The sequence below is a fragment of the Toxorhynchites rutilus genome, chromosome 3 (genome assembly GCF_029784135.1).
Source record: "Toxorhynchites rutilus septentrionalis strain SRP chromosome 3, ASM2978413v1, whole genome shotgun sequence".
NCBI classification, from domain to species: Eukaryota; Metazoa; Arthropoda; class Insecta; order Diptera; family Culicidae; genus Toxorhynchites; species Toxorhynchites rutilus.
In genome coordinates, this window is record NC_073746.1 from 11,729,781 (window position 1) to 11,801,869 (window position 72,089).

The 72,089-nt window shown below is 39.2% G+C and overlaps 2 protein-coding genes across 3 annotated transcripts in view; both read left to right on the top strand.

Annotated features, from left to right (window-relative positions):
* The first annotated feature begins 11,762 nt into the window (after positions 1–11,762).
* LOC129778006 (HEAT repeat-containing protein 1 homolog) lies at positions 11,763–32,213 on the top strand. The gene is made up of 4 exons (XM_055784632.1): positions 11,763–11,872; positions 11,932–13,099; positions 26,894–31,834; positions 31,906–32,213. Exons 2-4 carry the CDS (start codon positions 11,934–11,936, stop codon positions 32,096–32,098), a joined length of 6,300 nt encoding a protein of 2,099 aa, XP_055640607.1. The 5' UTR covers positions 11,763–11,872; positions 11,932–11,933; the 3' UTR covers positions 32,099–32,213.
* Positions 32,214–43,441: 11,228 nt separating this feature from the next.
* LOC129775304 (proton-coupled zinc antiporter SLC30A2-like) overlaps positions 43,442–72,089 on the top strand; it is a 132,050-nt gene continuing 103,402 nt past the window's right edge. Inside the window, exons 1-2 of one of the 2 annotated variants that reach the window (XM_055779883.1) lie at positions 43,442–44,044; positions 44,131–44,476. In XM_055779883.1, the coding sequence (XP_055635858.1) occupies positions 44,433–44,476 (44 nt within the window). In that variant the 5' untranslated portion in view covers positions 43,442–44,044; positions 44,131–44,432. Of the gene's footprint in view, positions 44,477–72,089 lie in introns of both variants that reach the window. The other variant, XM_055779882.1, reaches the window with a different exon arrangement.

The window sequence follows — 72,089 nt, forward strand, 5'->3', positions numbered from 1 at the left end:
CCTCAAAGCAGCATTCGACAAGGTTGACCATAGTATACTTCTGGCCAAATTAGCAAAACTTGGTTTCTCTGTAAGGCTCGTTAAATGGCTTCGCTCATATTTCCTCGCTAGAAAACTAGCAGTCAAAATTGGCTCTTGCACCTCAACCTGGTTTGAAAGCAGCTCCGGAGTTCCTCAAGGTAGCAATTTGGGACCGCTACTATTCTCACTGTTCATCAACGATGCCATCGTGTATCTTGGAGCCGACTGTTGCCTGGTATATGCTGATGATCTAAAGCTGTACATCGACGTCAACAGCATTGAAGATTGTCGTAAACTCCAAAAACTTCTTGATAAATTCGCTGCATGGTGTCGCGTAAACAGGATGCAACTAAGCATACCAAAATGCTCTGTCATAAGCTTCCACCGCAAGATGAACCTCTTGTCGTTCGAATACACTGTCGGGGACGAAGTGTTAAGTCGAGTTCAAACGATTCGAGATCTCGGTGTCTTCCTTGATCCAGCTCTGTCATTTCGGAACCACTACGAAGACATCATAGACAAGGCTCGTCGTCAATTGGGATTTGTGAGCAAATTCCGAGATCCTTACACGCTGAGATCCTTGTATTCATGCTTGGTTCGGCCGTTTCTAGAAACCGCTTCATTAATATGGGACCCTTATCGTAGCACTATGGCTGCTCGCATCGAATCAATTCAGGGAAGGTTCGTCAGATTCGCCCTACGTCTCCTGCCATGGAATGATCCGCTGAATTTGCCACCGTACGAACATCGATGTCAGTTGATAGGGTTGGAAACGCTGAAGCAAAGGCGGAAACGGGCTAAGGCAATATTCATCGCTCGACTTCTTGTCGCCGAAATTGATGCTCCAAACGTACTTGCGCAAATCGCCATCAATGTTCCTGGTTATACTCTCCGTCGCTCTGACTTCCTTCGCCTGCCGTTCAGACGTCGAGACTACTCCCTCCACGAACCAATACGTTCAATGATGGAATGCTTCAACGATGTTGCCCATTTGTTTGATTTTAATATCACGATTAACGAATTTAAGAGTAGAATTAAGCGTTTCGTGTTCAGCTAGTTTCACTACACATTTGTTCATTGAGACATACTTGTCGGATGAAATATAATATTAATAAATAAATAAATAAATAAATAAATAATATGATTCGTAGTATATAATAAGTTCGAATTTTCGTGTACTTAGAAACCGTAGAGAACAACAACCAAATGAAAGAAGGTCTAAATTTGAACTAGCAGTCGCTTCTTCTGGAACAATATCTCAAAAATATATGAATTGGATTCGCCAGATGCTCGTTCGCCTTAAACTGACATCTTGATTCACACAGGACGACCAAATGTCGTACCAAACCTTCCTTGGGATTCATCTGCTAAACACATTTCATACTTTATAAATATGATATTTTTATTGCTCATTCAATATTTGACAAGATACAAATTCGACTTGATGCGACACCTTCCCCAATGGCTGCTGTGGTAAACATCACGTCCGTCCGGTGAACCCGTATTACTTTCCCTCGACCGGAGAACGAGACTGCTGCGGTGAATTCCACGCCCCCCGAGCGGATAAAGAAATCCCCCCGGGGACGTTTCCGTATATCGGAAATGCGCGTCATCCCCCCGGCTGTCGGTTATTGGATTGGAGCGAAAGTGTACTTTAAAGTGGCCACGTATCATCACGGTCCTTTCGTCGCATCGACAGTATGTTAGCCAAATTGAATATTTGTCGAATGGAGATGGAATATAAATAATCATAAAACGTGCCGTGCGAAATATATGTGCCGAAGCCCGGGGAAAGTGGCTGCCGGTAGGCATCGGACCGATCCGGATGAGAAGCAATATTTTGTCCTGCGCGACTCAGCATTGACGGCGATGGCGGTGATGGTGAGAAGTGTTTTTCGAAATGAATTTTCACTGCATGGATGGTACGAAAAAAGCGTGTGTGCGTGTGAAAACGCCTCGGTTCAAATCCACGTGAAATGGATTTTTTCAAGCTGGCCCCGCTCCAGCGGGAATATTGCTATCGGTCGGTGGTTGTGAATGATGATAACAGAGCAATGACGTTGGGAAAATTGAAAATGATATACTTTCGATTGATGCGGTTTTGTGAGAGCGAATGTTTCAGAAATAATTCCATTTAGGTGATCCCTGTATTGGAGAATATTTTTTCAGCAAAAACATACTACAACTGATACCGCGTGCGAAGGCACCGTTTCTATTGTAATCGAAAATCTCCCGTATAGATTTGAATATGGTTTTTCACACAACCCCTCGCGTGGTTCTATCACTCTCTTCTGTGAAAGTATATTTTCAAATATTACAGTTTTTGCCAAATTGGAAAATCGTACCAGTGGGACCATCCAAATCGAACACGGATGCTTTTGTTGGCGTGGAACGAAGCGCGAAACCGTGCGTGTGGGAGGGTGAAAAACAAATCGTTTAGCGAGAAATAAATTTTTATGGAGTGGACTTTTTCAATCGTCCACGAGAACCAACTGATTTGCATTTCACAGCTTGGAAATTCACTACCGCCATTGTAGCGTCGTGTGAGAGGATGAATGTCCCAGACAATATTTTACCAGACATGCTACTTCGGAGTTAATGAACAATATATCAATTCATCGGTGGTGATGGCTTTAATTTGGTTCTTCTATACTCGAATCTTATCAAGGATTATTCTCAAAGAATCTATCTAGCTATCTTAGTATATTATCTGTGTTAGTTGATTGTTTCCATCCACATTCACGACCGGCGTTGGTTTATCGTTTCGATTGGTATCCCTTTATATCCGATATGGGAAAATGACACAAATTGGTTTATAGATATTTTTCAGCTGCTCCATAACCACGCGCGGCAGTGGATTCTACACGAGGACCGCATTGTTTTCTGCAGCACAGAAAATCGTCGAACAACCGATACGGTGTATCAATGAAAACTGAAATGGTTGCCTCTTGAGAGGAACAGATCGAGAAGAAATGTTTCCATTTTATTTACCCACAGAAAAGCGGTTATCATGACCAAACGATAATGGACGCAATTATTTTAGATCAATGCCATATACGTCCTTCTGGATGGAAAAAGTAAAAGGTACCTATTAGATGTGCGCTTCCGTACCATATTGTGAACCAAAATGGTCACGCAATAAAAAATCTCCTCAACTTGAAAAGTTTTGGAGAAAGCCCATAAGTATTCGAACCTGTTATTTTGTGGCCGTGACCATGTCACAGGTCACAGAAAACGATAAAACGAACGCTCAACTAACCTCAACACTATTTAAGAGTGCTTGAAACAGAAACAGCCCGCCATAAAATCCTATTAGAGTTAATATCTCGTGATGAATCTTCTGAGATTTTCAGAGCATTTCAGCAATCAAACCTTATTTCTTATTACTTAAATGAGCCGTTTTGTTATGATTTATCTTGTGTTAATGAGAAATCATTGATTTTTTGACGTAGGATTACGTCTTTCATTTCTATACCGGGGTGTAAAATCAAAGTTTCGAAAACGAAAGCGTTACGCCGGAGACCGAGATTTTGAGCGTTAATAGCTCTTAAACGCCTGAACGAAATGGTATGATAAACACTTCATTCGAAAGATAAAATGTCTACGCGTTATATACTTGTTACTTTTTCATCCAAAAACTTGTTTCAATAGCCTTAAAATAGCTTTCAAAACAGGTTATTGAAATCACCAATCGGTATATAAGCGAGCGCCGCTCGTAAACCCACTCAGTTATAAATGAACAGCGATTGGATCATGTTGTCGCTGATGTGGTGAAGCTAACTTCGTTTATCATGAAAGCGCTGATGAACGGTGTACCAAGAGCCTGTTTGTGCACCTTAGGCCAGAAGGGAACCCATCAGGAGCAGAGCTGCGATTTGTCGTGAGAATCAAGTGATGGTACTCACACAAAGATAATCAACAAATGTTGTACTACGATTATCTTTGGTGACCATCCCAAAGCCAGTTCAATAGTGTGAGAAGAGTATTATCACAACACTAACACATGGTGAGCTTCTACTTGACAGTAGAAATCCGAGCTCTTTGGTGAGTGTCCTGCTGCTGAAATGTCAGAATAGTGCGACACTCAAAAGTCTAGCTGATGGTTGGCGATATTCACAACATTCGCCTCTTTGTGTTCGTTCTTTACGACCAGGTATGCCAGATGTGAATATACAGTTTCATTTTAAATATAATTTGAAGAATTTTGTATTTTCAGGCATGTATTTTCTTTTCATCTTTTCAGATGGCCTTAATGTTTTTAGTGGCACTTCGCCAACTCTACGTAGTATTACACGTGTCATTTGTATTAGTACTTAGTTTGTGGAATGACACGCCTTGATTATCCCCTCTATTGCGGATCCCGATCTGGTTTGAAATTAGCAAAATAATGCATTTTGAAACCCGTTCGACTTCGATTTTTTTTACCAAATTTGTTTCTCATCATTGCAACGGTGCTAAATTTGTAGACATATTCGCAATTTTACTGATGTTTGATGTTCTGCCTATCCTGTTGCAGACTTATATTTTCAGTTACTGGTTGCAGGGATATGGTATTTCTACTCTTTATGACTTGATTCCCGCGCTAACAACCCCTTTTTTTTTTTTTTTTTTTTTTTATCTTCGCTTATTTTTCGTCGGCCTATTTCCGCCACTTTAGTGCCAATCACCGACATCAGGGAGGCGACTCCACCTGTTCCTACCTATCAGACTCAACAACTCATGAGCCGGGCCAACTTCTTTTACTTCCGCTCCGAAGGAAGACGTAACCAGAGATTTTTCGCCTCAGAAAATCCCAACGACGCCAGCTGGAACAACCCCTTTTTTCATACATTACTTTGCTATTCTCGCGGTTACAAAAATATCTGCCATTTATACACATCAACATTTCAATTTTTTGTCGAAGACTTTAAAAAAAAACATCTCTGGAGGTGATGACATTTAGAGCCTCCGCTCACTACAGACTTTTTTTTCATCCGACAGTTTGGTCGGATCGGCGTACTGGTGCAAAAACCGACCCAATTGAATCGGTGTAATGTGCGCACATGCATACCTCTATCGGTCTCTATCGGAACCATCGGTCGACAAGTCAGTGTGCAGCATGCGGGGGCTCTTACTTTGACAAAGGCCAACACGAAAACAACAAGTCACCAAGTATTTTTGTATACATTATACATCAAATATTTTTGTTCGCAATGGCTCTCTGGGTTAACCGCTACCGACCGCGCCAGCTGTCCGAACTGGACTACCACAAAGCTTTGCTCCCAGAGAGACTTCCTGCATGTTCTACGGTCCTTCCAGGCCAGTAAGAAAACTCGCATCATGTGTCTGCTGCGGAAACTTTACCAACCGGGTGCGGAACGGCTACGCAATGAAATAATCAATTTCACAATGCCCTCGAACCGGAAGGTGGAAATCGGGACCATCAGTAATAATTACCACATCGAGTTGAATTCATCGGTTGCCGTGATATATAACAGGGTGGTCGTCTCGAATTTGATCAGGCAAATTGATACCAGTGGGTAGAGGGAATATGAGACTCTTCTTGTCCGAAGTAGATTAGCTGACCAAAGATACCCAGGATGCGCTGAGAAGAACCATTGAAAAGTATTTGTCTACGTGCAGATTGATTTTGTGCGCCAATTCTACTTCGCGGGTTATTCCCGCGGTTAGGAGTCGTTGCTTGGGAATAAGAGTGCCGGCTCTATCTTAGGAGGATATTCTTAAAATTTTGAATGTATTGTAAGATTGCTGGAAGTGGTGAGGAAACAGCTATACGAACTGCTATCCCAAGGCGTTCTATCGAATGTTATAATCTGTGGATTGGTACCGAATCTGGTTAAAAATTGCGATATGAGTCTGAAGACGCAAACGTTGAATTTTGCCGGGTACTATGAACACCGGATGCAGCAAGGAAGCAAACATATATTACATCTGGAATTGTTCGTGGCGCAGTTAATGGCACGGTATAAGAAGTTTCTCAATAAAGCCTCAATGCAAGTGGATGATTTTTGAGCGATTCTTTGAGATCGCAATTTTCTTTCGTTTTATGAAAAAAAATAATTTTGTGTTCATCTCACGTTTATTAACTATACTTCAATAGTTCTGGTAATGATGAACTCAAAATAAAAAAAAACACGCCTTGTCGGTTTTCAATCGGATCGTTTTCATGATCCGCAAATAATTATGAAATGGTAAATTTATCATAATATTTAAATACCATTTCATTCAAAAACCATTATGCTGCACCATGTTCATTTGAAAATTATATTTAATGTAACTTTTAAAATCATGACACCATAATATTTTTTATTATATATGTCTGTTCATTTTAACTACAAGAAATAAATATTCGCTCGATTAATCGAACACTGAAAGACAATTGTTCGAATGAATCGAATATTGGCCCCACGATTAATCGATAATCGAATAAACGAAAAATTTAGACATCTCTAACAACAACAACAACTTCTACTTCAACAAACGAATCTAAACAACCGTCGCGATTGTCAAAAATGATTGGAACTGTCTGATCACTCACATTTCTACTACCATCATACGCCACAACCACCGCTCTGGTAACGTAAAGTTGTAAACAGAGCGATCGGCAGTGAGAGGCATTGGAACCAACCGTCATTTGGTTAGGTGTCAGAAACAAAAGAGTGAGTATCACTACTGAATATTTGGATCTCACGTGCCGTGAGAGGAATTGAGTGACTACGGTCAGCTTTTATGTGACATTGACGGTGATGGATTGCAGCTCATCGCAGCTTGAAACATCGGAGCAGCCGCCACACACACACATACACGCGCGAAACTCTCGTTTCTATCAGCGTTGCTGAAAAATAATCTACCAGTCCCCCTGGGAATTGAGAAATACATTCATGCGAAAGAGTTTATTTTGTTGTTTTCTATCCATACAACACTGCAACCAAATACATTTGGTTTTGTGATTTTTCCATCAATCGCAATTAACAGGAAAGATTCTGAATATTATTTTTCCCCATCAGTGGAAATTTTCGTATCCAATATTGGATGCATAACATGAAAAACGGAAAATGTTTCACATCGCGAAAATCAAGTCATTTTCGAGCGATTATTTGCTTTCTACTCATATAATGCTGCGACCAAATACATTTCGTTTTGGATTTTTTTAATCAAGTGCGATCAACGTAAGACCACGTCTTTCGGCAATTTATTAGAGGTGCAATGAATCTTTAGGAATTCCCGCTCTACGCGCACTGGCAAACAATGTTTACTCAACAATTTCTCAAACGAGAAATGGGTGTTGTGAGAAAGGATTAGCGAACGCGAAAACGACAAACGGGAGAAAGAGATGTTTGGAGGTTCAAGGAAGTTGGCAGAAAACTTCTTCATTTTATCTTTCGAATAATATGATTCGTACCACTTCGTTTTGCCAGAAAGAGATTATTAATGCTCAAAGTCCTCCGAGGAAATTACCCAGCGCAAATTGGAGTCGACTATCGATTGCGGCATTCGTACACAAATAATTTTATAATGCAGTTTCATCAAAGTGATTTCTTCGATATGGGGAAATATTCACTACATCATGTCATGTATTTCATATTCTTCACTATCAAATCCATATCCATGGCACTTATCGGTATCGAATTATCATTGACACCACGATTTTCGCTAAATGCTCCTTTCAGTTCGGCCTGTAAAAAACTTTTCTGAACTCTAATCCATCAAATTTGGAGCCCTGAAAAGGGCCGTTGATTATATGCTAAGCAAATATAGCACGCTCTCCTTGGATTCGACGGGCCAGCTGAATGTCCTTGGGCATGATGTGACACATTTTGCATGGATAGCACATAAATTGGTATCTTCGAATAGGCCTCGTGCAGCGTCATAACCGCGGAACTTTGGAAGCGCAAGTCGGTTTTGACGTCCTGAGCAATTCCACGAACCAAATGCTGCAAAGGTAGCTTGCGGATCAGCAATTCGGTCGACTTCTGATAGCGACGAATTTCACGCAAAGAGGGATTCATTACCTGGCCTGACCTGACCTGAAACGCAATCAATTTGTTTTAACTGTGAGGGAGCGCAGAAAAGCCGATCGATCAGAAGGAGAAGAGGACACCAGAGTATCAGCATCGAAAAACGGTTCCCCGGGAAGACATCGAAGCAGCCACCACATACACACGCGCAACTCTTTTCGTTTGCTGGTTATCGAGAAGAAACCTGGAAAGAAGTGATCGTTGCTGAAAAATAATCTGCCAGTTCCCGTCGTACATTCAAGCGAGTTTATTTTAATGTTTTCTATCCATATAATACTGCGACCACATACATTTGGTTTTGTGATTTGTCAATCAAGTGCAGTTAGCAGGAAAGCTTCTGAAGATTATTCTTCAGAACAAGGTTTTTTGTATCCAATATCGGATGCATAAAACCTTGAGCCTCCAACGTAACGCTCACGTTTTCGAAGTCCCCCAAATATTCATTTATTCATTCATTCAGAATGGATTTACTTTCAACTTCAAACAAATGATCTCTAAATCAACGATAGTCCTACGTCACCCTTGCGGTTAGATATAACCCACTTCCTGTTTTTTTTGTCTACGATGGTACAGATTTTTTGAAAAAAAAAGTACAGATTACAAAGATTTTTAACCCCTCTGGTACAGATTACAATGTGGCAACAGAGCGATGTAGAGCGATGAAAATTGTGTGACAATAAACATTAAAAATACCACGTGTCATATAACACCTAAACACGGACGAATGTAACAAAGTTTGTAAAAAAAATAATACTTAAATATTTTCCACAATATGACCAAAAAAGTCACTGGGGTATTCACTTGAAGTCAGGCCCGGACTGCATGAGCAGCTCCCAACAAAGCTTCCGCATCTTTGTACATTTTTTTTATTTTTATTAAATCGATGATTAATAGAATCGTAAATTTTAATTCATAACAATAAAGATAACAACATCTGTTCTATTTATAGAATTATCGAACTTCCTATAAAAAAATTTCGAAATACCAAAAAATTATAATTTTATCATAGTAAGATACTATGATACACTATGAGTATTTCTTCTATATTGCTTTTCCAAGCTATTGAGAGTGTCGTAAAAAAAACTACGTTTTTAGCCATAGCTCTTATAGTGAACTATATAGGGATTCAGAAAAATTATGTAATTTTCTAATTTGCAACAATACTAGCGCTGGTGATAAGATTTGGTGCTCCTTTTTGCGAATACACGAATAAAATACAATAGTAGATTTTAAGGAAAATTTGAAAAATGATAGAAAATCACAAAAAATGGAAATAAAAAATATTAAAAATTTATTAGATATTTCCATACGACGCAGTTCTCGAAATATTCCGAAAAAAGATCATCAATATCAACACATAAAATAAATACACAAACAAAGAAATATACATATTTAAATATAAACTAAACCTTTAATAGTTCTAAAAATTCTAAAAAAAAAAATTATAAATATATATTTTGTATACCGCTTAACACTGTTAATGTTCTCAAAAAAATCACACATATCTAAAAAAAGGCACATAATCGAATTTAAATACGAATTAGAGTAGTGGTGAATCTCTAAATTCAAAAAAAGGGGGTCTTCGTAGCCACTTGGTTACGCGTTCGCTTACCAAGCGATCGATCGTGAGTTCAAACTCAGGGCCCTCAATTGACCATCTTTGTGTTGTTATAGAATAACTACGTCCACGCAACCATCATCAGCGATGGAAATCGATCCACGGTGGAACAAAGATCGATTCATCCATACAACTGCTCTGCAAGAAACATCGGGCTGCTGTTCTGTAAATAACCCAACAATGATCAATATCAACTGTCTCCGCTGTCCGGTCTGCTGAACAATGGAAGAACAGAAAGAATACCCTTACGCCGAAATGGCTACTACTGTGTAATTTACCATAATGTAGTGGAACAGAAAACTTAACGCCTAAATGGCTACTACTAACTACTGTGTAATTCACAATTTATAGAAACATAAACATATGTACATGTACACGATTAAACCCGGCTCTGTTACAGCTTAATGCTAATGAGCCTAATAAATAAATGAGATAAAAAAAAATCCATGTTTCAAGAATTTTTTTAGTACTTAAATTTTTGATGAAATTTTTTCTTGATAATATTTCTCGATACAACATTATAAGATGCACGTTTAGTATTTTTTTCAAATTTTTACCTCGAGGATGGCGTGCAAAATTTGAAAAGTACTTTTTTTATCACAGATCCTTTGTTGAATCTCATAGGGGTTCAGAAAAAAAAGAATGGGTTATATCTATGATATAACCGCAATGTTGACGTGTCCTAGCATAGCAATTTTTTGTTAGTATGAATTAAATTCTTCATTTCAACAATGCAACAATTTCCGAATTCAACTGAATTCAATATATTTGCTTTGTGAGTAAAAAGATTGAACAAATGTCATGTGCATTGTGATAGATTATGCTCTTCGTTACAAGTAAATTTAATGACAGTCCTTTTACGTTCGGTATGATGTCTAGGACAAAATATGCGAACGGCAGAATTATCAAACGATTATTTTATTTTACATTTCCCTTTGAAGTTTGCATCTCTCAAGTGTACGTACTTCTCGAAACGCGAATTTGCTTGAAACTTGAAAGTTCATTCGCCTCTAGGGTATGCCCGATTTGCTCAGGTTCCTATGTTTAGTCAGTTCTAGTTTAGTGTTCTAGTCAGCACAAAGGCAAGCGAGTACAAAAGTATTCGCAGTTTGCATTTATTTGCAAAGCCGTTTTCCCTAGACACCTTGGTTTTGAAGTCTGTGTTAGGCAAACACATTTCAGTCGGAACAAAAATGCCCCCGATTTACATGATTTTGCAATGCCAACTTCTCCACGCTCCATGGATTTGAAGTTTGTGTCAGGGAAACAAACTTCAGTCGGAACAAAAATACCCCCGATTTGCAATGCCGATTTCCTCCAGGTACCATGGTTTTGAAACCACTGTTGGGGAACACATATCGGTGGGAGAAAAAGCTTCCCCTACTTTCACGTGTTTGCAATGCCGATTTCTCCAACGCTGCTTGGTTTTGAAGTCTGTGTTAGGGAACACATTTTGGTGAGAACAAAAGTCCCCATACTTTCATGTATTTGCAATGCTGATTTGCCCAATACAGCTTGTTTTTGATGGCTGTGTTGGGGAAGTTGTAAATCGGGCCAATCGAAACGAGGCAGTTAGGGCGTTTAGATAAGGCTTAACATTTTACAGTAATTTAATTATTTATCTAATGAAGAAAAACATTTTATTAATTGAGATAGATGCGTAGAAATATTCGCTATCAATTTATGCAAACATCTTTCCGATTCAGTAAGAAATGTTCGAGTTATAAGCATTCGAATTTCTTTGTTCTGTGTTTAGGTTTTCATTTTACCCCCATATATTCCGGTTAGACGTAGTCCCACGTCAACAAAATTTCTTATTTTGTACCGTATCCAATATTTTCCATAAAACAGGGGGCACTTTTACTTCCGTACCCGGTTAGGCCCGGTTGCAATAGAAATTACCTCATGGCGAGTGGACTAATCATCAAAAAGGGACAAAATTGACCCAGCTAGCATCCCACAGAGGACGCGTATATCGCATTCCAGACACAAACCATATTCTATTCCGTGCTTATGCATCCCTGAGTATCATATGCACTCTCGCGAATGGTTCTCTTCTCTCTGTGTTTTCGAGGGAAGAAAAAAAACATAATTGAAGAAATGTCAAAACTTGCCCGGGTATAAACAGTAACACACGTGTTTCGCAGTTGTTCTTCGGTTTTATTTAAATTAATCTAAATTTGCTTGTTTTTTTTATATATAATTATCTTTCCAAGTAAGTAGAATCTTCTATCAAGATTTAGAAGTGGTTGTTTAGCTTTTTTTCTCGCTCAGGAATGACGACAAGCCTAGCAGCGCAGCTGCAGCGTTTGGCGGCCCCGCAAACATCGCTGCTCTACGACAGCCGCAAAAAGCCGTCCATCCTATTCGAGGCCGGGAAAGCTGCCTCGAAGGATCGGGAAGTAATCTACGACATCGGCGTCAGCGGGCTCGAAGAGCTGATCCAGCTGAATCCCAGCTTCGCCCAGTTCGAAGACACGCTGTTCGACAAAACCTCGATCGATTTGCAGCGCTCGGTGGAGAATCAGGAAATCAATCGCAAGTTGGATGCGAACATACGGAAGTTCTTTTTTCATTTGTCCCCGTACTTTATGCTGCAACCGGCGCACAAGTGCTTGGAGTGGTTGATTCGGCGCTTTCATATTCATGAGTTTAACCGGGAGGATTTCGTTAATCTTATTTTGCCCTATCACGAGACGCTGATTTTTGTGCGCTGCGTTCAAACACTGCATATTTCCGGCAGCAATGATCCGTTCTATTGGCTGCAGGGTGTCAAGAAGAGTGGCGTGCCGATCTCGAAGAAAGCTATCGTCAATCACGCTAAGGGATCGTTTGGATTTTTGAGGAACTTCGGTCAGTTTCTGGAGGGTGCCATTAAAGAGCTGGATTTTAAGGCGAATATTCTGCAGTCTATGATTGCGTTTTATTGCACCACAACCATTGGTGTGTTGGAAGCGCTAGACTCTGTTGGAGAGCAATTCGTAACGGCGGTCATTAAAACACTGGTGAAGGGACTCAGCTCGAAATCGATCGATTTCACCGCCGCCAGTTACATGGTTATTGGATATATGATTACGAAGACCAGTTTGAGAGGTAAATCGTTGGAGATTATTTTGAACAGGGTGTGCGGTTTGATGCATCCAGCGCTGGCGGTGAATGCCGCCATGCTGATTGTGCTGATTTTCCAAACACAACACGAGCAAATCGGGGAACTTTCTGAGCAGTTGATTGGGGTGATAATGGGTTCGAGGTGGCTACCGGCTGCGTTGTCTGTGACGCAGAAAAACGGAGTGGATATAGTGGTGCTGATGAAGGCCGTTTTGGGGAAATGCTTGAAGAAAATCTGCCGGCAGGATGCGGAGCTGGAGGCTTGCAAGAAGTTTTGTGAGGGATTGCTGCTCGAGATAACGCTCACCCAGGAGGAGTCGGAAGTTATCATTCAGTAAGTTTCTAAATGTCTTCATTTATTTATTTGTATAAAACCAAAGTATAGTACAGTAATCATTCAATAATTGAACCTGGTTTGACAGGATTCCTCTTTAAATGGGCTTTGGCTCAGTCAAAAAGCAGAATTTCGTGAACAATTGAGGCCATATTTAGTTTGAAGATTTGCTGTGAGGGACATTCGAATGTAATGTGAGATAAAAATTACCATTATTCTCGCATGACAAAAAAGATGTTTAAATTACAGGAAAATAATTTCTCCAAATTATATATATTTGATACCTGTTGTCGCACTCAATGCAATACTTCTAGTGGGAACCTATTGTTTATCCAATTTTACGATCAAAGTAAATCAAACAATTAATAGAAGTTCCCCCCGATTTTTTTTACGTTTTACATGTCGTAAATCATGAGGATCTCAAATGCACGAAAAAGTTTTTTTAAATATAATGGAGATCCAGTTCAGATCCTGTATGTTTGAAAACACATTCATAATTTTAGGTGATTTTCGAAATTAATTCCCAAAATTCTGGTGTGATATTCACTTATGTGTTCTGAACGACAGACGTCAAATACGTATATCGTGAAAATGTTAAATGTCATTATTTAATTTAATAACATTCCAACTAAAGACTGAAGAATATAAAACATCTGCGTAGTTGAAAATAATGATTTGGCTAATTGAGGTGCTCCCGTGGCCGAGTGGTTAGCGTCTCACATTATCATGCCGGGGGTTCGAGTTCGGTTCCCGTTCTGGCCGGGGGATTTTTTGTTAAAGAAATTTCTTCCGACTTGCACTGTGATCACGCGTATTCTAGAGCTTGCCACTCCAGAATACATTCAAGGTGTTATCCGGCATACAAATCTCAACTAGGTACTACAGTAAAACCAGTTTTTGTACGGTTTTTTTGTGCGAATTTCTGTTCTTGTGTTTTTTTTTGTACGGAAATATGCGGTATGAAAAGAAGCATATTTGATGAAGTTATCGTCCATTTTTTTTTTCGATGGTTTATATGCATTTCAGTGCGAGAAAAGCATATTTGCGTTTCAATTATCCACTTCTGAAATCATTCCCCTCCTCTCATCAAATGCTCTAAGTTTTTGCATGACATGATTTCTAGCAGCAACACGTTTCGACATGCAACTAAAAGCACAAAACAGCCACGCGCAACCGAAAAGTCAAAGTGTCCCATCGCAAAGCAGGGAAACAAAAGGAAATTGAACGGTGAATGGCGTGGATTTGAGTTATTTTTTTGGGGGAAACTTTTTTTGTGCGGTCCCTATCTACCGCACAAAAAAAGTTTTTTTTTTCAAAATGTGTACCGAACACCATTTTTTAAAGCTACTGGTGAAGTTTTGCACGATTTAATTTTGACGTAGGAGTACGTCTTACATTAAGGGTGCCAAATCAGAAAACAGGTCACGTTTTTATGAAATAAAGTTAACGTTAATAACTATTATTGCTGCGTACGGATTTTAACGATTTGCATACCAATCGAATCGGAAATTTTCTAAGATTTGTTTGATATGCTATACATTACAATGCCATAGTCTGTATATGTTCTAAATTGATGATAATTGGAGGCACATACCCATACATTTGTTCTGTCCATTTGTGTGCTTTCCCGAACAGAGCTATCAATAACGGGCAACTTATGCAGTCGCTTGGATAGAAACAATGAAGGGGGATAGCGAAAAGAGAATATTTGGAAAGTAAACTCCACCCTTGCATAGTGAGTAAACTGTCGCTGGTGTATAAGTATTGCATCTCCTCTGAGGAAAATTCTCAGAATCTTTCTGCTCCCCAAACAACAAAGGTCGCTCATTCTGCTCGTTTTGTGTTTTATGTTTTCCCTCGAGCTTTGAACGCTAGCGAATATTTCACATGAAGTGTGTTTCGATGTTTCTTTTGACGTAGGACTACGTCTAACCGGAAGATATAGGGGGTGAAATGGAAATCTAGGCACTGAACAAGTAGGAAAAAATGCAAGATTTGGAACGCTTATAACTCGAGCATTTCTCAATAGATCGCAAAGGTTTTTGCATCAATTGATAGGAAATATATCTACGCATCTATCATAACGAATAACATTTCATTTTTCATGAGATAAATAATTGAATAATTGTGAAATATAAGCATTGTCAAAATGCCCTATGTGCCCATTTTTGATTGGTCCATTTTGTGCTCCTCAAATCGTACCGACCAAAACGGGCGGTACCAGAGCAGCAGCGAAATAGAATGAAGCATGATTGGAAAGGAAAAAGAAAAACAGGAAGTGGGTTATATCTATGGTATAACCGCAAGGGTGACGTAGGACTATCGTTGATTTAGAGATCATTTGTTTAAAGTTGAATCTAAATCCATTCTGAATGAATGAATAAATGAATATTTGGGGGACTTCGAAAACGAGAGCGTTACGTTGGAGGCACAAGGTTTTATGTATCCAATATAGGATACGAAAAACCTTGTTCTGAAGAATAATCTTCAGAAGCTTTCCTGCTAACTGTACTTGATTGACAAATCACAAACCCAAATGTATTATATGGATATTTTATGGATAGAAAACATTAAAATAAACTCTTTCGCTTGAATGTAATTTTCAATTCCAAGGGGAACTGGCAGATTATTTTCCAGCAACGATTAGATATTTCCACATTTTCCTTGATTGAAACATATTTGGTCACAGTGTTACATGGATAGAAAACATTCAAATAAACTCTTTCACATGAATGTATTTTAAAATTCCCAGAGGAACTGGCAGATTATTTTTAAGTAACGATTAGATATTTCCATATTTTCCTCGATACTGGAAGCCCACCAGTGGTTAATGCTAATTCGATAACCACCTATTAATAGCACTTGATTGAAAAATATTTGGTCACAGTGTTACATGGATAGAAAACACTCAAATAAACTCTTTCACATGAATGTATTTTTAAATTCCCAGAGGAACTGGCAGATTATTTTCCGGATCTTTCTCGATGCTGAATGGTATCCAAACGGAAAAAAATTCCGCGCGTGTATGTGTGTGTGTAGCGGCTGCTTCGATGGTCACCTTCTCTTCTCCTGAAGGATCGGCTTCTCTGTGCTCCCCCACAGTTTCAAACAAACTGCTTGCGTTTGTTTGCGGGCAGATCTCGATCTTTCGCCGTCCAGCACCATCAGCATCGATGTTGTCTTGTCGATGTCCTCACGAAAAATGAATGCGTCTTACCACCAGAATATCGCTTAAGTATGCTTTTTGTGTGTGATTGAATCGAGAGAAGGTGTGGTTTACGATGGCAATTTGGAAGGCAAACTAGAGGGGAATGAACTCTCTGAGCTCGAAACTTTCGGCGACTGAGCAATAATCGATTGCGTACGCATACAATATTGGATACGGAAATATCCTACTGATGGGGAAGAATAATCTTCAGAAGCTTTCCTGCTAATTACACTTGATTGAAAAATTACAAAATCAAATGTATTTGATCGCTGTGTTATATGGTTAGAAAACATTAAAATAAACTCTTTCACATGAATGTATTTTTAAATTCCCAGAGGAACTGGCAGATTATTTTCCAGAAATGATTAGATCTTTCCGGAACTTTCTCGATGCTGAATGGCATCCAAACGGAAAGAATTCCGCGCGTGTATGTGTGTGTAGCGATGTCTTCCCGGGGAACCGTTTGTGGCATCACTCTCCTCCTGATGGATTCCCTTCTGGCCTAGGGTGCACAAACAGGCTCTTGGTGACACCGTTCATCCGCGCTTTCATGATAAACGAAGAGCTTCACCACAACAGCGACAACATGCTCCAATCGCTGTTCAATTAGAACTGAGTGGATTTCCGAGCGGCGCTCGCTCATATACCGATTGGTGATTTCAATAGCCTGTTTTGAAAGCAATTTTAAGACTATTGAAACAAGTTTTTGGATCAAAAAGTAACAAGTATAGAACGCGTAGACATTTTATCTTTCGAATGAAGTGTTTATCATACCCTTTCGTTCAGTTGTTTAGGAGCTATTAACACTCAAAATCTCGGTCTCCCGCGTAACGCTTTCGTTTTCGAAACTTTGATTTTACACCCCGGTATAGAAATGAAAGACGTAGTCCTACGTCAAAAATATCAACGAAACATTGGTCGCAGTCTCACACATGTGTAATTCTCGAGCCAGCCAGTCAGCTTAAAAATCCCCGCTCCGCTGCCGTAACGATCATTCTCATTCAAACCGTACACCACATCGGTTCGCATCACAACACATCAACAAACCACCCAAGCAGCCATGTCTGGACATGGTAAAGGGGGAAAAGTGAAAGGAAAGGCAAAATCCCGCTCGAAACGTGTTGATCTGGAGTTCCCCGCGTTAGTACTAGTGCACCAGTCCACCTAGCCGGCGTTATATAGTTTCGGCCGCCGAAGTGATCGAGTTGGCTGGTAAAGCTGCTCGCGACGATAAGAAAAACCGCATCAAGAACAGAGCAGCTTCGGTTCGGCGCTCATCAAGGCAACAATTAGTTTCAGTGAGTGGCAAAGTGTTTCTCCGGCACGTCGCATTAAATGTAATTTACTGAACAACATGTCACAAGCTGGATGGGAAGAAATTTTCCAACTGTGAAAGCTGTGGCGAGTGGCAAATGCAATCGCTAAACAGAAAGGTTTAGCCGAACAAGATGGGGATATCGAGTGATAACAAAACAATAAACTCTTTAGATTGAAGATAATTTTGTGATCCTGAAAATGTGTTGGCTTGCAAAGCTGTTCACGACAATCAGAAAACCCGCATCAAGAACAGAGCAGCTTCGGTTCGGCGCTCATCAAGGCAACAATTAGTTTCAGTGAGTGGCAAAGTGTTTCTCCGGCACGTCGCATTAAATGTAATTTACTGAACAACATGTCACAAGCTGGATGGGAAGAAATTTTCCAACTGTGAAAGCTGTGGCGAGTGGCAAACGCAATAGCTAAACAGGAGGGTTTAACCGAACAAGATGGGAATATCGAGTGATAACAAAAACACAACACCAAAGGTTCTTTTCAGAACCATCAACATATTCATAAAGAGTAAACAGTAAACTAATCCATTTTTCAGGTAGATAGGTAGGTATTCACGTAGGAGAAGAAAATAAAACAATATATTTAAAACATATATTTAACAAAAGCTGTCCCCTTTGTATAGTCCTACGTCACTCCGGTTATGTCCCCGACATTACCCACCCGTCTTTTTTATCGCTGCAACTGTGTGCATCTGTTAGACGCGTGTTTGATGCTTGTTGAATGGCGATGCACGGAAAATGCCTCTCATGAAATACTCAGTGCAATGCGTGCATTGATATAAAGAAACAGTTTGCGACATATGACCAATTAGTGTATTGTTCTCGCAATGGCAAGAAAGAATTGATAACAAAACAATAAACTCTTTAGATTGAAGATAATTTTGTGATCCTGAAAATGTGAATCCAACGAGCGAACAAATCGTAATGAATGTATTTTTTTCCCTTTTAACGCTCATTCGTTCGTCTCGTTGGACTCACCCCTCTGGCTGAGTCTGCTGATTTGTCTCTATCCTGTGAGTGTGTACCGTTAGAGTATAGAACACGCGGACCCCAAAAAAATATCTTATTTTCTTTCAAACCGTAAACCCGTGTGATTGTACGGTATCGGCATCGTGGACGTATGATTGTACAAAACCACGTAAGCCATTAAAACTTTTAAGGGTCACCGGAACTTTTTACTAAAGAGTTATTTATGGCATTTCGACGTATTCGCAAATAATATCCGAAATGATAAACCAACAAATAAAAAAAAACGATTGCGTAGTCCTATGTCCTAAGCGGTCGTGTCTCGGATACAACCCCTCGAAGTTTTGACGTAGAACGTCTTTCATTAAGGGTGCCAAATCAGAAAACAGGTCACGTTTTTAAGAAATAAAGTTAACGTTAATAACTATTTTTGCCGCGAACGGAGTTTGGCGATTTACATACTAAACGAATCGGAAATTCCGTAAGATTTATTTAATATGCTATACATTAGAATCCCCTGGTTTGTAAATGGTTAAAATTCATGAAAACTTTAAGTGTTTCCATTTTCCCATACATTAGTTTTGTCCATTTGTGTGCTAACTGCGTGGCATAATTCAGTCTTTTGACGTAGGATTACGTCTTTCGGGAACATATTGGGGTACAAATTGAAAATCGAAAATCGAGCACATCGTGAAAATTGTCTAATTTCAAACGCTTATTGCTCAATCATTCCATGATGGATTGATGAACTTTTTGCGTCAATCGATTCTGGCACTCCATAACAATTTTTCATATTGAAGAAAATAATATATGTCATGAAACTAACTATCGAACTATTGAAAAATCTTAACTCCTATCCTAACGGAAATACTCTCTTTTGGTTGGTTGAAATTGACGATACATGTGGCGGTTCCCTAACAGAGACATCAAAACCAAGCAACCTGGGGGTAATCGGCATTGCAAATACATGAAAGAAGGGGGAGCTTTTGCTCCCACCGAAATGTGTTCCCTAACAGAGACATCAAAACCAAACTGCCTGGAGGAAATCGACATTGCAAATATATGAAAGTAGGGGAAACTTTTCTTCCCACCGAGAAGTGTTCCCTAACAGAGACATCAAAACCAAGGTGCCTGGGTGAACTCGGCATTGCCAATATATACAAGTCGGGGGCATTTTTATATTCCAAGTTGGGTGAGGGATACGATTAATTCTAGCAAATAAAATCTAAATCTGGAACTTTAGTGTTGGTTGCTTCGTGAAATTTCATATCAATGACCGATCGTGTATTGTGAAAAATTTAGCACAAGTGTAAGTGTAAAATTGTTGTGTTAAAAATCACTTGATATATGAAACGATTTATTTCAATTTTCATATATAAAAACCAAGGTGTGTTCCCGCTCGAGAACGGGTCGTTCGGTTTAAGCTGTCTGTTTTGTTATGTTCATTTTCACTCAAGAAAAGTTTATACGGCGAGAAAAATTGGAAAAGTGAAGAAATATTAGAAAATGTGATTTCCCACATGCTCTATATATAGTATAGGTATTGGTGTTGTTAGTCCAATTAAAATTCGCATTGGGTTGAATAAACATTCAGAAACTAAAAATTATAAAAGAAAATTACCTTTTCCATTTCAAATATTTTTCTCTACATTAAAGTAACATGTTTTTACTGATGTGAAAAATTGATGATTGTGTACGGTATTGGTAATTAATTATTATAAATTAGTGAGTCTTTTTTTTCATCCATACATAACACAGGCAGCATCTAATCTAGGATCACAGAGGGCGGTTTTCATTATATCTCGTTCCACTTCAGCATCTTTTATGTGATACGTACTATCCAACGACTGTTTGCCATCCTTCTGTCATCATCACTCGGTAAACACTGGTGGAGTGAACAAACAATACCGAACAACCAAACAAAACGGCTCTTTTCAGGGTCACCAAATCATTATCAAAGAGTTTGCCGATGTTAATTTTCCAACATATCAAAAATTGACAGATAGACTAACGGAATCCTACGTCAATTATGCGGTCGTGTCTCGGACACAACCCTCCTGTGACTTTTTTCCAAGCAGTTAACATTGTTTGTTTTACGTCATCATAAGGGCTTCGTTGGTGCCTTTGAGGATGCATCAATGCATTAAACTGACGTTATGGCGAAGCAGGCGTTAATGGTGTGCGCCAAAAATTTATTTGGGGAATACAAAGCATCTTGGATGTCTTACTGGAATGTTATAAGTTATTTGGGTTCTCGTGCCAGTCGTAAAACTGCCTTCAACTAGGATTGCATTTGCGCTAATATTGATCATAATGAAACATTGTTACTGTTTCCGAGGTTGTTATTAACAAAAAGAGTTAAATTTCGCTTGTTTAGTCATCAAGAATGTAAATGTCGGAATTTTGGAATTTTGTATCTGATTGGGTTTCGCTTGCCAGTAGCACTCCACTAAGGGTGGCAGTTGCGCTTCTCTCGAGCAAAAGAAAGTAATGCAACTTTTTTCGAGGCCAGTAATATTAACAGAAGCGTTTCTTTTGAGAATAGCGCAAAATGATGAGAAGTGTTAATATTCCTAATAGTTTCAAGCCACCAATGTATGGCTCTGTATGCATGCTATGGCGAACGCTTGTTTGGCGCTTGGTTTACGCTGTACGAGCGATGCCTAGAGGTGCGATTCCACTGCGGCAATACTAAATAACAGGTAGCATGATATTTGATACTTGCCATTGTTCTTGTTTCCATGCGGTGCCAAAGATATATTGATGTAGTTATGAGATGTGCAATAATGGTGCTGGTGCAACATGTATATAATCGACTGTAGCCGAGTCTATGAGTTGAGTTTCTGGGTCAACTCATAGACTCGGCTACAGTCGATTATATCTGGTTTGTGGTAAGGGTATCCTACCATTACCAGACCGCGTAAAAGCGGTGACCGATTTTCCGCTTCCGGCTACCGTAAAAGATTTGCGACGATTTTTAGCTCTTATCAATGGCTACAAACGATTCATTCCTCACGCATCCGCCATCCAAGTGGATCTTCAAGAACTAATACCAGGGAATAAAAAGAATGATACGAGGAAAATATGTTGGACAGATGCTGCACGAGTTGCTTTTATGAAATGTAAACAATCTCTTTCTGACGCAACTTTATTACGATACCCTGACACTAAAAATACACTCACACTTATGGTTGACGCTTCTAACACAGCTATTGAAGAGCGCTGCAGCAATTCGACGGGGGTTTCATCGAAAAAAACATACTTATGTTTATGTAAAGTATTTTGGGATAATGTTACAATCAGTAACAGTGATTTGGGATCAATACCTGTCTTGGCCAGATTCCAGACCAGAAAAATTGGATTGACACCATTTCGAATTCTGCATAAATCTTTTCACTGTTGTTCGAGCATTTTCAAACACTTTCGATGTTGGTCATAGAAAATCCGTTCTTGATAGCCTGGGTTGCTTTTTCAAGCTCCTCCTTCTTCCAACGCTGTCTGCCCATCCTCTTTTTGTAATTCCGTGACATCTGGAATCAATTAGACCAAAAAAATTATAGGAGGTTGTGTCCAAGATACGACCGCATTGTTGACGTAGAACTACGCTGTTATTTTATATAAGTCGCTTGTTCATACCTTAGGATATTATTCTATAATGCTGTGAAATTTTAGAAACACTGCTTAGTAGAATAATCTCTGAAATGATTTTGACGTAGGACTACGTCTTTCATTTCTATACCGGGGTGTAAAATCAAAGTTTCGAAAACGAAAGCGTTACGCCGTAGACCGAGATTTTGAGTGTTAATAGCTCCTAAACAACTGAACGAAATGGTATGATAAACACTTCATTCGAAAGATAAAATGTCTACGCATTCTATACTTGTTACTTTCTGATCCAAAAACTTGTTTCAATAGTCTTAAATTTGCTTTCAAAATAGTCTATTGAAATCACCAATCGGTATATAAGCGAGCGCCGCTCGGAAATCCACTCAGTTCTAATTGAACAGCGATTGGAGCATGTTGTCGCTGTTGTGGTGAAGCTCTTCATTTATCATGAAAGCGCGGATGAACGGTGTCACCAAGAGCCTGTTTGTGCACCTTGAGCCAGAAGGGAATCCATCAGGAGGAGAGTGATGCTACAAACGGTTCCCCGGGAAGATCTCGAAGCAGCCGCTACACACACACACACACATACACGCACGGAATTCTTTCCGTTTGGATCGAGAAAGATCCGGAAAATAATCTGCCATTTCCTCTAGGAATTTAAAAATACATTGTGGTAAAGAGTTTATTTGAATGTTTTCTATCCATGTAACACTGTGACCAAATATGTTTCAATCAAGTGCTATTAACAGATGGTTATCGAGTTAGCATTAACCACTGGTGGGCTTCCAGTATCGAGGAAAATGTGGAAATATCTAATCGTTACTGAAAATAATCTGCCAGTTCCTCTGGGAATTTAAAATTACATTCATATGAAAGAGTTTATTTTAATGTTTTCTATCCATGTAACACTGTGACCAAATACATTAGGTTTTGTGATTTTTCAATCAATCACAATCAACAGGATAGCTTCTGAAGATTATTCTTCCCCATCAGTAGGATATTTCCGTATCCAATATTGGATGCATAAAACCTTGTGCCTCCAACGTAACGCTCTCGTTTTCGAAGTTCTCCAAATATTCATTCATTCAGAATGAATTCAGATTCAACTTCATACAAATGATCTCTAAATCAACGATAGTCCTACGTCACCCCTGCGGTTATACCATAGATATAACCCACTTCCTGTTTTTTCATTGTAGAATCAGTTGACGATAATTGAAAATTTACCTCGAAGGCTATTCCGGTGGCCTTTTTCGAAAATGACATAGACTCGGCTACAGTCGATTATATACATGTTGCACCAACACCATTATTTCATATCTCATAACTACATCAATATATCTTTGGCACCGCATGTAAACAACAACAATGACAACACTTGCAAGTATCAGATATCATGCTACATGTTATTTAGTATTGCCTCAAAGGAATCGCACCTCTAGATATCGTTCGTACAAACTGAGCGTAAACCAAGCGCCAAACAAGTGTTCACCATAGCATGCATACAGAGCCATACATTGGCATGAAACTACTAGCAATATAAACATTTCTCATCATTTTGCGCTATTCTCAAAAGAAACGCTTCTGTTAATATTACTGGCCTCGAAAAGAGTTGCATTACTTTCTCATGCTCGAGATAAGCGCAGCTGTCTCCCTTAGTGGAGGAAGTTTTGCTACTGGCAAGCAAAATCTAATCACATACAAAATTCCAGAACATTTACTTTCTTGATGACTAAACAAGAGAAATAAACTCTTTTTGTTAATAACAACCTCGAAAACAGTAGCAGTGCTTCATTATGATCAATATTAGCGCAAATGCAATCTTAGTTGAATGCAGTTTTGCGACTGGCACGCGAACCCAAATAACTTATAACATTCCAGTAAGATATTCAAGATGCTTAGTATTCCCAAATAATTTTTTGGTGCACAACCTTAAAGTCTGCTTCGCTATAACGTCAGTTTAATGCATTGATGCATTCTCAAAGGCACAAACGAAGCCCTTATGAAGACGGAAAATAAACAATGTTAACTGCTTGGAAAAAGACCGAATTATGCCACACAGCTTGTACTCTGCTGTAACACCCATCGATGCGAATTCGCTGATGAGTTTGTCAAGAGCGACCGCCTTTACCACCAGCGGGGGGAGCTTGATTTTGGTTGCTGCCTGGGCGTTTACATTTTCGACCGACGCGCCAAAATCGCCTACATTCGCGAAGGCTCGGTTCAGTGCGAGCGCTTTTCACTGCACCAACACCGCGTGCATCATTAGATGACGCTTACCTCGAAATGTTATTGCCCCTGGCAATGCGTTCGTTTTTTGCAGGGCTCGAGCCTGCCTTCCTCTTCTTCTTGCTCATTGCACACTACGCGAAGCGTCCAATTTATGACGCGGAAAGAAGAACACACGGTACGAATAACGCGAAAAACGAACAGAAAAATCAAACGACGATTTCCAAGTTGGATTACCACTGGTGGGGTCCAATCTTAGATCGAAGCGCAGCGAAAGCAAAGTGAACTGGATTACTCAACAGTTCGATGCCGAATGAAAGTTTGCCTCAGCGAGATCCACTGTTTATACTGAAGGCAAATATTCCCCTTCATTCTTCTTCTTTTCCTTTGTTCACGGAGACTTTAAATCCTACGATTTCCCCTCCGTTGGTCGTCGATAAGTTGCTCGTTATTGACAGCTCTGTTCGGGAAAGCACACAAATGGACAAAACAAATGTATGGGAAAATGGAAACACCTAAAGTTTTCATGAATTTTAACCATTTACAAACCAGGGGATTCTAATGTATAGCATATTAAACAAATCTTACAGAATTTCCGATTCGTTTAGTATGTAAATCGCCAAAATCCGTTCGCGGCAAAAATAGTTATTAACGTTAACTTTATTTCATAAAAACGTGACCTGTTTTCTGATTTGACACCCCTAATGAAAGACGTAGTTCTACGTCAAAAAGCCTCAAACCTGTAGGACCAATTCACCCCACAGAAACATGTCCATGTCACCCCACACAACATGCAAAAAACAAAATGCAATTAATTTCATTTATTGTTATCAAACTTACAGTTCCGCTGCATCAAATTGTTCTTGTTCTGTAGACGAACAGAACTTTTCTGCACAATACACGAAAAGTTTGTTTAATCAGCGGGAAAAACCTTAAAACCACGATCGGAAAACTCATATTTTTTGACAATCAAAGTGCTTGTTGTGTTCATGCTACCGTTTCCTTCAACCTGTCGAATTGTTCCATCTGCTGGGAACTGTGGGTGGACTGTATAGGGTGAGTTGATCCACTCATGGAGACAACCGGGTGCGTGGAAGGAACCCTTGTGTTCCTCACGCTTTATTCTTCTGGATGGGAGCCCCTTGTGGCTCCGCTCCATGCTCTGGAAAGAGCATGTAAACTCTTTTGGATTGGCTTTAGGAAAACCTTTCATGGGATGCGGGTTAGAGTAGCGCAGAGTGAAAACATGGTGGATTTGCAATGTATACTAGATTCATTCTCTCTTTATTCACTAACACTTATATACATTGTATGCTGATGCGCCACCTTTTGCTGGTAGAATTTTCTTACGATGCCGCTGCCGCTGCTGGTGCAACCTTGAAATGCTATTACTTTGCTGGTGTTCTTGTTGATATTGCTGCTACTGCTCTTGGCGCACTTTTGCGACGAAGTGTTGGCTGTGTACACTTTTGCACTGCATTCGCTGCTTGTAGTTGTTGCTTGCGACACGGTTGATAATAGAGTGTCCTCCGCGCGGTCGGGTGGCTGCTTTTATGCTCGTCTGTTGCGTCACGAAAAGAAAAGGTGGGTGGGACTTATGATCTGATATGTTTTCTTCTTCAGTGTGCTTCTCGGACTGAACACGAATTTTACCAAAGTTTTTTTTTTTTACGTTAGTTACATACGGTTCAATAATAAAAGAAAATGACATTATAAAAATCCAAGTTGAGCCGTAGTTTTTGAGATAAAGTGGTGGCCCAAATCACTCCGTATGTCCAACTCACTCCGTGATACCCTACTACTTTAATTTATATTGAAATGTGTTTCTAGGGCTTTTCTAGATTTGTGTGAATTTTTTCAGATTTTTTTCAGTGTTGCGCGGTACAAAAAATATTTTTTTTATATTTTCAACGGGTCTGGCTGGGTAAAGGAGTAAAAAGTGCCCCCAAACCAAATCAACAGCTGTATGGAAAATATCGTATAAGGTACTAAATAAAACATTTTTGCAGAATAAATTGCTCGTTATTGACAGCTCTGTTCGGGAAAGCACACAAATAAACAGAACAAATGTATGGGAAAATGGAAACGCTTATAGTTTTCATGAATTTTAGCCATTTACACACCAGGGGATTCAGATGTATGAATATCAAACAAATCTTAGGGAATTTTCGATTCAATTGGTATGCAAATCTTTAAAATCCGTTCGCAGCAAAAATAGTTATTAACGTTAACTTTATTTCATAAAAACGTGACCTGTTTTCTGATTTTGCACCCTTAATGAAAGACGTAGTTCTATGTCAAAAACCGGAGTCAGTAGTTTTTAACCTGTTACACAGATCGATCGCAATTATTATCGTCTCGATTGTCTTTACGACTTATCCGAATATAAAACCTCCAAAATCCGACACCAGCACCTTATCGAGTTTGGCACATTTTCAATTCTTTTTTATATTTCAGATGTGTTTTGGATACATATTTTCACAAGAATCCGGCGGCGGCTGTTGCTAAGACAAAGTCCACCGATGGGAACACCTCTGAGGTGATCAGTTTGGATTCGGACGAGGAGGACTTCGAGCGGAAGGATGACGTCGTCACGCTTTGGTATTCGGATTTTCTGAAGCGGTTGGAGAACCAGTACCCGAACGGGTTCGACGGCGTGGTCAAGCGGATTATGAAGGGTCAGGATAGTTTCTCACAGAACAAGCGGAATGCGCTGCGGAACGTTCTCAGCTTTCTGATGCAGGCCTCGTACAGCGAGAACGATACGAGTGTTTTTGAGAATCTGTTCCATTACGATACGGACCGGAGGGCGAATGCGGTGCATTATTTGGTGGAGAATTTTGCGAGTATCAGCTTGAAGGGGGATGGCAGCTGCGAGCTGCTCAGGGATAGCATCAAGGAACGTTTGGAGGACAATCATCCGGAGGTTTTCGCAGAGGTTCTCAAGTTGGGGACGGCTGAATTGGTGAAGTTGATCGGGAAGGACGAGTTGATAGCGAAGCTGGCGAAAGTCAGCTTGAAATGTTTGCGCTATCCAAAAAAGTGGGAGTCGGTCACCCTGAAACTGATTGATCTGTTGACAGATAAAGAAGTCTACGGGGGAACAAATTTGAACAAAATTATTATTATTCTGTATCCGTTCCTGTTCCCAACGAAAGAAGACGACAAGCAGGGTGAGATCGTCGCACAACACGTTCTGGGGACGGAATTTGCCCGGAAGCACAACATCACGATGCTGGCGATGCAAAAAATGGATAGCTTTGATTGTGAATCGATTTTAAACACGCTGGAAGAGATGTTCGGTGATGGGGAAAATCTTCACGCCATTCAGGTGTGTTTCAATGTGCTTCTCGTGGCTTCATCGTTGCCGCAGACAGCCCCGCTTGAGCTCGCTTTGCGTGTTTTCGATTTTGTAATACGCTTGTTGGGGAGAACATTCAAATATGCGCCTTCCTCGAGTCTGAGCAACTTGAGATTCAATCGGTTGCCGATGGATATTCACGTTATTGTGACCGGTTATTTGATTGAAAGGGTCGAATTCGATTCGCAATACGTTGCTCCGGATTTGTCTAACCAGTCCAAATCGTTGAGCTTACAGTTGAAGATGTTTACTTTGTTGGTGGAAAAGTACTTCGCTATCGGACAGAAGAATGAAGCCATCAAGCAGGTGTATGGAAGCGAGTTGAGTAAGTTTCTCAAGCAAGTTTATCCACAGCCCGAGCAGAGGGTTGAATTTTTGGCCCGTATTTATACGGCTCATTTGGTGGTGAGCACCGATGGCGGTGCGGCAGACATCCAACCGGAGGTTCAGGTGATGTCTTTCAAGCTACTGAATGCGATGCTGAAGCAGGTGGCCTTCCAATTGACGCCGAGTATTTTACTCAGCATTTTATTGGGTCTCACATCGGATTCGGCAGTGATCCGGGAGTGTGCACTCATCACGCTGGATCTAATCGCGACAAACGAGAGCTGCACTCAGCATCCTGACCACAGGTCGTTCCTTAGAAAGCTTCTGAAACGCCGCGATGAGCTTGCCATGGATGGGGAGCAGCTGGCCCTCGTGATGTTCACAGTATTCTCGCACGACAAAAGCAACTCTTTCGCAGGGATTCTCAACGAGCTGCTGAGCGGAGCGGTTGACGCGGAGACTCCTGAATACATCGCCGGAGGAATATTGGAAATTTTGAAGCTGCTAGATGATGAGACCATCTTTGCTAGAACGGTTCCCCGTGGGGTTCGTATTCTGCAGCAGGTAGATAGAAGCCGAAGTTATATTTTCAGTGCGTACGAAACGAAGCTGCTGAAGCTGCTGATTGCCAGGATCAATCCAAACACTGCGGCTAATTTGAGACGGTCCGAACAGTGCCGAGAGTTTGTCCGCATGGTGCTTCAGAGCCATCAGCCGCTGAGAAGTGCCGATCGTAAGCACATTACCACATCGATTCTGATGATCGAAACCATTTCCGATGAGCTGTTTGAGACGTTTTCCTCGCCCTATGCCGGAGCGGTGCTGCGATTGGTGGTTCAGGCCGCTACGGTCGCGCAGAATGCCGAAACCAATGCCGCCGCCGGGAAGCTTTTCAAGGGCCTGAAACTGGATGCCGCGTTGTTCCTGCATTTGCTGGACGATATGATGGTTCCACAGGGAAAGAAAAAGGATAAATCGAAAGCCGAAAGTGAGAACACATTCTCCTTAGCGGAATGGAAGCACGGGGTCACGCTCCTGGAACTTCTTCAGAACAAAAAGTCGCTCACCAATCATGCGTTGCTGGTCCCTAAGCTATTCGATGTGCTTCGGTTCTGTCTGGACTTCGAAGAGCAATCGGGGCTGGAATACGTCAAGCAGATGATCCTCTCGCTGCTGCTGCATTGCTGCGCGAAATGTGAAGAAGCTGGCGAGACGCGAACGCCGCTTCCGGCGAACGCCTTGAAGGTGGAACTGATTGTGCAGTGCATCCGGGGGACCCAAAACCCTCAAACGCATCACCATGCGCTGCTGCTGCTGGCCCATGTGTCCTATCTGGTACCCGAGCAGGTGCTGCACAATATGATGGAGATTTTCACCTTCATGGGATCTTCGATCGTGAGACATGATGATGTCTACAGCATTCAGATCATTTCCAAGATCATAGAGACGATCGTACCAACGCTGGCGTTGGATCGGAAATCTTCCGGGGAGAAATCCCAGGACAAGGTGATTGCCATACTGAAAATTTTTTCCGACGTAATTTTGGACGTTCCGGAGCACCGTCGGGTTCCGCTGTACACAAAGCTGATCCAAACGCTGGGCGCCTCCGACTATCTGTGGATGTTCTTGGGAGTTCTGTTGGAGTCGGACGTCATGAAAGGGGGTCGAAAGTCTGAGCTTGAATCCGAGGAAAAGACGAGAAGGAAGAAGCATCGTATCGAATCGGAGCACTCCCCGAACTTCAGCAAACGTCTGGAAATCGCCATGAACATTGTGCGCGATTTTCCACCGAAAGTGATTATCGAAACCTGCACACGGTTGATTCAATACATCCAGGAGCTTCCGGTGCAGATCAGTTCGAAGAGAGATCGAATGGAAATCGATTTGACTCAAGGCGGGGATTGCGAAATCTTCGGGATCGAGAATCACTCAAATAAGCAGCTGCGACATTACAGATATTCCACGAGTTTGTTCGTCAGCACCCTCATCCGATCGACCCAGGTCATCAACGCCATAGCGTTGCTCGATGACAAGCAAACCGAGGGTATGAAGGTTTGCTACCGGGATTTGATCGTCAGTAGTCTGGCGTATGTGAACGTAGTTTCGAAAGTGGTCGACAAATCTCGCAGTGATCGGGATGAACGGGAGAACTCCTATTGGGAGATATGCCTGACTAAGTGCTACGAAATTTTGGAAGGCACCATCTCACTGCTGGCCCCCGATATGATGATAACCGTGTTCGTAGGGCTGCTGAAACACAAAACACTGATGATTCGGTTGAAGGTGATCGACATTTTCAACAAAAAACTCCAATACCATCAGGATTATTTCGATGAATCGCACCATCCGCGACTGTTGGAACTGCTGACCCCTCTGATGCACATCATCAAAGGTATTTTCAAAGAGGAAAATGTGGTGGGAAGCAATACCGGGCGATTCAAGATCGCCCAGGAAGCGTATCTCACTTTCAAACATCTCTCGAAGATTTTGGCGCATCAAAACCCCGTCCAATTCAAAGAAGTTCTCAGCGGAATGATGCAAGAACTGCACGATTATAAGAAAAATCCCAACTCGCAACTGTTGGCATCGCTGATCCTTTGCATCGGAGAGGTGAGCGTAAATATCGGCGCCCATTCGATCCCATTCCTACCGAAATACATCCCAATGCTAACCAGGTTTATCACACATCAACTGCAATCGGAAGAAGTGTTTGACATTCTTACCAGCAGTATCGTAACATCCATCCTCAAACTCATTGACGCGCTATCGCGCTTCCTCAGCCCCTATCTGACATCGATCATTGTGGGAACATCCAAACTGCAGGCGAAACTTGGCACCACCGAAGATCCCCGCCTGTCGAACATTTCCAACAGACTCACCCAAATATGGGAGAAACTTGCGTCACTCATTCCGCTCCGTCTGCTGGTGCCAGCTATCGAAGATAGCTACAACGAGCTGATCAAAGCCGGTTCGCTGGACGCAATCGGACCTCTGATGCGACTACTCTCCAATTCGTTTAACCACATTCAAACCAACGAATTTTCCTCCCTTCAATCGGAGCTCTCGGATTTCTTCCTCTCCGCGCTTCAATTCCGTTGCGATCATGCCTCCGGCGGCGCGAAGCCGACTCCCCCCGGGTCGATCGACCTCACCGAGGAGCACGTGATCAAGGCCTTCGTTGTGCTGATACTCAAACTCTCCGAAAGCACCTTCCGTCCACTGTACTACAAAGTGTTCGAGTGGGCCACCCGCGATAACTCCAGCAACGATCGCGCCATCACCTTCTTCAATCTGTCAAGTCACGCGGCGGACGCCCTGAAACATCTGTTCGTCCTATTTGCCAGCGAGTTGATCACGAATGCGGCGAAGCTGCTCGAAGCCACGAACGCCGGCAAAATAGCCGCCGAAGACGAACTGTTTTTCTCCCAGCCGAAGAAGAACGTCACCCTCATCCGGTACATCCTGCGAACGTTGCTGAGTGTGCTCGTGCACGATAATCAGAACTTCATCAACGCGATCCGTTTCGACACGCTGATGCAACCGATCGTGGATCAACTGGAAAATAGTCTCGTCCTAGCGGAGGACGACGTTCGCCGATTGGTGGTTGACTGTCTGTCCCAGTTGGTCGTTGCCGTGGCGGATGACACGCTTTGGAGGCAACTCAACCACCAGGTGCTGCTGAAAACCAGAAACAACGATCCGGAAATAAGGTACCCCCCAAAACATGGTTTCTTCCGGTCAAAATCATTCTAATCCCTATAATCATCCTCCCCGCAAACAGACTATTCGCGCTGGAAGCCTGCACGGACATCGTGCGCAGGATCGGGGAGAATTTTGCGCCGCTGTTGCCCGAATCGATACCATTTTTGGCCGAACTGATGGAGGACGAGAACCAAGCGGTGGAGCGGGCGGTCAAGAGGACGATTCGGGAGGTGGAAAAGGTTACCGGCGAGCCGTTGCACAAGTATCTGTGAGCGGTGGTGATGCGCAGGGGGAACACAGTAGGCGTTGGGGTCATGAGAGAAGACCGAGATTGTTTGCAAATAGTTATTAGTTATGTTTACTAATGGCCTGAAATACAAATTATTTGACTCTCAGTTTTCTTTTTGTGTAGTGATATGGCGAAAGAAAAGCGTGATGGAGTGAAAGTTACCAAAATGTAAGTAACCCTAGAAGCTTTTTTAAACTTTGGTTAAAGGAAAAATTGTGTTTGGCAGTCTCCTGAATGCTGTGTAACCCATGCGCTGTTCCCAGAAGAAGCTTTTCCGTAGCAATATCGTGTACAAGTTTTCGTGCAATTCTCCTTAGCATGCGTACATGTTGCATGCAAATGATACATCGAAATCATGGATAACTTTAGCGATGTCTGGTAATCGGTCGATTAATCCAGTGGTTTTAAACCTTTCTTGCTCAATTCCCCCCTTTACGAATATTAATCCCAGTGCTTCGCTGCCCATGTTTGTATAGGAGACGTAAACGACAAAATGAACGAAATCGACTTTTTCGCTGTTCAGCATTCTACACAATGTAACACGTTTGCTCAACATGCAAACACACATTTTTCGTTCGAAAACATTTGAGTAATTTTGAAAAAACGTTTCTGAAAAATAACTGTTTGTCCGCATAACAGACGTAGTTCCATACAGCTCTCATACATCGTTCGAAAATCAACAATTGTCAGTATTATGTGCTATAAACTAAATCTACATTTGAATCACATTCTTTGTAGAGTCCAAACATGTCTGTCACGATAGTGTCTTGTTACTAAGTGTTTCTTAATAGATGAATATAAGAAACCATTGAAACGCTGCTCATATAATTACTATTTTCTGTACAATGCACTGCGGTGAGCACAGAGAAGCAATTGTGTTTTGACGTAGGACTACGTCTTTCATTTCTATACCGGGGTGTAAAACCAAAGTTTCGAGAACGAAAGCGTTACGCTGGAGACCGAGATTTTGAGCGTTAATAGCTCTTAAACAACTGAACGAAATGGTATGATAAACACTTCATTTGAAAGATAAAATGTCTACGCGTCATATACTTGTTACTTTTTGATCCAAAAACTTGTTTCAATAGTCTTAAAATTGCTTTCAAAACAGGCTATTGAAATCACCAATCGGTATATAAGCGAGCGCCGCTCGTAAACCCACTCAGTTATGATTGAACAGCGATTGGAGCATGTTGTCACTGTTGTTGTGAAGCTAATTTCGTTTATCATGAAAACGCTGATGAACGGTTTCACCAAGAGCCTGTTCGTACACCTAAGGCCAAAAGGGAATCCATCAGGAGGAGAGTGATGCCACGGTTCCGCTTGAAACATCGGAGCAGCCGCCACACACACACGCGCGGAATTCTCGTTGCTATCATCGTTGCTGAAAAATAATCTGCCAGTTTCCCTGGGAATTGAAAAATACATTCATGCGAAAGAGTTTATTTTAATGTTTTCTATCCATATAACACTGCAACTAAATACATTTGGTTTTGTTATTTTTCAATCAATCGCAATTAACAGGAAAGCTTCTGAATATTTTTTTCCCCATCAGTGGAAATTTTCGTATCCAATATTGGATGCATAACATGAAAAACGGAAAATGTTTCACATCGCGAAAATCAAGTCATTTTCGAGCGATTATTTGCTTTCTACTCATATAACGCTGCGACCAAATACATTTTGTTTTGGATTTTTTCAATCAAGTGCGATCAATGTAAGACCACGTCTTTCGGCAATTTATTAGAGGTGCAATTAATCTTTAGGAATTCCCGCTCTACGCGCACTGGCAAACAATGTTTACTCAACAATTTCTCAAACGAGAAATGGGTGTTGTGAGAAAGGATTAGCGAACGCGAAAACGACAAACGGGAGAAAGATACGTTTGGAGGTTGAAGGAAATTGGCAGAAAACTTCTTCATTCTATCATTCAAATAATGTGATTCATACCACATCGTTTTGCCAGAAAGAGATTATTAATGTTCAAAGGAGGAATCGAGTCCTCCGAGGAAATTACCCAGCGCAAATTAGAGTCGACTATCGATTGCGGCATTCGTACACAAATAATTTTATAATGCAGTTTCACCAAAGTGATTTCTTCGGATATATTCACTACATCATGTCATGTATTTCATATTCTTCATTAAGAAATCCATATCCATGGCACCTATCGGTAACGAATTATTATCGAAACCACGATTTTCGCTAAATGCTCCTTTCAGTTCGGCCTGTAAAAAACTTTTCTGTACTCTAATCCATCAAATTTGGAGCCCTGAAAAGGGCTGTTGATTATATGCTAAGCTAATATAGTACGCTCTCCTTGGATTCGACGGGCCAGCTGAATGTCCTTGAGCATGATGTGACGCGTTTTACGTGGATAGCACACAAATTGGTATCTTCGAATAAGCCTCCTGCAGCGTCATAACCGCGGAACTTTAGAAGCGTAAGTCGGATTTGAAGTCCTGAGCAATTCCACGATCCAAAAGCTGCAAAGGTAGCTTGCGGATCAGCAATTCGGTCGACTTCCGATAGCGATGAATTTCACGCAAAGTTCCCGGTCGATAGCGATGTGGCTTCTTCACCTATCCTGCGGCTGGTGCGCTTATCCGAGCTGCTTTCATGTGCCTTACCACTGAAAGACTAACCTGCTATCTGCTTGGTCCCAAACAAACGAGTCGTCACGGTGCGAGAGTAGAGTAAGAAATGAACGAAAGCAAAGGAAGCGTCATTTTATAACCTGTTTTCGAAGCTATCATTAAGCTATTGAAACAATTTTCCGACTCAATAAATAGCAATCATATAACTCTTGGACATTTTATCTTTTGTATGAAATGATAATCACTGTTCCGTTGATCCGAAGCAGAATGAATCACGCTTAAAGAAGGAATGGATTTTTTCTTGGAATTTACTCAGCAAAAATAATGCCCTTTCCCAACACTTAAAAACGACAAACGGTAAACAGTTTCATCAAAGTGATTTCTTCGATATGGGGATATATTCACTACATCATGTCATGTATTTCATATTCTTCATTATGAAATCCATATCCATGGCACCTATCGGTATCGAATTATCATCGACACCGCGATTTTCGCTAAATGCTCCTTTCAGTTCGGCCTGTAAAAAACTTTTCTGAACTCTGATCCATCAAATTTGGAGCCCTGAAAAGGGCTGTTGATTATATGCTAAGCTAATATAGCACGCTCTCCTCGGATACGATGGGCCAGCTGGATGTCCTTGGGCATGATGTGACGCGTTTTGCATGGATAACACACAAATTGGTATCTTCGAATAAGCCTCCTGCAGCGTCATAACCGCGGAACTTTGGAAGCGCAAGTCGGTTTTGAAGACCTGAGCAATTCCACGATCCAAATGCTGCAAAGGTAGCTGCGGATCAGCAATTCGGTCGACTTCTGATAGCGATGAATTTCACGCAAAGTTCCCGGTCGATAGCGATGTGGCTTCTCCACCTATCCTGCTACTGGTGCGCTTGTAAGGCACCACGAAAGCAGCTCGGATAAGCGCACCAGTAGCAGGATAGGTGGAGAAGCCACATCGCTATCGACCGGGAATTTCGCATGAAATTCGTCGCTATCAGAAGTCGACCGAATTGCTGATCCGCAAGCTACCTTTGCAGCTTTTGGATCGTGGAATTGCTCAGGACTTCAAATCCGACTTACGCTTCTAAAGTTCCGCGGTTATGACGCTGCAGGAGGCTTATTCGAAGATACCAATTTGTGTGCTATCCACGTAAAACGCGTCACATCATGCTCAAGGACATTCAGCTGGCCCGTCGAATCCAAGGAGAGGGTGCTATATTAGCTTAGCATATAATCAACGGCCCTTTTCAGGGCTCCAAATTTGATGGATTAGAGTTCAGAAAAGTTTTTTACAGGCCAAACTGAAATGAGAATTTTCGTTTGGATGCCATACAGCATCGAGAAAATTCCGGAAAGATCTAATCGTTGCTGAAAAATAATCTGCCAGTTCCCTGGGAATTGAAGAATACATCCATGCGAAAGAGTTTATTTTAATGTTTTCTAATTATATGGCGAACACAGCGACCAAATACATTTGATTTCGTAATTTTTCAATCAAGTGTAATTAGCTGGAAAGCTTCTGAAGATTATTCTTTCCCATCAGTAGGATATTTTCGTATCCAATAATGGATGCATAACATGAAAAACGGAAAATGTTTCGTATCGCAAAAATTATATAATTTTCAATCGATTATTGCTCAGTCGCCGAAATTTTCATACTCAGAGAGTTCATTCTCCTCTAGTTTGCCTTCCAAATTGCCATCGTAAACCACACCTTCTCTCGATTCAATCACGCACGAAAAGCATACTGAAATGATATTCTGGTGGTGAAACCCATTCATTTTTCGTGAGGCGTCGTGCACAAATTACGTAACGCGATAAGGGGGGAGGGGTTAGATGTTGCGTTACTTTCTGTTTATTAGAGATAGGAAATTGCGTTACGAAAGGGGGGGGAGGTTCAAAATTCGGATTTTTGCGTTACGTAATTTGTGCACGACGCCTGAGGACATCGACAAGACAACATCGTTACTGAACGAGCTGAACTGCGAGGCATCGAGGTATTCATTACCTGGCTTGACCTGACCTGAAATGCAATCAGTTTGTTTTAACTGTGAGGGAGCGCAGAAAAGCCGATCGATCAGAAGGAGAAGAGAAGGTGATCAAGAGAGTATCAGCATCGAAATACGGTTCCTCGGGAAGACATAGAAGCAGCCGCCACACACACACACATACACGCGCGCAACTCTTTTCGTTTGCTGGTTATCGAGAGGAAACCTGGAAATAAATGATCGTTGCTGAAAAATAATCTGCCAGTTCCCCTTGGAATTGAAAATTACATTCAAGCGAGTTTATTTTAATGTTTTCTATCCATATAATACTGCGACCACATACATTTGGTTTTGTGATTTGTCAATCAAGTGCAGTTAACAGGAAAGCTTCTGAAGATTATTCTTCAGAACATGGTTTTTTGTATCCAATATTGGATGCATAAAACCTTGAGTCTTCAAAGTAACACTCTCGTTTTTGAAGTCACCCAAATATTTATTTATTCATTCATTCAGGATGGATTTAGATTCAACTTCAAACAAATGATCTCTAAATCAACGATAGTCCTACGTCACCCTTGCGGTTATACCATAGATATAACCCACTTCCTGTTTTTTAATGTTAAAATTACCTAAATTTCTGCATTTGAATCATCAAGTAGATAATGAAACAATCAGATCAGTAGTAAAATTAAAATAATATTGGTTATTAGTATTATAACTCTTCGGATTCGACATCGAATTATTTCACATACTCAGCATTTACTTATACCGTTGGTTTAAGTCACTCCACCATCTTTATTCGATTCATCGTGATATCGGTAAACCATGTAGCTTAAATGACCAACATTGCAGATTGCCTTTACAAATTCAATTAATTGAAAAAGCACGAACCTGATGTTCTTATCATATCCCAGAGTATTCAGGAAAAAAGTACTATCATAGACTCGCAGCAAATCCAGAGCACTTTCTCCAGACATTTCATTAAATTTCTTCCAAACCTTTTTGATTTTATCCGATAACAACTGAAACTACCGACGGAGACGTTTTAACGATTATTGGAATTGTAAATACTATACGGTTATACGGTAGGTTCGCTGTCGTTGATGGAGCGAACCAATACACCAACAATAGAGCAACAATTGGATCACTGAAAACGAAATCATTTTTCGGATATCATAAATGAAAATCGGCATTGCGTTTCTCGCGAGAATCGAAGGGAGCGTATAACATTCTTTCGCCTCCTATACTCTTCAGAGTTACCATATCTACAGAATAATCCGTATTTATACAGTGTTCGCGCCACGCGCAGCGAGCGCAAAACGTGTTCTGACATGTCAGGACGATATAAATTGAAACCTCCATTTGTCTACAATACACATTTTCCGATCATCACCCGAAGCAATTATTGTCTATTCCATTCCATCGCATCACCTAGTCACGTGCGAGAGCGAGATGAATGTAGCAGCAACATAACAACGAACAGCACCCGATCGAGCCGAGCGAAGCCGACAGGACAAAAACCCCACCAACTTTCTGACAAATGCAAAGGGAACGCAGAACAGATCATCCATCTTTGCTTGTTTTTTCCTTACCATCAACGTGGAAGTGACTTACCAAGTGATGCGTAATTAGTGAAATAAAGAGAAAAATTGGACTATAACCTCTTGTGTTTTTAACTTCCACAGTGTGCTTAGCCAGAACCATTCCAACCGCAGTTAGCCCGGTTTATGCGCTAACATACAGATTATTCAAACTTTCTGAAACCATGAATCTACAGATCTACAGATACAGATTACAGATTTCTTGGTTTTCATACAGATTTTTCAAAATAACGATCCAACTGTTATGCCTTAATCTCAATAATATCTTTTTCTCAATTCACCAATTTTATTCAAATAGCCTTCGAATCAGTCTGAATGAGAGTCATTTTGGCATTCATATGTAGCGTGTAGTACTGCTTTCTCATGTTCAATCTAAGGCGGAAAGATGCAAAAGTGTGCGTCAGCGGCTTATTTTACTATAAATAAATAACACTGCTTATCTTTTTCCTACTGAAGTAAAGTGAATGCGAATTTTTACGTGGATACCATCAACATCGTCAAATTCATAATAACTATGCCAATCAATGACACTAAATCTAAGATTATGCTCCAAAATTTAACAATATTAAATTTCGACATGTTTGTCGTACTGCTCGTAATTATTTTTACTTGAAAAAGCAGTGATATATAACTTTGTGAGATTATGAAAGATGAACAAAATTCCTTTATTTTTTGTAAAATTCTGATAAGTATTTACAAAACTATGTTTTTATGTTTATTTAAAAAAAAAATATTTGCTATAATGCTTTTTCGTGTGATATCTCTTGCATGTATCACAAAAATAATTAGTTTGGCGTCTTTCGCGTTTTATCTTTCTGTTTGAACATACACAACAATGCTCTTTACATCTACACAGATTTCGATACAGATTTTCTGAGGAAAAACTCAGATAAAAAGATTTTTTAAGACCAAAAATACAGATTTTATTATGGCAGCCCTGATACTCTTACCTTTTTTTCTCTGTGGGCGAAAACGGATGTTTTTTCACTCAAATCGGCGAGCATTTCGATCTCTGATTTCTTCACTGCCTATATTTTTATATTTTTTATTTTAATTTTTTTATATTTTTTATGGAAAGCTGAGGATTTTTCACATAACATATCTCGAAACCAGGGAGGCGTTTTTTCGTTTTTGAGAAATGATTTTTCAAAGTTACCCGATGGTCCAAAAAATCATTTTTCCCTTTTTTCACAAAAATAACTTTTTTCAAAAATTTATTACTTTTGAACTACTAGACCGATTCACAAAACAAAAAATAACACCTCTCTGGCATTCGGATATATTATGTGAAAATACCTCAGCTTTCAGAAAAAAATATAAAAAATGTGGCGCCTTTGATCCCGAAACGATGTAAGCTATAAAAAACAGATATAATCAATAATTACGAAAACGAAATCCATTTTCATTCACAGTGTAATATTTTTTCAAACAAAACTAGCTCATTGGCTTTAATTTGATATGTCGATCATCTGAATCGGTCCAGTAGATCAAAAGTTATGATTTTTTGTAGTGGAAAAAATGGGAAAAAACATTTTTCGGACCATCGGTTAACTTTAAAAAATCATGACTCAAAACGAAAAAAAATGCCTCCCTGGTTTCGAGATACGTTATGTAAAAAATTCTGAGCTTTCCAGAAAAATATAAAAGAATATAGCGCCTTTGGTCCCGACCATGAAAACTATAAAAAAGCAATCAATAATAACGAAAACACAATTCAAATTTTCTGCAACTGTGGTATTTTTCCCCAAAAAAGATCAGCTTATGGGATTTAACTCAATATGTCGAACATCTGAATTGGTCCAGTGGTTCGAAAGTTATGATTTTTTGAAAAATGTAATTTTTGGCAAAAATGCGAAAAAATGGATTTTTAGGACCACCCTTAAATGGAAATGGTCACCCTAACAAAAAAAATTAAAAAATGCGGGTCTAACAATTTGCGATAAAGAACAAAACAACCACTTTTGACGAAAATCTGAGAACCATTACATCGGTTTGGCATGGAATGGCTGTACAGTAAAACCTGTTTTTGTGCGTTTTTTTTGTGCGATTTTTTTTGTGCAATTTTCTGTTCTTGTGCGGTTTTTTTTGTGCGGTGTATGAAAAGAAGTATATTTGATGAAGTTATCGTGCATTTAGTTTTTTTTCCATGGTTTATATGCATTTCAGTGCGAAGAAAGCATATTTGCGTCTCAATTGTCCACTTCTGAAATCATTCCCCTTCTCTCATTAAATGCTCTAAGTTTTTCTGAGTTTTTGCATGACATGATTTCTAACAGCAACACGTTTCGACATGCAACTAAAAGCACAAAACGCGCAACCGAAAAGTCAAAGTGTCCCATCGCAAAGCAGGGAAACAAAAGGATAGTGAACGGTGAATGGCGTGGATTTGAGTTATTTTTTCCGAAAAACCTACAGCATCACTCTAGTCAACTGCAGAGAAATCACTATATTTAAATTTTCACTGAATTCATCATCCATGCTTTGGAAGGAATCTGCATTCAACAAATGAGGAAAGCATATCAGCAGTGGAAGACTTGTTGATTTTTTCCTAATTTTTATGATATTTAGTACGGTTACAGATAGTTACCATAGTCCCATCATTAAAGTTGATTCTACTTTGAATCAGACGAACAAATAACATATAAAATCTTTTTATATTGACTGTGGATTTAAAAATTTCCTGTTGAGTAATTTTAGACTCTGAAATGTATTCCTTTCATTAAATTTTCTACCACTGTTTTGGAAAGCCACGAAACAATTGCGATAAAAAAGTTAAGTACAGCTTTGCGTCTAGAGAATTTAACTTAATGTTAGATATATACAAGTGCGAACCGGAGAACTATCATGACAGAAAACTTTGACTTGGAAACCAGTATATTTGTTACAAATAATGTAAAGAGTATAAAAATCAGGAAAAAATTAGGATCATTTCAGAAAAATCAGGATAAATTGAGTGTTCGTCAGGATATCAGGGAGCTAAAAAGTCTGGGAAATCCTGAAAAATCAGGAAGGTTGGCATATCTGGCGGTTCCTATCTACCGCACAAAAAAAAGTTTTTTTTTCAAAATGTGTACCGAACACGATTTTTTAAAGCTGCTGGTGAAGTTTTTCACGATTTTTTTTATGCGGTCCCTATTCCTCGCACAAAAAAAAAGTTTCCTGTACTTACAATTTGTCAATAGCACTGTGAAAATTGAAGATAAATTGATTTTATTGATACATACAATACCATTACTATCGATTGTTTAAGACCAAAACGACGCTTAGTATTTCTCTTCCATTTTTCATTTGTTTTTATGCGCTGTCGACACCTCAAGACATATCGACGATTGTCACCTAGAAATCGCAGCTCATGTGACAATCGTCACGTAGATTTGAGAGCGGGAATACGGTGAGAGTTCATTCAAGTGAGAATTCTCACGGCATACGCCTGGTGGAATCGCGTGATATGCGTGACAATTGTCATCTCACCTCACACGCCGAATCAGGCCGAATGTATTGTGCTTTGGACTAGAGGGCGCTGTATTCTTTTTTTAATTTTTTCTTGGAAGCTGATTTTTTTTTACAAAACATCCAAAAATCAGATTTTGAAATTCACGTTTTGTGACGTTCTGAAACGGTTCGGAAAAACTCTTACCTTCGCAAGGAAGTGGCAGACCGGCAAAGCCAGCGGATCCTAAAACACATGTGAAAGCAGCGGGCCTTTTCAAGCGAAATCTGAAACTCTCAACAGAGGAAGAGGTGAAAAAGGCAAATGTTTCGCAATCCTACAAAACAATACTGCGTGGTTTTCGATCAAATTTCTGGGCAGAATACAGCTTAAGGTGAATTACCTATTCTGGCCGCACTACAGAGACGGCTTTGGCTATAGCTTGAAGATGAAGTGAAAATATATCAAAAATTACGTAAATTAGTAGAAAAATTATGGGTTACGATGAAAATTTTGTCCTATACTTTTTCTGGAAAACATACGATATAATCTATGGATTGATAAAATGCTTTGGTACTTTCGTATTAGCGTCACCGGAGCCGAAATACAATAGATAGCATTTTTATTGTTCGCACTGGCATTCAAATATTATTTGTATTGTTGTTGCGACGAACTTTCGCAAACAAACCTGTGTTCCATCGATTGCTCGGTTAGTTTGAAACATAGGAGACGATCGTTTAGTTAGGTTTGCCCGGTTAAGTTTTGCTTTGAAATATATCATTTATATTTCAGTGCAAAAATTAACCGGGCAATGTGGCGTTCATACTTAAATACCGCAAATCATAAAATCGCATTTTCGTAACAATAAAAAATGACAAAACACTACAAACAACAAGGCAGCAACAATACAAAAGATATCTGAGTGCCAGTGTGTACAATAAAATTGCTATCTATTGTATTTCGGCTCCGGTGACGCTAATACGAAAGTACCAATCACGAACGAAATGAATAATTACAATCTGTCCCATTCTTAATTGGTTTAAGCTTTATTGATTTTAAAAACGCGACGAAACGACGCGTTGTATTGAAAAATGATCTGATCTCAATTTAATTATAACAATATCCTCATTCCGTTGATTAGCGTTGTTGACATCCAACCTTAAAACGTGCACTGCAGCCGCTACCACTTCCAAGCTGCACGCGATACCAACAAATGTTCCCATTCAGTCTGTTGTTAGCAAATAGTGCTCGATATGATCTCGGGATGATACCAACGTGATAAGAGCTTTATCATTTTCTCGTAGCCGTACCTTCTGTAAACGAACAACAGTGACCGTACTCTACAACCGAGAGAAGATAAATTTGTGGCTTGTAAAATTTCCGGATCTCTTGTTTCGAGATAAGATAAAATCTTTTACGAAGGACAATGGGATGACAACACTGGGTTGAAAACATTTTCTTACGCTGCTGCTGGGAACGCTAGGGAGAAAAATACGGATTGGTTGAATATCCGAGGGGACACTTTTCCAAGTTGACTTGTCAAACCTAGATCGTTTTATGAAAAACATGGGTAATAACAGGCACGATATTCCGCTGATCGCTTGATCGCTTGGGCTCCCTCGAAGCTTGAGATAAGTTTTGTTTGTTGAACAATCTGTGCTAACGGATGGGCAGTGTCGACATCTGGAGGTGACATTCGTTTTTACGTGGTCCAGACCCTAGCTTAACATATTCTCTATAAGTTTTCATAGATTTTCATTTACATAGAATACTAATTTTAAGCAAAACATAAGATTTTCATTCGTAATTTGTGTTTTACAAAGTGTGTTCATGCCCCATGGCAATCCATTATTGTCATTGTCACTTCCCAAACATGGGTCACGAATCTCAATGCGTTAACGTTAACGCGAATGGATGGCTACTCTCCAGAACCTCACTGTGTACGTGAATCTACGATGATCTTCCCAGTTGCGGTGTTTGTGTTTCTGTGTCCGGTCGAAACCGTAAGTGAGATCACACTTGTGTTTTGTTTGCTTGCATAGAACAGCCTCTTATCGGCGGGAACGACGCACAGAATCTCGTCTAATCCTCATGCCGTCGGAAATATGATGCACCGCGAGTGAGACCATCATCTCCGGAGGTTCATTCGCTATTCAGTGGACGACGATCAGTATTACTTTCGTAGTCACCAGGTACAGAGTGCCGGTAAACGTCTAATCGTGTGTTTAGTTAGGAGTGTTTTTTTTAACTCGGTCGAGTCGGTGAACACTTTTTATCCGCACCAACGTCGGAATCGCTCTACTTGTGCTGGTTCGTATTTAAATATTTATTGCTGCTTTGTAATTTATGGTTTGTAAATAACCGTTCTTTCGGCTGTGGTCGTCCCGGCCTGATAGTGGCTCCAAGGAAGCAGAAAAAGAAGGTCGTACCAGGTGGGGGAGAAAGAATAAGGATATCCTTTTGTCCGTGTGAGTTGTTACGGTGACTCTTTACTACGGTGTAGATGTGAAAAAACTAAGAAAGTGATAGTTTAGTTTACATTTTGTGTGGACGAAGATAAATCGTGGCAAAACGACGCGTGTTTGTGTGACCTTGGCCGTGGAAAACAATAGGAAAAAGGAAAGTTGACACGGAAGGAATCGTGTGACAGCAGTTCTTGCAGACTGAGGGTAAAATCTTGCGAAGCGATAGCAAAACCATGGGTGGCATGGATGGTGACAAGGAAAGTAAACCGTTAATTATGTAAGTTTTCATACCTCATGCACATTTATGTCCCTTTATTTGTTGAACTTTATCCTTCAATATAGGTCTAATTCTAGGGTATTCGAAATTGCACGAATTTTAATTAAGTATGGGATATAGTGTTGAACGACAATATTCATTATCGTGTAATGTAGGAGTCAAAAATCTAAGAACAAAATTTTTTATCGGTATTGGCAGGTCTTTTTTGCATGGTAATGGTTTCTGTTTTGAACTCTTAACCCTTTCGTTACGAGCGTCATCTATAGACGACATCCGCGCGACGACCTATGTGTACGAGCGTGGTCTTTAGACGACATGAAATTCATACGGCTCTTCGATCACACCAGCTCGATGTGCATACTTTTCGGCGCAGTGTTCCGTACAGGGGTAGCACTTTGGTGGAGCACACTACCGTAATGAAAGTGTTAAGTGTGAGAGAGGAACTTTTTCTATACGAAATCATTTCATAACTAAACCTCTAATGAGATCTAGAACAAATTCCTGCTGGTTTCTCATGAAAATTTTTTTCTTATCTTCGGATGAATAGACATTGTGCCTTTGTATAACTAATTTTCACGACAATACGTGGTCGATAGCGAATAAAACAGGACTTACCATTCAGCGTAAGTTTTTGACGTAGGATTACGTCTTTCGGGAACATATTGGGGTACAAATTGAAAATCGAAAATCGAGCACATCGTGAAAATTGTCCAATTTCAAACGCTTATTGCTTAGTCGTTTCATGATGGATTGATGAGATTTTTGCGTCAATCGATTTCGGCACTCCATAACAATTTTTAACATTGAATAAAATGATATATGTCGTGAAACAAATATGGAACAATTGAAAAAACTAAAACCCCTATTCTAACGGAAATACCCACATCTGATTGGTCGAAATTAACGACACATATGGCGGTTCCCTAACAGAGACATCAAAAACAAGCTGCCCGGCGGAAATCGGCTTTGCAAATACATGAAAGTAGGGGAAACTTTTGTTCCTACCGAAATGTGTTCACTAACAGAGACATCAAAATCAAGGTGCCCGGGAAAATCGGCACTGCAAATATATGCAAGTAGTGATGTCCAAATTTTACATTCATTCGATTAACGATTAATCGTTGGGGCATTTTTCAACATTCGATTCACTCGAATAATTGTCTTTCAATATTCGATTAATCGAACGAATATTCATTTCTTGTAATAATCACGTATCACGTTGTCATTCTGGTCGCGTGGTCTATCGGATTGTCGATGTTAGAAGGTTAGATCAAAAATAATACAGCCTAACTCCTAAACTAAAAATGTTGTTAAAAATTATTCGATACAAAATTACTCGATTATAATTTCAGATATTCGATTATATAAATTAACCGAACGATTAATCAACGTCTCTATATGCAAGTCGAGGACATTTTTATATTGCAAGTAAGGTGAGTGACATGATTATTTCTAGCAAATAAAATTTAAATTTGGAACTTTAATATTGGTTGCTTCGTGAAATTTCATATCAATGACCGATAGTCTATTGTGAAAATTTAGCCCAAGTGTAATTGTAAAATTGTATATGGTAGCAGTTGTGTCAAAAATGACTTGAAATTAGATACGATTCATTTCAAATTTCATAAACAAAATCATGGATGGGTTATACCTATGATATAATCGCAAGGTTGACGTAGGACTGCCGTTGGCTTAGTAATCATTTGTGTGTTAACAAAATGAATTCCGGAGTGTAAAAACGCATGGGGGTATAAAAGTACTGCCAACTTGCATGTATCTGCAATGCCGATTTTCCCAACTTCTTGGTTTCGGAATCAGTATTGGGAAAACACATTCCAGTTTACAAAAATGCAAGCGAATGCAAAAGTACCCGCAGCTTGCTTCTATTTTGCAATTCTGATTTCCCCTGGCTCCATGGTTTAGAAAGTCTGTGTTAGGGAAACATCCATCCATTCCAGCGATCGTACCTCAATCGTTGCGCATTCATAACTGAGTGGATTTCCAAGCGGCACTCGCTTATATACCGATTGGTGTGATTTCAATAGCCTGTTTAGAAGGCTATTGAAACAAGTTTTTGGATCAAAAGTAACAAGCATATAACGCGTAGACATTTTATCTTTCGAATGAAGTGTTTATCATACCACTTCGTTCAGTTGTTTAGGAGGTATTATCGCTCAAAATCTCGCTGCTCCGGCGTAACGCTCTCAGTTTCGAAACTTTGAACTTACACCCCAGTACGTCAAAAACCAGTCCTACGTCAAAAACCAAGGTGTGTTACCACTCGAGAACGGGTCGTTCGGTTTAAGCTGTCTGTTTTGTTGTGTTCATTTTCACCCAAGGAATGTTCTTATGGCGGGAAAACATCGAAAAAGTGATTTCCCATATGCTCTACATATAGTATTAGGTGTTGATAGTCCAATTAAAATTCGCATTGGGTTGAATAAAATATAGAATAAACACTCAGATAGTAAACATTATGAAAGAAAATTACCTCTTCCATTTCAAATATGTTTTCTCTATACAGTAGAACCCCGATTATCCGCGAAATAGTCGGGCTAGCTCACCGCGGATTACGAAAATCGCGGATAAAAATTAGGTGCAGACACAAAAAAAAGATATCTAAGCGTGAAAACTATGTTTCATCAATACAAAAATCATTAAACTATCCATCTGTAAGGTCGTTTACACCAGTGATAAGATAATGTGAAAGACATGACCAAAACAAAAGAACAAAACCCTGCCGCTCACTGGCAAATTCCGGGAAGTTCTATAGAATTACAAGTGAACTCGCTTTCGCGGATAATCGAGGTTCTACTGTATTAAAGTAACATGTTCTTACTGATGACAAAAATTAATAATTGTGTTCTGTATTGATAATTATCTTATACAGGTCGGACTCGATTATCCGGAGTATTGATATTTTTTTCACTCCGGATAATCGAGTCAAAAAAAAAATTTGTTTATTGGTTTTTTTTGCATGTATTTTTTGTTTTTTGAATATAAAAGAGGAATTTGATTTTTGATTCATCCCCTTAAAGTCAGAAAACACCTTTCTCGCATGAAAAAAAAATAATTTATCCAGATTCTCTCAGGAGGTGATAGGCGATCATATTTGATGAAAAAAATCCTTCTACGCATATGTTCGAATTTCAACAATGACAGAGTTATAGAACTTTTTTCTGTTTCTGACTCTGTGAGTTTTTCTTTATTTCATCCATACGTAACACAGGAGGCATCTCGTCTAGGGTTACAGAGGGTGGTTTCCATCATATCTTATTCGGCATCGTTTTCAGGGTCACCAAATCATTATCAAAGAGTTTAACGATGTAATTCTTCAAGCATTTCCAAAATCAACAGATAGCCTAACGGAATCCTACGTCAAATATGCGGTCGTGTCTCGGACACAACCCTCCTGTGACTTTTTTTCATGCATTATAATAATGCTGATCCCCATTAATTGATTAGATCTTCACAATATTATTTCACCAATACGTCCACTCTAATGCTGCGGTTGTCTAACCTCTTGCTTCACCATTTATTGACAAGTAACACTACCCTTCGTCCAAACAGCAACAAGTTCCTCCCATAGCAGGTTGGAAGCTTGTTATGCCGTAAAGTTGTGCCTGTTCATGGTTCATTCTCCTGCACCATATTATGTCCACCTGTACTCCGCCGTATATTATTCTGAGTTCACGACATGCAATTCGTATTCAATAATAAACCTCCGCTCCGCTACGAGTCATCCTTTGCTCTTCTTTAGTTGATGAACGGTCTCTTGAACATAACTCATCGCATGGAGTTGTACGTCGTCGTTGTTCACTGTACTGGTGCAGTCTTCCTCAACGCCATCTTGGTATGCGGTCTGCCCGCCGTTCAAGTTTTAATCGTGGTGCTGTCTTCTTTTCCTTGCCCTCCAATGGTTAAGTAGTTCTGACAACTTCTGTTGATTTATTTTGCGAAAATCATCGAGATAGACCAAATTTTACCTGCTCCACTTTGTTGTTTATTGCCTGTAAACTATCTGGCACAACTGTCAATTTTGGACTTCTAAGAAATTCATCCTTGAGCGCAAGACGAACACGGGTCCATTTGGAAAATGTGCGAAATATTAGTGTGTTACTGTTTTATTATCACTTATAATAAGGTTAGAAATATATAGAAAATAAATATGTGATGTGCTACTTTCAATATTCTTGGGATCCAGAGAGATTTATTCTTAATAGCGGTGACTCTGACCTTCGACTTCTTAATTTGTTTTTAAATTGATTGAATTTCTCTCAAAATTGACAATTTTCGATAATTTTTTCTTAGAATCTATATAAATAAAAATGATTTGGTGTCCGTTCCACGCGATTAAACTTAAGAACGGAGCAACGGACTCGAACAGTCAGTATCAGGATTGATATGTCTCAGTCTGCAGTCTGTCTCATTGTGATTGCTCGAAATTATTTGAATCAGAAAAGCAATTGTGGACGGGAAGTAGTTTGCAGGGTCAGCTAGTTAGCAATAAAAAACAAAATCAATTAATTGATGTGCCCATTCCTTCTTACAATAATGTTAAGCGAAGAAAAAAAAACTTGGGGTAAGTGGCATCCACCATCCAAAGTCGGTTTTCACCCTAACGAGGCCATGTTCTGTGTCTGGTGGGATTTGATAGGGATTTTGTTGTAGAGCAATTCTACCCCAAATCAACCGGCCGCTGAGCCGACCTTTTTCGATTTTTTTTGAAACTTGGTACTTATGATGGAAACTAGAGATAAAACGGATATCCGGTAACCGTCCGACCGGATACCGGATATTAGAAACAATAAAAAAATTCTCATTAACACAAGATAAATCGTAATATAACAGCTCACTAGCACAATTCATCCATAATAAAAAACAAATTAATACTGAAATGCTCTGAAAATCTCAGAAGATTCATCGCAAGATAGTTCATATACTCTAATACGCTTTTTCCGTTTCAAGAACTCTTGAATAGTCTGACTTGAACTCGGACCCGAATAAATTGATGTTAGGTAATTTGGATCTTTCCAAAAGTTGTTGTAGATATATAGGAGTGGCCAAAACTTGTATTTTTTGTTATTTCTTTAAATGCCTAATAATACCTAATTCACTGCTCCATAAAACATCACTGTTGTGTCGTGGAATTAGTGAGTGTATGACACACTATCAGGTTATCATTCCTGGAAAGATTTTTTTAATTCTTGAATGAAAATAATTGATCAATGCTTATTTAAAATTTGTAGTTCTTACTCTTACTCGAACAGTATTAAAATTTGTTCAATTCATCCATAAAAATCTCATCATTGTAATGGAAAATCCTTATCAGAAAAAATTCTGTTCAAGATTCCTTACAAGAAACTTGATACTTTTTTAAAGAATATCCTAAAAAATGGGTTTTGAATGAATATTTGTTCTTTGACACTCAACTCCTATCTTTTTTAATTACTTTGAAAATATGCAATGTAATTCAATCAATCATTCAATCATTCAATCATTCAATCATTCACTCAAAATGTTAGAAAATCACGACCTTTACTCCACTATACTTATAAAAATTAATTAACTTTCTCCTTATAGTTGAAATATCACATTTCATCTTGAAATAAGTCATATTTGAATTATAAAAAAATGTCCAAAATTGTATATAATCGAATAATATCTGAGGGGCTCAAAATGACATGTTCGATTTTCTCTCCATCGACTTTCTCTTTTGGTCATAACTTAGTTGCAAACATATTCCCAGTTTATTAGACAATGGGAAGGGTTAATTTCCATGAATGAGAACAAAGAATATATTGTGCAGCTGTGAATTAAATTTTATAAGATTAGAAATGATAATTAGCTTGATAAACCGTTTTTTTTTTTTTTATCTTCGCTTATTTTTCGTCGGCCTATTTCCGCCACTTTTGTGCCAATCACCGACATCAGGGAGGCGACTCCACCTGTTCCTACCTATCAGACTCAACAACTCATGAGCCGGGCCAACTTCTTTTACTTCCGCTCCGAAGGAAGACGTAACCAGAGATTTTTCGCCTCAGAAAATCCCAACGACGCCAGCTGGGATTGAACCCAGGCCGATCGGATTGTGAGGCTGTTACGCTAACCATACAACCACTGGCGCCGTCTTGATAAACCGTTGATTGAGTGAATATCGTCCCAGTTCTTCCACAAGATCGGAATTGTGACTAATTTTTGAAACGGTTTGTAACCGGAAAACCTTCGATTTGTGAAGTGTGGACGATAGGTCAGTGTAAAAGTAATGAAAAGGTATTCGGGAGCTGTATATGAAATACGTGTGGTCTTGTTGATGGTTGACTAAAGAACTGACTTTATTGTCAAATGTGACTGACATTTATCAGTCGGCGCAGGCATTACCTGCGTTACGAACGGAGTCCAGCTCCGACTACACTGTAACAATGTTCAGTATTAAAGGTAGACATAACAGTCAGAACCTCAATTATCGGTTTCTATAGCAAAATCAAGATGGAACGTTTTTGCAGCTGAGTTATTCACGAAAGAAGAAAATGATGAAGAAATTTTCGATCATTCACACCCCTTTCCTTCTGAGCCCCTGATATAATCGAGGCTGTTTATAATCAAGTCCGCCCTGTATATAATTTTCCATGTCGAATCCCATGTAAATTCCATCCCTTGTGTTACTTTTCGGAAATGTTTACGATTTCACAAGTATTCCAATTTCAAAAATTTTCAAAAATTCATGTCTCCATTTTGGTGAGTTTACTACGGTACCGTGCGTCAAAATTTGTTAAATTGAAAGGATTTTCCAATCAAAATATGCAGAAAATATCGAAGGCGGGGTGTTTTGAGACATAAAATTTTCAATATCAAATTCAATTTTTGAGTAAGATTCTTTAACCGTGCATTTAAGATATTATTTTTCCCAAATATCTTTTTTTATTTTTTCAACAACCTTGTCAAACATCATATTTCAATCAGACATCTGGATTTCGAGTTACGATTTTTTGGAAGAAATACCAATGATTTGAAATATGCCCTCTCAAAAATCAGTCGTAATTGAAATTAGTCATATGATAATGATAACTGGGATTTCAATTAAAATAATAATGAGCCTCGGGAAATCGTCATTGAAAAATAGATACATGTATTTTGGCACTCCAGAATGTGTGCGGACTTCAACAACGGTATGAACACAATGCTTTGGCTTATTCAAGACTGCATTAGCAGGTATCCCTTCCCGTCTTCAGCTCATTGATCTTCTACGTATACTACGTAAATGATGAACAAGTGAATTGAAAAACATAATTTCATTGTCCTACGTCGAAAATGCGGTTGTGTCCCAGAATCAACCTCCTTCTTTTTTTCAGCCATTCCACCGATATAGTTCTCAGATTTCTGTGAAAAGTGGTTGATTTGTTCTTCATCGCAAAATATTAGACCCGTATTTTTTATTATTTTCTATTTTCTTTTTTTTTTATTATTCTAGGGTGACGCGGGAAATCAATTTTTTCGCCTTTTCCCAAAAACGACTTTTTTTTCGAAAATTCATAACTTTTGAACTACTGAACCGATTTAGCTGATCGACATATCAAATTGAAGTCAATAATCTAATCTTATTTGCGATTTTTTGCGAAAAATTTGATTTTTCACTGTTGTAATTATTGATTTTGTTAGTTTTTCAAAGTTTTCTTGGTTAAAGATAGAGGACGCCATATTTTTTTTTATATTTTTTCTTGAATCCTGAGATTTTTTTACATAACATATCCAAAAATCAATGATGCATCTGTTTTCGTTTTTGAGTCATGATATTTAAAATGTAACTTGTTTTCAGTCTTCGTTCAATATTTCTGTGCGACTAGAATCCAATGCTTTCGCAAGTGTAATATTTTTTTAAAAAAGACCAGCTTAAATTTTATATGTTTATTATTTGAATCGGTCCGAAAGTTCAGAAGATATGAATTTTGAAAGAGTAATTTTTGAAAGAAAAGGCAAAAATTATTTTCGGATCATCGGACTTTGAAAAATAGTAACTTAAAAACAAAAAAAAAATACATCTCTGATTTTTGGACATGTTATATAAAAAAACTCAGTTTTCAAGGAAAAATATAAAAAAATATATAGCCCTCTAGTCCAAAGCCATAAACCAACAAAAAGCTAATACAATCAATAATTACGCCAACAAAATCAATTTTTTTTGCAAGTATAATTTAAAAAAAAAAGACAACTAATTGTCTTTAATTTGAAATGTCGATAATCTGAATCGGTCCAGTAGTGCAAAAGTTATGAATTAAAAAAAATCATTTTTCGAAAAAGAAGAAAAAAATGGATTTTTTTAACCACCCTAAAATGGAAATGGGCACCCTAATGAAAAAACAAAAAAAAATACGGGTCTAATATTTTTCGATAAAGTCAAAATACCATTTTTCACGAAAATCTGAGAACCACTACATCGGTTTGGCATGTAATGGCTGTTTTCGTATGCTTCAAGAATTCGAATGATCCGATTAGGCTGGTTTCTTTCGGGCGATTGCTTTCATGCGGTTCAAGTCAGGGATGCCAGCTGTTTTTTTTTTCAAATATCTTAACATGGTACGAAAAATTGTTTTCAAATGCCTTCACGATCATATCGGAGGAAACTAAAATTGACTTTGGAACAAAGTAGTAGTAGAAGTGGCTTATTCAACGTTGTATATAGCGCATTTCTGTAAACTTACCTTGAGGTTTCGAAGTTCACTTCCATAAATGAGAACAAAGAATATACTGTGCAACTATGGACTAAATTTTATAAGTTTAGAAATGATAATTAGCTTGATAAACCGTTGATTGAGTTAATATCGTCCCAGTTCTTCCCCAAAAACAGAATTGTGATAACCATATTTGTAAAACTAATTATTGAAACGGTATGTAACCGGAAAACCTTCGATTTGTGATGTGGTCGTTTGAAATATCTAGCTTAATTTTTTGTATAGTATAGGCCCAAGATAATAAAAATGTCACAATCATTCGAATTCTCGATTGCAAATGAACTAATGTCTTCTAGAGACAATATGTCTTCAGACCGCTTGAAGTTCTCCATAATTTGAAGTGAAAGTTGCTTTGTTGTTGAATTCATTCTATGCGCTTGTGGATTTCTAGCTAGGATAGCTGTAGATAATCGAGTCTATATATAAACGAATCTGTCTGTATATTGGAGTATGATCTGTATTGAAAAAAAAATTGGTAAGTTTCACTTCATTTAAAAAAAAACCTATGCGTCTCCATAATGGCAGTTCCGATAATTTGAATAGATAGAGACGTGACGGATTTCGCGCCAACTCGTCTGTAAGATTGGCATGACCCTCTCAGAAGTTAATGGATCTTTCTAGGCGTAAAAGGCTAAAGGGCTAAATATTTTTGATCATTTTATTATACAATTTTTTTACTCGAAAATGGTAAGTCCTACAAAAAAGTGACATATGGAAGAGTTTTAGGAAAATAATTGAATTTTCAGAAAAAATACTCAAAAAATAGTTTTTGAAATCATACACAGAAAAAATTCGATTTCAAAAACTAAAAGTCGATTATCTCAAAATGATCATCTCTGATTTTGATGAAATGGTAGATACATATTTATCTACCATTTATCTGCCATTTCATTAAAATCTGAGATGACCATTTTGAGAAAATCGACTTTCAGTTTTGCAAATCGATTTTTTCCAGTGTAGGATTTCATAAAATATTTTTTTTGTATTTGAAAATTCAATTATTTTCCTAAAACTCTTCCATAGATCACTTTTTTGTAGGACTTACCATTTTTGAGTAAAAAAAAATTATAAAAAAATCATCAAAATATTTAGCCCCTTCCATATGTTAGTCTAGATAAATTCTCGGAAAACTAAGTATGTCAAGTTGCTTAATTAGGTAAGGTATTCACGCCTAGAAAGTCTTATTAAGTTCTGAGAGGGTCATGCCAACATCTGGTCGAGTTGGCGCGAAATCCGTCTCGTATGGTTTGTTTTTAGATGAAACAACACTTAAATTTAAAAAAAATCCTTGTAGCTTCAATCATTAATGTACAAAAGATTGAAAGAGAAATAAAAGTGCGTGACCGGAAAAAAATCGCAAAAGAAATAATAAATAACGGAGAAAAAAGCTTAACGTCATGAAAGTCTACTAGGAATATTCTCACGCGAAAAAAACATCATGAGTATAAATGTCACACGGAAAAAAGCGGCATTTTTATTATAAATTATTTTCTTTTGTAATGAAATTTATTCTGAGGTCAATGTGATGGGGCCGAAATCCCCATCTAGCGAAGACGAGGAATCGAGACGACCGGAATCCGCCGAGAAGACGCGATCCGAGTAGATCGCCGGCCCGCCGTCGGAAGCGGGGGCCTCTCGCAAGAAAACTTATATTTCACGGATTTCCCGGTTAGTCTGAAACATAGGCTACGATCCTTTAGTAAGGTTTATGTTTGCCTGGTGCATTACGTTTGCTCGGTTACTTTTCAAATATCTGTATTTAAAACATAGTTTTATAAGGCTTAATAAAGCCATAATGTATATGACAGTCCATAACAGTTAAGTTAACAATGTAATCCAAAAATTATGCAAGGAAAACTTCGGTGCAGCATGCAGCAAATGCAACAAATTATGAGAAACTATGACTGACTTGACTTGTGCATGTACGTGTTCGATTTCCCACCAGTCCTCGTCAGTGGTAAGAAGTCCTTGGTAATCGCTGCTGCATGTTGTTGTTGTTGTTGTTGTCGGTGCAGTTGTTGGCGGTAAACAAACACCGTTTGTGACACGTTGTGTGCAATTAGACAAACATTTCACATATGCAAAAGAGGCGAAATTAGCTTGCGTGCATAAACATTTGCAAAGCCCCGTTTCAGAAGTGGTTTCAAAACAAATGAACTCGTAAACTTTTACTTCACCTGGTTTATGGCACATGCCATACTGAATGTTGCAATGAATTTTCTCACACCTCACCTCACGCTCGTAAGCACCAAACGCTCGCTGTTTTCCTGGGGAATTTACACGATTGACCTAAAAGTTATCCATCACTACTAGCTGGGAAGCCCGAGGGGTCCCCGCATAGTTTTCCCGAAGTAATTATTTTTTATTACTCAAAGTTTCTCCCGGGAACGCTGTGAACTCGTCAACCAAGGATTTTTGTTTTGCGCCAATCGATCCGGAAGCGCTCGGGGAGAGAGAGGATGAAAAAAATAAAGGCCACGCATAAAATATTTAATTTCAAGGCACCGGAAAATACTTTGGGAAATCTCTATTAAATTTCGCACTCCAGTTTCGCTGCTGGTTGCACAACACGTCGCATCCGTGGTTTAGGGAATGAGGGGGATGAGTTCCTAACCTATACTTGACGTGGTCACGTCGAGGAAAAGTTCCAAAATGAGGGATTCTTCCCAGTGCCGTCACTGCCATCACTGTTCCTGTCCCGGTGACTTCTACGGGATTGGTACTATACTCGTACACACTAGCGGCAGCTGGTGGTGCGGAACAATCCATTCCCAGTCCTTCACGGCAGGATGGTTCCCGCGAAACGATTTCATGAAGTGAAAATAACTGAAAAACTTTGTTTCGAAACAATGCGAGATATTGGTGGTGGTGGTTGCTCTTCGTTTCGCTTCAGTGAGTGTGGGAATACGGCAATGCGCGACTCTTGTCCGCTCCGTGAGGGGGCACCCAGACATTCGGAGTAGGTGGCATTATTTAGGGGCTGCATGAACATGAATTCCCATTCCTAAACTATTTGGATGTCTTACTAAGCTGAAATTTGTCTGAAACATAGTGTTTTTTTTATAAAAACTACAAAAATCATGATGTTTTATTGAATTTTTTTGGATTGTCTACCTATCCAAGTGATCTGTGAGGTTCGGTGATCTGCTATCCGAACAGAAGGCTTTGAAGGTGGATTATAACCTGCTGAAAACCAACGTTCAATCGATATCAATGGAACAAAAATCATTGAGGGAGCGTGTCGTCCACCTAGAAGGAGAACTTGATCGGGTTAATCGAGCTGCGATCGCCAAAAATGCAATAATACTGGGGATTCCATCGAAAAGTGGCGAAAATATAACAGAAATAGTTCGGTCATTCGCTGCTAAACTTGGTTGCCATTTACCAGATGATGCAATTGTGGAAACTCGTCGATTAATAACGAAAAACTTTAATGCAATTGATGGCATAGCAGCTCCAATTAGAGTATGTTTCAAGGATGATAAGATTAAGGAGGATCTGTTTGCAAAAAAGAAAATTCGTGGGCAGTTGCTCTCTTCTGACATGAATGAATCATTCTCTAACCCTGTAAGGAGAATAGTTTTGAGGGATGAGCTAACTTCGTTTGGAATGAAACTGAAGTCCGCGAACAAAAGGAACTTGCAGAGTGGAAGTTTATTTGGCCTGGTCGTTATGGAGCGGTTCTTGCAAAGCGTACTGAGAATTCGAAAGTTGCATTTATACGAAATCGAGCTGACCTTGAAATGTTGGAGAAGAATGGATCGAAGAGACAACGGAACTCATCAGGGAATTTGAATAGTCCTTCCTCGCCTGCGGGACCATCTCCAAAACGCTAGTGTTAGGAGTGGAATTTCGAATCGCCGTATACAAATTTTATTATTAAATATGTATTGTAATAAGAGCTATATTTGTATTGAAGATTGGATCAAAAATAAACATACTTATAATACAAATTCCTCATTTAGAATACTTCAGTTCAACATACGAGGGATCAATGAGCTGACTAAATTTGACAGCTTGAAAGAAATACTGCATAGATATGAAAATCGTATTGATGTTATCGTGTTGGGTGAAACCTGGCTTAAAGCTGACCGAACGAACCTGTACCAAATCGATGGATATAGAGGATTATTCTCTTGCCGAGACAGCTCTAACGGTGGACTAGCTGTGTTTGTGCACAATGATCTAGATGTTGATGTGTGTAGAAATGTAACGATAGATGGATTTCAACACATACATTGTCGATTGAAATCACAGGGAAAGGCAACTAATTTGCATGCGGTCTATAGACCTCCTTCTTTTGATGCCAGAAAATTTTTGTATGAAATAGATAATATGGTCTCGGAATCAAACAGCGGCGATAGAAGTATTTTAGTCGGCGATATGAACATCCCAACAAACATCACCTCTAATAACATAGTGTGTGAATATATGCGAATGTTAGAAACATACAATATACGGATAACTAACACGATTGTAACGAGGCCTATCAGTAACAATATATTAGATCATGTAGCTTGCTCAGACACTTTAACTGAATCTGTTGTAAATGAAACTGTATTCACTGAGCTAAGCGATCATTGCCTGATTTGCACATCATTCAATATGACATGCCATACCTCAATAAAACTTCTGACGAAACGAATCGTTAACCATTCTCGCTTGGATGACCGATTTAGACAAACCATAGCAAATCTTCCACACAATTCATCTGCTAACGAAAAACTAACATATGTAATAAATGGATACAAAGCGAATTTAGAAGAATGCACAAAAACAGTCTCAGCTAAAGCCAAACTCAAAGGTTTCTGCCCCTGGATGTCGCTTGATTTATGGAGGTTGATCAAAGTGAAGGATAATGTGCGATTCACATAGAACGTTACGGAAAAGAACGTCTACGTTCCGTCAACGTCTCCACCAATTCACACATGCAATCAATGCTTGCATCAGCACCGTCACGTCAAATGTCAAACGAATGATTTATTCAATGTTATTCATGGTGACGCCATCTACAACAATTTTAAATTGCAATGCCCTCTTTCAAATCAGCATGCCTAGAATCAGTCCTAAATTTAGAAAAAATAAGTGAAAATAATTGAACTATACTATTATATGCCTAAAACCTGTAGTCCCGACCCTTTTTTAACAATAAAAATATATAGACTGTTTTTCTCAGCTAGTCGTGAATTGATTTTGACTGAGAAATTTGAAACTGGGAGATATGTTGGCATAAAAAATGCAGCCAAAATCAAAACAAAAGCCGAGATACAAAGTCCAGACAAAAACCACCTCTGTCTCCGTCAATTATTCTTTTCTACAAATCCTGCCGGTCGTTTTCGTTGAACGTATGCTGACGGGTCGTTACGTTGCCGGTGTATGTGAATGTTTTCATATGAATTGCATGGTAGAATAACTGACGCAACGAAACGTGACGGGACGAGAACGTGACGTGGATGTTGTATGTGAATCGTACTTAATGCTCTTAAACGTAAACGTAGAAATCCGGACGACGTACATGCATCAGAGATACTAACACACGTTTCGAAGATGCTACAAGAAAGGAAAGTGAAAGCCAAGCGCGAATATTACGAACGGATATTGAGTGGTAATAATCAGAAAATGGTATGGAATCTCATTAACGACGTGACACGAAATAAGGACAATCACAATAAATTGATCACGTTACGTGACGGCACGCAAATAATAACGGATCCGAGTTACATTTGTACTAAGTTCAATGAATTCTTCTGCGATGTTGGACCTAGCCTTGCTTACACGATCAATACTAATAGGAACATTAATCGATTTGAAACCATGCAACCACTACAGTCTTCGATGTTTCTAAGACCTACCTCTCTTAATGAGGTAATCGTTATAATCAACCAATTGGATTCTAAGAAAGCATCTGGACCAGACTCTATGCCAGTGTCATTCATCAAAAAACATCAGGAGTTTTTCTCGTCACTGCTGGTAGACGTATTTAATGAAATTATCTATACTGGCCAATTCCCGGGCTGCCTTAAAATTGCTCGTGTAGTGCCCATCTATAAGTCAGGTGATCCGAAGAACATGAATAATTACAGACCTATATCCACATTATCTATAATGGATAAAATACTAGAAAAACTTATTGTGTTCAGGATTGTGGAATTCATCACTCATAATCGTATATTATACAACCACCAATATGGGTTTAGGCAAGGTTCTAGTACGTTGACTGCGTGTAATGAACTAGTTGAAGAGATTTATGAGGCTTTAGATAATAAAAAACATGTTGGAGCCTTATTCATCGATTTAAAAAAGGCTTTCGATACGGTGGATCATCAGCTACTTATTAAGAAGATGGAAGCATATGGTATGAGAGGTAATGTCGGGAATTTATTGGAAAGCTATCTTACAAACCGTTGTCAATTTGTAACAATTGGAGATTGCTGTAGCACGTTACGACACATCTCAACTGGAGTACCGCAAGGAAGCAATTTGGGCCCTATATTATTTTTGCTCTTCATTAACGACCTAGCAAAACTAAAGCTTCATGGTAAATTGCGACTCTTTGTTGATGACACCGCTGTCTTTAATCCCGGTACAGATACTTGAACTATCCGTAATCATATCAAAGAAGACCTGGAAACATTGTTGGAGTTCTTCAACGAAAATGTATTGTCCCTAAATCTAATGAAAACGAAGTACATGATGATACACAGTCCTAGGAGAAGTATTCCTGATCATACTCCGATCACGATTCATGGCCATGATTTGGAAGAAGTTTCTCAGTACGAGTTCTTAGGACTAACCTTAGATTACACTATGCGATGGACTGCACATATCAATTCTTTGAAAAGGAAAGTTGGCTCCTTGTGCGGTTTGTTACGGAAAATTTCACCGTTTATGCCACAATTATGCCTAAAAAACATGTATTTTGGATTAGTTCAATCCCGACTGCAGTATCTCGTGGCAAACTGGGGTTCTGCTAGCAAATCAAATCTGCGAGAGTTGCAAGTTCTACAAAACCGATGCTTAAAAGTTGTTCTGCGGAAACCGTTCTTGTATCCCACCGCTAACTTGTACTCAAACATAAATGATTCACTGCTTCCAATAAAAGCACTTCATGAATTGCAAATCTTGGAACAAATGCAAAAAATCATCAGTGACCCTTCATTACATCATAATACAGTTTTACGAAGAGGTAATTTGACACGAGTAACCAGACAAGCCGGAAATTTTGCTGTAATGAGATCAAACACGGAACTAGGGAAGAAAAGGTTTACCTATCTAGGAACCAAGCTGTACAACAACCTTACGGAACAGATAAAAAGTATTCGCCGTATTAAAACTTTCAAAGCCGTCGTTCGTACCAAGCTGAAACAGAACGTTCTGAGATATATTTGACGCTCCTGGTCTTGTGAACTTCAATGGTTGTATTTTAAGGCATTCGACATCGTTTTCTCGATGTGAAATGCTTTTGTTCTACTCGAGTAATTCTTCCCGTGAACAACAATCTGTGATGTAGTATCCTGACGCAGCGATCAAGCGGGAAACTTAACGGTCCCTGGAGCAGCATCCCGACACCAAGCGGAAAATAGATTTTGTAAGGTAAAAGACTGGTATATGTCTGGCCGAAGCCAGTGATACTGCGCGCCTAATGTAGCCTAAACAGTTCTAGAACTCCCTCATCCGTCAAAAACTTCAGTTCTGCCGGAGCATTTTTTCACGCGGACAACGAACACGATTGAAGACTTCCATCCTTGACCATGCCTCTTCTGTGCCGCTGCCACCGCCCAACCTGCAACTAGGTCATCTGCTGATGCATCTTCGTGATACAATCCCGTCCTCTATACGCCATGGAGATCTGTCGGTTGTACTGCTTCCTGGCGCGAAGGCCAAGCGGAACTCCCATTTTTGCCAGGAAACACCTCAACTGCAATCACTTCCTGCTTATGAAAACCGCACATCCGTAGCTGTCAACCGATACGCCAAGTCTCATAGTTTGTCATTTTAAACATAAATATTGGAAACAGTTGAATTTGTGTTATGAATTAGTTTTTGAATTAACTATAAAATAGGATAGTGTGCTTCCTTTAAAGAGATTTGTTCTCACTGGAAGCGTATAATTTGTTGTAATCTATCTTAAATAAAGTGCTATTGAAAATAAAAAAAAAAAAGAAAAATTTTATATTGCGAAATTTTGCCGGTGATAATCACTTCAATCGAAAAATAAAATGTCCAAAAGTTATGTGCTTGTTAGTTTCTGACTGGAAAACTTGTTCAAATAACTTAAAATTTGTTTGAAAACAGGCTATTGAAACCACACAAATCTGTCCAACTTCTATAAGACCACCTTGAATATATTTCGTTGTAACACAAACAGTTAGAAATTCAACAAGATATTTTCATACATTGTTGAATGCTTAGAATAAAGTAAATAAAGAATAAAGACTAAAGTATATTTAACGTCAATTTCGTCCAAAGAGTCGTTGTCTTCGAAATTGCGAACTTAAGTTCATCATCCACGATGTGCTGCTTTCCCTTAGCGTGGATTCTGCGTGCTTGGATCCTCCAAAGATTTTCAACAGGATTAAAGTCTGGATAGCTAACCGGGTAGTTCAATAAGTCTAGTTTTTGTTTCTTATTCCATTGTTTAGTTTCCTGGCTGGTATAAATAGTGGCATTGTTTTGCGACGATATCTACGCAAAAACGATAGGAGAGAGAGGTCCCAGAACTTGTATGTAATCCTTGCTATTGATTTTGAAGGATGTGAAAGCTACTCTTGAGTTTTCCAGTTGCACAGAACCCACAAAACCATGCACGAGCCTCCACCAAAGCTCCTGGTTAAAAATACTGTTTCTCCTTCCGTAAATAACACCAGTACCCGTTGAAACCATCAGGATAATCCAAATTGAATTTTTTTTCGTCACCGAAAATAACCTTTAAAAGTTAAAAGTAAAAAAAATTACCGTCTTACATTGAAGAACTGTTCATTATGGTACAGGGAAACTTCGATATAACGTACATTTCACTTTCAAAATTGTACGTTTTATCGAAGCATAATTAAGAATTAAGAAACATAGCTGATATTACTTTATTGTGATGCTGTTTGGGTAGAGTTAGTGAATGATGATGAACCTTTCTCATGATGTTCAAAACAAAAACATTTTCCTTGTAACAGTGTCCGTCTTCCAATGTTTGGGAGACTTGTTGGTTGTTTTTTTTTGTTCTATTCATATAATTTTCGTTCGGAATTAAAAAACATTTTTTTAGGGAAAATTATTTTAATTTTTAATGTTTTTTTTTATTTTGTTAGGAAAGATAAAACTATTTCCTATATTTCGTTCTCTGACTTAAATTTTGTAGGTCTTATAGTTTAAAAAAAAAAAAATTTCGAAAAAAAGGAAAAAAAAAATTCAAAAAACTTCTAACTTATTAACTGTTAGAACTACAGAATTTTATTATATAAATGGTCCATACAACTATCAACAAGTCTCCCATACATTCAAAGAAGGTTACTGATACTTTTGGCAGACTTGTCTCACTTCTTAACTAGGCGAACCTAGTCAGAATTTTCACCTGCCCCCGGGCTTCTGAATGCCAAAGGGGGACTAGGCTCTGCGGAATGCACGTATCTGCATGCTCGTGCTTATTTAGTCCTGACCAAGGAATTGTCGGACAATCGCACAAGTGCTAAGGATGACCGACTTTTGGATGCCGGCCAATTCCTTCTCCATAGTCAACACCTTCAGCGCTTCCAGAAGTGTCTTCGGCACAATTCCAGTTCCAGAGAGAACGACTGGAACAATTATTGGGACCTCCCTTAGCCCCCACAGTTCCTTGAGCTCCACGGCCAATGGTCGGTACTTGCAAATTTTGCGACCGAATTCTGGTTCAGTGGAATAGCGACATCGATGATGGTGACTTTGCGGTCGCTCTTGTCGTAAACCATTATATCTGGGCGGTTGTGGTGGATCGAGAGGTCGGTCAGAACAGTGCGATCCCAGTACAGCTTGAAACGGTCATTTTCCAGGACAGTTGCGACAGGTACCGGTAGTTTGGAACGTTGTCTTCCAGTAGAGCACATTGGAGCGCCAGTTGTCGATGAACAATACGAGCCACGTTGTTGTGGCGCTCGGTGTAGGCTGCATTGGCCAAAACGGGACAGCCTCCCATAATGTGCTCTATGTTTACACCTGGTTGATGACACATCCGACAAATGTCATCAACGTCTTGATGCCAGACGTACCGCCTGCAGTTTCTCGTCGACATTATCCTGTCCTGGATGGCTATCATGTCGGCTTCTACTACTGAAGAGAGTTCACCACGCGTTAGCCACAGATTAGATGCGGCCTTGTCGACGTGTGGCCGCTCCAGTTGATGGGGGTGGGTACCATGCACTGCTTTCTGCTTCCAAGCTGCAATCTTCTCCTCCACTGTCTGCAGATTGCAGTTGAGTTGGTACTCCGCTTGCGCCAAGTGCAGAGCGCTGTATCCTCTGTCGGCGGCGCAGACAGCCCGGTATAGCGCGTTTTGGTTGGCGCTTTATGCGAAATACTCGCGCAGTTGTCGTACCTGGGCAACACGCAGTGCATGCAAGTCGCCCTTCTTTGCGTGGTAATGAAACTCTCTCCAGTGCCGATTGAGGATGGATGGTGCATTCCGGCCTCTTTGAATGCTTTCCTCATCCTCCTCTCAAGGTCCTCTAGGTCAGTTTTGCTCCATTCGACTACACCAAAACTGAAGGTCAGCAGGGGAACCGCGAATGTGTTGATCGCGCGTACCTTGTTTCCCGCGTTGAGGAAAGTCTTCAGGACACATATACCTCGTAGCCTCCAGATTCAGTAAGTTGTCCTTTCAGCAGATGGACACAGCGGCACTTGTCGAGGCCGAACTCCATGCACATGTCCCTGCTTATATCTTCGATAACCCGGATAGCTACACCTTGACGCTGACGTGAATCAGCGTAGACCTTGAGATCGTCCATGTAAAAAGTATGGATTATTTCTTCGTGGGCGCCGTCGCCATACCTTATTTTATAGCCATGACCGTTTCTATTGAGCGCCCTACTGAGGGGGACGCCATGGCGTTTTTAAAAAAAAAATTATTGAATTTAAATTTTAAAAAATTGATATTTTTTTTGTGATATATTGTATATTGATATATTGTATATTGTATGTATTATAGTTTTTGAATTAAATTTGTCTGAAACCAGCATTTTCTTGGTGAAATGCATCGATTTGAATTTTTCCCTTCGGTATTTTTCAGATTTATTGATCGAATTCTAATTCTAAGTTATAAGTGGTAGCTTTTCCGGTGAAATAATGTTCGTTTGCAGACTATATTTTACGTCACACACACTGACAGAGTGGGTTATGACAATATCACTTTGGTAACGCTAAAATAATGATTTTCTATGGAATTGTAGTCATCTTACTCCACCATCCACATCATTCTTATTCCTACTCATTGACTGGACGTGTTGCACACAATTTTGTGTTGCATACTATATTCACGGGAAACAAGCTGAAAGAAAGAATGTGTAACACATGAGTTAGCTTTGCATTCGCTCGCAAAACATACCTCTTTTATTCGTTAAACTGCTCACTTGTTTCACTAGTTACATTGTTGATGTCTCAGGTGAAAAAAAAATCTGGGTAAATTTACCGTCTGATGGTATATATTATTATATAACATATATCGTAAGAACTATTCTGCGTAATATGCATTTGAAATCTCTTAATCGTTCGTTACACTTTTCGTAGAGTTCTGCAATCTTCTGCTGTGAAATCTGCTGCAAGCGATCCTGGACAACAATATTTCGGACTTTCATGCTAATTTTTTGATTTTTCATTTTGATTTTGTTGAAAACTTTTTGTGTAGACAACAATAATCGACTTTTATTGGCAACGTAAACAGCACTTTGTTTATATCGCGTCAACTGAATCACCGAAAGGTTGTAAATAATACTGCACAGCTCTAGCTGACATAACATATGGAAACGAGGGGTTACTCAAAGGTTTTGGATGATTTTAATAACATTTTAGTGGATGGGCTTTTATTTTTTCCATCACATATTTGCACACTTTAGCACTAGAACTACCGACATTTGTTATATACCTATTTCGACAAAACCGGTCATTTTGACCGGTGTGATGTTTGGCTGTCAAAATATAAAATATAAAAATTTACAGAGAATAAAATATATTTCATTCTAATACTGCAAGTACATGATAAATACATCTATTTGCATAAAATATAGGGTTTTTTATTTGTATTTTTATTTAGACATAAAAGACAAAAAAAGTTAGACAAACAGAGTGCAAAGTGCAAAGTGATTTTTGAAATGCTGTAACTTCTTGAAAAATCAAACTTTGTAGATGGCATGCATATCATTTTGAAGCTCAAACTTTTTGTTTTGGAATATGTTATGAACAAATTTTTGTCTGGTTGTATGTAGATGAAGTGGACACAAATATCTGGAATTAATAAAAATCGATTTCCTTCTGTCTTTTCAAACTTTTTGTAGGCTAAGACAATTATTTGCTAACCAACTCCCTCCAATTATTGCTTTGAAAATGCTATTTATTTATGTCCTGCCTGGAGTGCATTGAGCTTTTTGTGCAGGTAGTTCCATCAGGAGAAATTATATATATTGATTCTCTTCACTACTCTCTCTTTACTTTTACTCATTTTTTCTTATGATTTGATCATCTATATTTGAGATACCGGTCAAATTCCAGAATTTAATTACATAAACATCTTGATCGATATCAGAAAATTCATTTTTGCATTTTTGGCTTAAGTTTTATAACTAGATGAAAATATATATTTAGAATATTTTTATTTTTCCTCCTCAATATAATACAAATATACACAACTTACTTATACTGCAAATTCCTATGACTGTATTTTTTTTTAATCAACCCAATTGTCCACAATATTGTGAATATTTCAACTGCACCAATTTAAACATTACCTATTTATACCGTATACAACAACTGTCATTGAAAATATAAAATTGCATCACAATATATTACACAATTCTAAAAATTTCCCAAGTTTTGTGGTTCAGAAGCAGTAATTGTTCCGGAAATTTTAATTGACTGGCACCATAGTGGCAGATTGTCGTTGTTTCTAAGCAATTTAGGAATTAGAAATTTTAAAAGTCACGACCGGTCATTTTGACCGGTCGGTATGAATAGGTATACCACATATGTATATCAGAAAAATTGGAAGTGAGAGACCAAAATAATTTATAATATCGATCAATACATGAATTTAGAACAAGTCATGACATCATTAAAAAATATAAAAATAAATTTCAATACATAATCTTCCAGTCAAATTGTCTTCATTGCAGTGACTTCCCCCCAAAACGAATTCGTTTCTCTCTCTCTCTCTCATGTATCACGTTTGCATGCATCGATGTTTGAGTTCACCGTGGTTTGACAAACGCTACAGGTGAGCAAGATTTTTTTTTGTATCGCATGCGTTATTTGTATTGTGTGCGTTATTTTGCACGCTATTTACTTATACTAACGCGAGAACCTTTATAGCATACTTAATAAATGTCTAAGTTCGTTGGTTTGAGTTCACGATGGGTAGCCACTTTTTTCGACTGTTTTATTTTGATTTTATCAAACGTAAATATGTGTTCTTCCTCATGCAAGGATTATGTTCTCTGAAGTTTGAGTCGATTCCTCGCCTTGCTTCCACGGCCTTGAAAAGGGTTAAAGAAATATGCATAATTAAAGTCCAAAGAGTGACTCTTCATTCAATCGAATATATCTCTTCACTAAAAAAATTTACTGGAATCTATATATATAAAAATGGAGTGATGTCTGTCTGTCTGTCTGATTCTTATAGACTCGGAAACTACTGAACCGATCGACATGAAAATTGGTATGTAGGGGTTTTTGGGGCCGGGGAAGGTTTTCGTGATATTTTGAGACCCCTCCCCCCTCTCTAAGGGGGGGGATGCCATACAAATGAAACACAAATTTCTGCATTACTCGGAAATTAACCAAGCAAACGAAACCAAAGTTGGCATGTGAATGTTTTAGGGTGCAATAAATGTTTCTATGATGGTTTGACAGTCCTTCCCCCACTCAAAGGGGGGGCTGCCATACAAATGAAACACAAATTTCTGCATTACTCGAGAATTAATCAAGCAAATGAAACCAAATTTGGCATGTGGAGGTTTTAGGATGCAATAAATGTTTCTATGGTGTTAAGATACTCCTTCCCCCTCTCTTAGAGGGGGCTGCCGTACAAATGAAACACAAATTTTGGCATTACCCGAGAATTAATCAAGCCAATTAAACCAAATTAGGCATATGGAAACTTTAGGGTGCAATGAATGTTTCTATGGTGGTTAGATACCCCTCCCCCCTCTCTTAGGGGTGGCTGCCATACAAATAAAACACAAATTTCTGCATTACTCGAGAATTAATCAAGTAAATGGGCGGGATGAAGTTTGCCGGGTTAGCTAGTGTTCTATAAAGCAAAAGAATAATTGGAATAACTGAATTCGTAATTCGTTTGGTAAGTTGTTTTTTTTCTCTTGATTTTCATTATTGGATATTTTTTGGAAAATTACTGCACTTTGGAATTGATTGTGCCACTAGACCCGAAATAGGGGCCAACGGGTTTCAATTATTTTTACATCGATTCGGTTTCGGGATCGGGATCCGTATCAGGACGATGCAGAGCGTAAAATGCAAAACAGAACACGAATTCCGTGGGTGACATTCGGCTTGAGAACCGCAGCTGGCAGAGATAAACACATCGCGCAGTCGGGTGGCTGAGTTCGAAATTACTTTAGCTCGACATTCTGTGAGAATTCTTGGTAAAGAATAAAATGAATATCGCACTGCTTACAAAAATAAAAAAATAAAATGGAACGAGTGCTGAGGCTGTGAGGAAAAGTTTGAAAGTATTCCTTCTTTTTTTGTCCCGACAATATGACCAAAAGTTGAATGAGTTTAACCCAATATTCAACTCTGTTTTACAAAGTCGCAACATATCAGAACTGTTTCAAAGAATTGCAATAAACGTAGCGCAGAGGTACTGGAAAACCGTTTACTCGAATGGTATTGCTGCATCGTATCAAGTTTGCTTTTTGGTGGTATGTGGCCCAGACGGAGTCCTTTTTCGTTACAGCTGTTCTCGTCAGCTGTCAACGCTATCTCGTTCCCTGCTTGTTCGGTGCCCATTGTCCACTGAGGAGAAGGAGAAGGAGGAGAAGGTTCCCTATTTTTGGAGCCTGTGGCAAAAATTGCAACAGAGTGAAGTAACAATTTTGCAATTAAAGTTTCACTTTGCGATAGTGAACGGTGAGTACCTTTTTCGACTCGCTCTCAGTCCCGTTCTCAGGATGAAAATGTAATGAGTAAATGGTACTGACATGAACCGAGCAAACGGGACAACTTTGACTCCGTCTTCCAGCGTTTTTCATCTGCTGTGTTAGACTCAACTATTCGGCGAAGCTGTAGTTACTTTCGGAATTGCAATTGCGTGTTGGATGTTTGTCAACAAACTGTCTCGTTTATTTTGCTTTGAAGAAATTTGACTTGGTTTGAATGGTTCCCCCAAAATTTGGGTCTCGGCAGGTTTGCAGAGCTCCTTTACCTGTTGATTTCAGGTGATAATAATTCATTTCGACAAAAAAATCGTTATGGTACACAAACTCGTTTCGAAGGAAAATAAAGCAGTAATTCTTTATTCCCATTCATTCCCCAGTTCGTCCCCTCGGGGCCAGGATTAGTGCCACTTCTGCCAGTATTTTCAATCTGAATTATCATACGCTTAATTCCAGGAAATTACCCCTTAAATGCTTATAGTGCGCGTTCCGGTGAATTCTTATCCGCTTCGGATCGGTTCCCAGAAGGGACATTACCGGCCATACCGAAAGGAGGCTGGGCACCATTCACACACAATACTCACACACGCACATATTCACACGTGCTTACGCAAGCGGTGGAGCGCATCTCTAACCTAACGGTGACTTTGGGGGAAACTGTTGGAAGAAAGGAGCATTTAGGACTCATTCTTGGCCGAGAGCGAGTCGCTGAAACTCCCGAAACGACGACGGACACGGACAGTCATATACACCAATTTTATGCTAATGTTTATATGTAATCTTATAAAATAGTAACAAACCTTTTTTTCTTATGATACGACGCCTTTCAGCTGTGAGAGACGAAAGCCGGCAACGGTAATGTGGACCGGTTCGTGATGTGGAACAGAAACGACCATCTTGTGAAAATAGGAGAAGCGTCGGTGGTTCAATGTGTGGACCAAATGGATAAATCGGATCATTGGTTGTTTTGAATCTTTGCTGTACACTTTATGGATGTGAGGGGTTATTTGCGTCAATCAGATTATATGAACTGGATTTCATTGCTTTATTTATCACTCTATCAATGTCTGGTGTAATCAAGAATGATATATTCATTCCAATTATTAGGTGTACCGGTAAGTTTCTTCGGTTTTACAACAGATGGCGTAATTTGGTTATTATTTCAGTGAATCAAATTTCCAGACATTCGTTGGAAAGGTACTGTCATTGCGCGTCTTTTTCAGTATATGTCAAAAAGTTGAAGCGTAATTAACATAGTTTTTTGCCACTTCGAATATGTCGAATTTCGTACCTACGAGAGTGTTTTTGCGGGGAGTGTTACTTCATTACTTCAATATGAAGAAAAAAGCTGCGGAAAGTCATCGCACTTTGGTGAAAGTTTATGGAGACCATGCTACAACTGAGCGATCGTGTCAGACGTGGTTTGCACGGTTTAAAAGTGGTGATTTTGACTTGGAAGACGAAGAATGTTTCGGACCGCCAAAAAAGTTTGAATATGAAGAATTGGAGGCCCTACTCGATCAAGATCCGTCATGAATGCAACAAGAACTTACAGATACACTTGGAGTAGTTCAGCAAACCATATTCGATCGTTTGAAAGCAATGGGAATGATCCGAAAGATAGGACATTGGGTGACGTATGAATTGAAGCCACGAGACGTCGAACACCGTTTTTTCACTTTCGAACAACTGCTCCAACAGCATAAAAGAATAGGTTCCTTGCATCGAATCGTTACTGACGATGAAACGGGCAACTTATGGATACCCCGGCCATGCATCAACATCGACGGCCGTGCGGAATATTCACGGCCAGAAGGTGGTACCAGCTGGGTGTGGTGTACTATGAGCTGCTAAAACCGAATGAAACCATTACGGGGGAACTCTACCGACGCAATTGATGCGTTTGAGCCGTGCACTGAAGGAAAAACGGCCGCATGTTCTGAATTGCCAGAAAGATGGGAAAAAGTTGTGACTAGCGATGGGCAATACTTTGAATACTAAATTTGTAACCATTTTTGTAGAATAAAGCATTAATTTTTGAAAAAAACGAAGAAACTTACCGGTACTACGGTATTAATTATAATTGAGATAATCATTGAATATCTTGTAGAATAATTTCTCTTTTCTCTCCAAAAAGGCCTCAGATCGACACAGAACGGCATTATTATTTCTTCATTTCAGTAACATTTCTTTCTTTTGAGTTCCTTATTGCAATCTTCACAAATCATATAGTCACTGGGGAGCAAATCCTAAACACAGGTTGAGTGGAGAAGTTGTTCGAAACGTCATTAATTATAATTGATCTTTGCTTTCATCGACTTGTGCAACGATACATTCTGTTGGTGAAACAGCACCTTTTTCAATCGTTTCTGGTACCTTTTTATAGATTTTCACGTTCAAATGGATTCAATTCTACCATTTGTTGTTGACGGTTTATTCAAACAGCAACCCAAACCACGGATGGCTTAATAGATTGCATTTACGAATATTTACTAGCAACATTAATAATCATTTATTGTTTTTTATAACATAGGAATCATCTTCATAAACGAAGAAACTTCTCAACAAAGGTTTAGTCTTCTTATGCTATCCTAGCGTTTTCTAGGATTGGTCGTACAATCGAAGAACATAACCCCTTTAGGTAATGTAGGACATTGAAATCCTTCGCTATTTCAAAAATTAGGTAGAGTAGATGGTTTGCCTTCAAGTCTCCGAAATTGATTTTTTCTATTATAGAGACACGAGCTGACCCGGCAAACGTTGTTCTGCCATATACGTTATTTCTAGAGAATATTTTGGATGACAAAAATAACAAATACATTTCAAGAGAGTTTTTCGCAGATTCTGCAGATTTTGTACGCAGATTCGCAGATTTTCTCAGATTGAATCACATTGGAAATCATTAAAATGTACCTCTTCAGAAAAGTGGCAGAAGGTGAGAGATCACATGATTTGAAGATCATTGGCACTGGAACTCCTCACTCTTACTTGTATGTTCTCACATCGGAAGTTGTTTCTGCTCTCCGTGTTTATTTGTTTATTTGTTATCAACAGGCCCGAGCAAGAGTGCCCTAATGATATACTTAAAGTCAACTTAAATTTTACTTAATATCTAAGGGCATTAGAAAAAAAAAAACCTTTTTCAGATGTGAATGGGTCATGTTAAAATCGTACGAAGTGTACGAGCGTTTGAAAACTCGGCACATATTCGAAACGGGTTCATTATACTCGCAATTAGTGCGTGAAGAAGGGTTCTAGTTAACATAGATAGGGCAACTCAAACTGGCCCGTTGTGCTTCCCGTTGTTTATATTTTAAAATATTTGGAAAAATATGCTACTGTGCATGAAATTTTATAAACGAGACCGAAAGAGTTGCAAGCTGCAAGCAAATCTGTAATTGTTGCAGATCAACATTTTACGTTAGTGTATCGTGGTTACATTCTCCTCTTCCACGGAGAAGTCCTTCTAACGATCCTGCACTGGAGTGGACGTTATAAACTCTCCGTCAATCCAAAAATACACGATGTGATTAT

Excerpts from the sequence above, each read along its gene's own strand:
- LOC129778006 (XM_055784632.1), top strand. The coding sequence starts at position 11,934 with ATGACGACAAGCCTAGCAGCGCAGCTGCAGCGTTTGGCGGCCCCGCAA. Across the intron at positions 13,100-26,893 it reads GAGTCGGAAGTTATCATTCA|ATGTGTTTTGGATACATATT; the intron begins GTAAGTTTCTAA and ends TTTATATTTCAG. Across the intron at positions 31,835-31,905 it reads AACAACGATCCGGAAATAAG|ACTATTCGCGCTGGAAGCCT; the intron begins GTACCCCCCAAA and ends CCCCGCAAACAG.